General features: G+C 37.3%; 5 protein-coding genes and 1 non-coding gene across 6 annotated transcripts in view; 1 reads left to right on the top strand and 5 right to left on the bottom strand.

Annotated features, from left to right (window-relative positions):
• LOC136174965 (olfactory receptor 4A15-like) overlaps window positions 1-799 on the bottom strand; it is a 918-nt gene extending 119 nt beyond the window's left edge. The window contains exon 1 of the mRNA XM_065945257.1: window positions 1-799. This exon is cut by the window's left edge and continues 119 nt beyond it. Coding sequence (XP_065801329.1) covers window positions 1-799 — 799 coding nt within the window.
• A 13,483-nt stretch (window positions 800-14,282) lies between these two features.
• LOC136174855 (olfactory receptor 4A15-like) lies at window positions 14,283-15,206 on the bottom strand. The gene has a single exon (XM_065945113.1). It carries the CDS (start codon window positions 15,198-15,200, stop codon window positions 14,283-14,285), a length of 918 nt encoding a protein of 305 aa, XP_065801185.1. The 5' UTR covers window positions 15,201-15,206.
• A 12,628-nt stretch (window positions 15,207-27,834) lies between these two features.
• On the bottom strand, window positions 27,835-28,734 carry LOC136175312 (olfactory receptor 4C3D-like). The gene has a single exon (XM_065945645.1). It carries the CDS (start codon window positions 28,732-28,734, stop codon window positions 27,835-27,837), a length of 900 nt encoding a protein of 299 aa, XP_065801717.1.
• A 17,013-nt stretch (window positions 28,735-45,747) lies between these two features.
• LOC136175311 (olfactory receptor 4A47-like) lies at window positions 45,748-46,653 on the bottom strand. The gene has a single exon (XM_065945644.1). It carries the CDS (start codon window positions 46,651-46,653, stop codon window positions 45,748-45,750), a length of 906 nt encoding a protein of 301 aa, XP_065801716.1.
• A 5,558-nt stretch (window positions 46,654-52,211) lies between these two features.
• Window positions 52,212-52,318, top strand: LOC136176092 (U6 spliceosomal RNA). Its single transcript, XR_010664473.1, has one exon. It is a non-coding gene; the product is annotated as a U6 spliceosomal RNA (small nuclear RNA).
• Window positions 52,319-56,216: 3,898 nt separating this feature from the next.
• Window positions 56,217-57,146, bottom strand: LOC136175310 (olfactory receptor 4A47-like). Its single transcript, XM_065945643.1, has one exon. The coding sequence runs from the start codon at window positions 57,144-57,146 to the stop codon at window positions 56,217-56,219; it is 930 nt and encodes a 309-aa protein (XP_065801715.1).
• Between the last annotated feature and the right edge of the window lie 14,943 nt (window positions 57,147-72,089).

The raw sequence follows: 72,089 nt of genomic DNA, 5'->3' as shown, positions 1-72,089 counted from the left end.
TATCAATGGGTAAGGTGGAAGGAGGTCTCACATACAGAAAAATACAGGGCACGAAGAAGAGGACCACCACAGTGACGTGGGAGCCACAGGTGGACAAGGCTCTGCGCCTCCCTTCCTGCCTGAGATCCTTCAGGGAGCGCAGGATGACCCCGTAGGAGAGGAGCAAGAGCGTGAAGAGGACCACACATGTTACCCCGTCACTGGCCCGCACTGTGAGGGCAATGATGCGGATGTCAGTGCAGGCCAGGTTTAACAAGGGGTACATGTCACATCCGAAGTGGTCAATGACATTGGGGCCACAGAAGGGGAGACTGTAAACAAAGAGAATATGACCGATAGCATGTACAAACCCCCCAGTCCAGGCTAACAGCAGTAACAGAACACATACCCGTTGATTCATCACTGTCATATAATGCAGAGGCTTGCAGATGGCCACGTAGCGGTCATAGGCCATGACTACCAGGAGCAAAATCTCAGCACCACCAAATAAGTGCTCTGTAAAAAGCTGGGTCATGCATGCTTGGAATGAAATGGTTTTCTTCGTGCAGGATAAGTCTATAATCATATTTGGGGTGACTGTAGTAAAATAAACAGCATCCATAAATGATAAGTTGCCAAGAAAGAAGTACATGGGGATGCCAAGCGCTGGGCTGCACACCACAGTCAGGACAATGAGGAGATTGCCCGCCATGGTCACGATGTAGATGAGCAAGAAGATGACAGATAGTATCTTCTGACCCTGGGGGCTCTGAGTGAGCCCCAAGAGGACAAACTCAGTTACATTGTTCCCTTGTTCCATGGGTCTTTCTGCATCTTTTATTCAGAGTTCAGGATGACATTTCCTATCAATATAATTCTTATGACTGACTTCCTGACGTGTCATGATAATTTGTTCATTCATTCAACAAATGAGCAGTATGGTTCTTATACTTTCAGATATTATTAATATGATCAAGGCTTATTAGAACATCATCATTAATCTCAAAATCTTGCACACTAATAGAGAGGCAATTAATTAGAGACATTTGTGGGAAAATGATACATCATTAAATAAATGAGGTGTCACTATTAGCTTTCCATCTGGAAGCTAATTATTGTACATATAGCTAATAACTATTAAAAATAAAAAAATTGGTTAAAAGTTTAATAAAAATGTAAAGCAAGATTTACTTTATATTTACTATCCATTTCATAAAGGAGGTACACTTCTTCATTCTAGGGTTGAAAGAATATTCTTAACCAATCCTTGAAATCTCAAATAGGTTTTTTGACAATTTCATGATTTTTAAGGATTTAGGAAATGATACCAAAACAGCAATAGATGAAATGTTCGAAGAAAGACTTACATATTGGATGATACAGAGAGTTATCATCTAATGAAGAAAAGGTAAACATAAAAGTATGAAATGTGGAATAAAATATCAACAAAAAAATTAACACAAGACTGCTTCTAAATGGCCAAAAAATATGATAGGAGGCCTAAACCACCTGTGAACAAAAAAATAGGACTTTAAGTCACTGTTTACTTATTACAGTATTTGTTCGAATTCTTGAGGGTCACTCAGTCAAGGTCTATAGATGTTACCTCATCTTTTAATTAACACACAATGTTAGAGAACATACAAATTAAAACTATTATCAGAGTTATATATCTCTACCCATGGAACCATCCCCAGATCATTACCTTTGAAATTAATTTCTAAGGATATTTTATCTTCAAGCAGGTAACTTTATTCCAAATCATTAGTAATGAAATTATTCAAAAGAAGTATTACAGAATAGAATCAATCTATTGAATCAACATATTTAATAATCATAAAGGCGTTCTAACATGACTTATTATGAAAATCACAAAGGAAAACTCTAAAAGACTGAATTCTAACCCCATGCTGGGCTTCCCTGAAGGCTCAGTGGGCAAAGAATCAGCCTTCTATGCAGGATACACAGGAGATGCAGGTTCAGTCTCCAGGTCAGGAAGATCCCTCTGAGGAGGAAATGGCAACCCACTCCAGTATTCTTGACTAGAAAATCCCATGGACAGAGGAGCCTGGTGGGCTACAATCCGAAGGGTCCCAAAGAGTTGGACACGACTGAGCAAGTAAGAAAACTATTAGCCTCCAACTAATAAAAATAAATGAAAAAAAAAAAAAAGAAAGCTCACCTCACCAACATACTCTTAAAAAACTGAAAGCCTCGTTCAGAATTTTGTTTCTAAATATGCTTCTAAAATATTTGTTTCTAAATGTGCTTCTAAAATATTTGTTTCTAAAATATGCTACCTGTCTATGAAGAAAGCTGTTCAATCCATGTTCTGGGCCCTGGTTCCTTCTTGCTTGTCCTTCATGCACTGATGCTGTCTCTGGTAATGCAGAGAGTGAGATTCATGCAGCCTCACAGCACCTTGAACTGCTTCCTGTGGCCAATGCTTTACATGATTGCAGAAAATCAAAATCATCTTAGTTATTTTTTAAAAATTACTTTTCAAATTACTGAGATTTTCGAAATGGATGGGAATGTCTGTTTCCTAAGGAACTCTGAATCTTGATTGTGAACAGAAACTCAGAATGTTCACTGTTGGCTGGATTTGTCCTGATAACAAACGGATATTAAATCAGTATGTTAATCAGACAGAGAGAAAAAACTTCAAACTGTGTGTAAATTGTTTATAACAAAATATTTTCTGTTTGCACTTGTAGCAGTCAAAGTGAAATAGTGAAATAGCTGTTGCAACATTTTGATTCTTAATCACTTACTGCCCTGTCTTCACTCAGTGTTGTTGAACTTTAGTGTTCCTGAAGGATGAATAATTTCATATACACACTTCATTATGTTCTGAGTCCACCATTTCAGTTCCAGAAGAAGCCGGGCTTGTGATTGCTGCTGTAGACAAATGATCCGCAGGTCCTGGCAAAGAGCCATAAGCGCTTTGTCTACATTTAAGTGCAGCACATACAGCTGAGTCATTCGATCCCTGCGTCTCCAAGTATGATTCTGTCTAATTAAATTCACTGGGACCTTAGTCATAGTTTTGAGGGTAGATCTCCAGAGATGGTACAAGAACAATCACCGTATGGAACAAGACTTATAAAATTCTGCCCTCTGGGAAAAAATCATGAAAAGCAAATTTAGGTCTTATCATCAAAAGAAAAAATCAAATCTGGACAGAAATGAAATATGTGAAAACTTTCTTGTGAAATTATGTTCTTCAAAACAAGCAAATCTTTTTAAGTTTAAGCTTTATCTTTGAAGATGATATCTGAACCAATTCCCAATCATGAATGTTAATTTCAGAACAAGTCATTTAAACCTTATTTCAAATGCAGATAAAAGGTGTCACATAATATCAGATACACAATTGTTTTATCAGTTTTAGTATCATACTAGGAAAAGAAAAAAGTATTTGTGGGACTGTTCCATTCATCTCAAAGTGCTCACAGGGCATCCACCAAAGTAGGAAATACCTAAGGCCATGACACAATTTGCAATATATTTCTAAGAACTTAAATCATAAAGCACATATGTACTTTAAACAGAAATTTATAATACAAGTGTAATATTTTCCAATTATTTAGCCTAAAATCACTCATGACTATTTTCAAAAATATATTTTCAACAGAAACATTATGATATACATGTATATAAAAACTATATGAAAAATATTTATAAAATATATATATATTAATATACATAAAAGACTATATATAATACATTGCAATGTGTATAAATTAACTGGATGCAGCTAATTGTGTGATTAGAGACAACTTTATAGATTTAAATGCAAATATTAGAAAACAATAGATACTTTAAAGAATGAACTAAACTTCTGTCTCAAAATGTTAAAAAAGAAAATTTAGAATAAACATAAAGAACATTGTAGTGTGGGAAGTGTTGAGAAGACATACATCATTAGAAGAGTAATTCATATAAAGTAAAGAATACCAGGAATTGATCCTTTTGAACACTGAATAAATTATAATTTCTAGCCAAATGGACTAATGAAAAATAAGAGAAAAAACAAATTATCAGAATCAAGATTGAAAAGAGGGCCATCATTGCAGATACCACAAATTTTGTGGACAAAAGACAACAAAAATGATATGATAAAAGAATGTATGGCAGTTGACTTGCCAAGAAAAGAAAACAGACCATTGCTATGAAAAACACAATGGTCTAAACACACATTGAGAAATAGTTTAAAACTGGGATAATCTAAGTGCAAATAAATTGAATGTTTAGAGTCCTAACATTCTCCTGCAAGATAGTTCATTCCCATCTAGCTTTAATCAAGTAATTTTGCATGACAACTAATCAAGAAATAACTTGTTACACACCACTTTCATAGAAGTAATGAAACAATGTACTTCCTAATGCATTTTATGCACCCAACATAACCCTTATACCAGCATGACTCAAGGGCATCAAGTGGAAATAATTAGATTAATAGCTCACATTAGCAAAGACACAAAATTTTGAACAAAATACTTGTTTTGATTCCTTTGGGTGTTTTCTTTGAGGATTTTTTAAAAATGTATTGCTGATACAAGTCTTGAAGCTGGTCCTGGGATATGTTCAGTCTAGAACTAGTCATGTTCCACAGCTAATGAAAATTTTTCTAAATATTCAACCAACAGCCCTGCCCCCCACCCCTGTAAATATGAGGTTTTGCAGCTAATGAGAGTAGGCTCTCTTCCTGGCCTAGTTTGAGAACCAAGCACTTTTCTCTCTAATTCATCTGGGTAAATCTTTCCCCAGCCCCAGGTATTTTCTTCAGATGCACACACAGATCAGTTCTTTGATGAATACTTGAGATGGATCCTCTTAGCTTTGCATAATTTTCTCTCTCTCTCTCTCTTTCTCACACTCTTCCTCTCCAGGACTATATATGTATTTTCTGCGTTAGTGTCCTTGAGTGTGAATTTCAGATTCTCAACTCGGAGGCAGTGTCAGGATCTTTGGAGATATCCTTCTCTCTGCCACAACGTGGAAACTTTTTCTCATTGTTGTTGTTGTTCAGTGTCTCAGTCATGTCCAACTGTTTGTGACCCCATGGACCGCAGCAGCGAGGCTTTCTTGTCCTTCACCATCTCCCAGAGCTTGCTGAAACCCATGTCCATCGATGATGGTGATGCCATCCAACCATCTCATCCTCTGTTGCTTCCTTCTCCTCCTGCCCTCAATCTTTCCCAGCATCAAGGTCCTTTTCAATAAATCGGCTCTTCACATCAGGTAGCTAAAATATTAGAGTTTCAGCTTCAACATCAGTCCTTCCAATGAATATTCAGGGTTGATTTCCTTTAGGATTGACAGGTTTCATCTCCTCGCTGTCCAAGGGACTCTCAAAAGTCTTCTCCAACACCATAGATTGAAAATATCTAATCTTTGGTGCATAGCTTTCTTCATGGTTCAACTCACATTTGTACATGGACAAACCATAGCTTTGACTCTACAGATCTTTGTCGGCAAATTTATGTCTCTGCTTTTTAATATGCTGTCTAGATTTGTCATAGTTTTCTTCCAAGGAGCAAGTGTCTTTTAATTTCATGGCTGTGGTCACCATCTGCAGTGCTGGTCACCATCTGGAACCAAGAAAATAAAGTCTGTCACAGTTTCCATTTTTTTCCCCCCATCTATTTGCCATGTAGATGCTAAGCAATACCAAAAATAGAATTATCAGCATCTGAGAATCCTGGGTAAGTCCCAGTAGAATGAATTCAGTCACATTCATTCTGTCTTCCTTCATTTCAATGCTGATGATGAATTCAGAAGTGGGGACTTTACCTAAAAATAGTTTCCTGACAGATTAGGGGAGAACGGCAGGAGTAATGACCTATGCCACTTGACACTGCTGCCGATCACAGAGCTGCAGCATCTGTCTACTGTCTTTTCCCTTCACTATCGACTCTGTTCTCCCTTCACCTTCCACTAACTCCTCAACTGATTTTAGAGGCTTAGCTAAAGGTATAGCCTAGAATTTTACCCCTCAATGTCTAATCACATCTTCAATCTACCCAAAATGCAGGTCAGGCTCCTGCAGTTTCTTGCTTACTGTCACAATATGAGTTGCAAGAGGAAGCCAAGTGTTAATAGGTCACCTGAAACGCAAAAATATTCTGCCCTGTCTCCACTGTGGTTTAGTCCTTGTTGTATGTATCTGATGATCAAGGTCAATTACTTCTGCCAGAGTCATATGAAGAGCCTTTTCTCTGAGTTGTTTCAGATAGCAATCCTTCTAGGTGCCAGGTAAGTCAGATATATAAGTCAAGACAAATCAGACAAGAAAACAAGAAAAGGACTCCTTTATGCCATGATTGATCCAATATATCAACTAACTGTGAAGCTTAGTTTTTTGGAAGTTTGCAGTTATATTAGTCAATCAATAAATATCCTTAAATTTCAAAAGCATTTCAGTTAACCTTTCTGTCACTTACAACCAAAAGTACACTATAGAAAAATCCTATGAACCTGGCTGAATTTATAAGTCTTATTACTCATTTACATTATACCTATCTTTGAATCAGTACAACATGATTTTCATTGTAACATTATAATTTGTGTTGTCACTAGAACGACTCATTACTCTTTCAAAATTGAGCTGCCAGGACTTCCTTGGTGGCCCAGTGGTTAACATTCCGCTTTCCAAAGCAGCAGACACAGGTTCAACACCTGATTGGGGAACTGAGATCTCACATGCCTCAGGACAATTCAGCCCATGTGACACAACTAAGACCAGATGCAGTCAAAAACATAGATTTTTTAAATTTAGTTGCTATTTGCATAATGTTATGCTTTCAGGTGAACTTTGGAAACATAGGAATGTCAGCAATCATTTACTTTTATGTAGAAAAGACTACACTATTGTTTTATCATTCCCCCCCCGCCCAGGGATATATACTAAGTATACTGTCAAAATTTTTTAAAGAATTTTAGGTAGGACCATAATCAAAATAACTTAGTTCAAAGTAACTTAATTAAAGGCCAAAGATTCCTACATAGGTTGTAGGTAAATTACAAAAGATCATTAATTGCTTAAGACGGATTTATCTTGAGATAGACATTTAATTCTGTTTTGGACTTCACTTAGCTGGCGATCCACTTGATGAAAACACTATTAAGCTATTGGAGAGAGTTTTGTGGGAAGTAGGAAAAAATAGCTTTATTTGCTTTGCTGGGCAAAGGTGGGCAGAGCAGCCCTCAAAACTGTGTATGTCTACTTGGAGAGGATAGTGAGAAGTTTTATAGCAATGGTTCAAAAAAAAAAAAAAAAAACTGTGATCAGCTAGTGGACATCATTCTGATTGGTTGGTGATGAGGTAAGCGGGAGTCAGCATCACGAACTTTCTGGTTCCAGCTGGTCTATGGTCAGGTGCATGTGGGGGGGTTTGGCAGAATTTACCATTGTAAATTTCTCCCACCTGGTGGGGGGTTTCAGTATCTGCAGAACAGCTCAAAGATGTTGTGTGTGTCCCTTGATGGGGAATTAGGATCTTCCCCAAGACTGACTATCATTTCCTTGACTGTTTGCTTTTCCCTTGTCTCACACCCTCTTCCTTACGTAATTAACAACTACTTGAACCTTCCATTTGAAACTCAGGAAAGGTCAAGGATGTTGAATGAAATCAATTTTCTGTAATCAAGGAAATGAGGAGCACATAAAGATTTTTATGCCCAGGAGCCCCACGCAGCTTTGCCCAGTATCAATTCCCACTTTTCTCTGGTATTCATCAATCTTGAGGAGAAAAAGTGTTGGACAAAAATGGAATAATCATTTTGGATAGAGACATTAGTCAAACTTAGCATAGGAACTCGGTTTTATGGGAAATGGCTTTTAATTTCCCCTTAGGTTAACCTTCCCTAAGTCTTCCAGGGAATGGGGGGACAAAGGCTCTGGCTACTTCCCCCTGAAATGGGGCGTAGTTCTGCCTCAACTCATGGAATGAATATCAGGTTGAAATATTCCTGACTTCCAAGTTGAGTTTGGTATGATTAAGAACTCAATCACTTGGGGATTTAGGAGAATAAGTCTATCTGGACCTGACACTCAAGGGAGACTTGCAGCCCGGTAGTCAGTTGTTTAACTTTATCTAAGTAGGTTTTAACTTCTAATGTGGTGTGTGTGTGAGTGTGTGTATTTATATATATAAAAAACAGGAGTTATTGACCACTACATATGTCTCCTCTTCTTTGTTAATATCTGATCTAAAACAATTTTAGGGTAGGAGATTTTAATAATTACAAGAGGATACCTTGAAATCATAAGGTTGTAGCTACCTGTGACCAGTGCCATCCCCTAATCTGACACAGCTCAGAAAATTTAAGTTCTTAGCAACACAGGAATGTGTCTGAAATCCATAATAGCCATCTAATTTTACCTTGAATATCTGAACTACAGTTATCCCATTTTGACTTTCAAATTTATTTCCTTCCAAATGACCAAAGCAGATGTTACTGTTAATGATTTCAGTGCTTTTCTAGACATGAGAAGATGTAAGATTTGTGGCTCATAAAGTTTTCTGAAAGGAGACTATCTATCTGAAGGCCTATTCTGCCAGCTTTTCTCAGACCACATGGTGCCTCATTCCAAATCTCTTCCCTGAACTCCTTTCAGGGTGTTTTGAGGGTCAGTGGCTGTGGTGACCATTGACTTAATCCTTGCAGAAGCATAAAGCAAGGCTCCTTCAGGATCTTAAATTCAGATATGGTATTGGGGATATTTTATGTCTATTTCAACCCATGGTGCTAGAAATGTTCATTCAAAGATCTGAAAATTTCGCTGACAGGCCACTCGGTGTGCTATTGGACTAGGGCTTATTAACAGTAGCCCAGAGTCCCCAGTTTTTGAAGCAAACAGGCAGAGGGAAAAGGAAAACATCTCAAGTCTACTCACAGAGGCATACTTTACCAAATTGTTGCAAATAATAACCAACAATATAAAGAGGAAGGAAATTCCATTATCTGGAAATCAACAGATTAAAATCAACACCATTCTAGACAAAATCCATAACAATTATTAGCATATTCACTAGTTCACTTAGTAACTATATATTGTCAGTAACTATATATTGTGTGTGTTCACATATAGATACAGGCAAGCAATTGAATAGATACCTAAATAACATTGAATATGTAGTTACAAGTTGTCATAGACATTCACATGAGATTGGATACAGACCTGAGAGTGTGGTGGGATTCATACTTGTGTACTGTTGGACATAGGCCAGGGAATGTTTGGATAATCCCAAAAAAGGCAATGCCACAGAGTGTTCAAATTACTGCACAATTGCACTCACCCCACACACTGGCAAAGTAATTCTCAAAATTCTCCAAGCCAGGCTTCAACAGTATGTGAACCACAAACTTCCCAATATTCAGGCTGGATTTGGAAAAGGGAAAGGAACCAGAGATCAAACAGCCAACATCCACTGGATTATTGAAAAAGCTAGTGAGTTCCAGAGAGACATCTACTTCTGCTTCATGGACTACACCAAAGTATTTGACTGTGTGGATCACAACAAACTGTGGAAAATACTTCAAGAGATGGGAATACCGTACCACCTTATCTGCCTCCTGAGAAATATGTTTGCAGGTCAAGAAGCAATAGTTAGAACCAGACATGGAACAACAGGCTGGTTCCAAATTGGAAAAGGAGTACATCAAGGCTGTATATAATCATCCTGCTTATTTAACTAATGTTCAGAGTACATCATGTGAAATGCCGGGCTGGATGAAGCACAGGCTGGAATCAAGATTGCTGGGAGAAATATCAATAACCTCAGATACTCAGATGACACCACCCTTATGGCAGAATGCAAAGAACTAAGTTTCTTGATAAAAGAGAAGAGTGAAAAAGTTGGCTTAAAGCTCAACATTCAGAAAACTAAGATCATAGAATCTGGTCCCATCACTTCATGGGAAATAGATGGGGAAACAACGGAAATAGTGACAGACTTTATTTTGGGGAACTTTGTAATCACTGCAGATGGTGACTGCAGCCATGAAATTAAAAGACGCTAGCCCCTTGGAAGAAAAGCTATGACCAACCTAGACAACATATTAAAAAGCAGAAACAATACTTTGCCAACAAAGGTCCATCTAGTCTAAGCTACGGTTTTTCCAGTGGTCATGTATAGATGTAGGGTTGGACTCTAAAGAAAACTGAGTGCCAAAGAATTGATGCTTTTGAACTGTGGTGTTGGAGAAGACTCTTGAGAGTCCCTTGAATGCAAGGAGATCAAACCAGTCAATCCTCAAGGACTTCAGACCTGAATATTCATTGGAAGGACTGATGTTATGAAACTCCAATACTTTGGCCAACTGATGTGAAAAACTGACTCATCGGAAAAGACCCTGATGCTGGGAAAGATTGAACTCAGGAGGAGAAGGGGACGACAGAGGGTGAGATGGTTGGATGGCATCACTGACTCAATGGACATGAGTCTGAGTAAACTCCAGGAGTTGTTGATGGACAGGGAAGCCTTACCTGCTGTAATTCATGGGGATTACAATGAATCGAACATGACTGAGTGACTGACCTGAACTGACTGATGTGCCTGTGACCTTTAGAAATGAGCTACAATTTACACCAGAAAAAGACACTGAGTCTTCTCTGAGCTGTTCATTGAAAATGTGTCAGTAAATCAAATGCAAATAAGAGAGTCATCCTTTTCTATAAGAAAATGAAAAGACAAGATTTGTATACACTCTATGGAGATACTTACAAATTTTTGTTGAGACATCAGTGAATACTTTATGATATGTGTCTTATTCTGGATGAGAAAATATATACTACTAAAATATGTAATTTTCATCAAAGTAAATATATAGTGTCACAGCAAGCAATATATACTTTTATGGGAAGTTTGCAAACTTTTCAAAATGAGCCTGATGTTTAGAGTGGGAGGAGAAGGTCGCAAAGGAGGAGAGTGATGAGGAGGAGCAAGTTCCTCAGAATTCAGCCTTCTAAATGGTGTAATAACCTCACATAGTAAAAAGAAAATTTTCAAATAAACTGAAATTAATGATTATGTTGATAGATTATTTTACCTGTTTGGGAAACAAAGGCTTAAATATTTACCTATCACAAATCAAAGTAAATTCTAGATTGTTAATGAATAATTGAATTTTTCATTTCTTTTATTGAATGATAATTGATTTACAATGCTTTAGTTTTTGCTACATGGCAAAGTGACTCCATTATACATATACATATACACACACATATTCTTTTTCATATTTTTTATATGGGGTTTTATCACTTTATCACAGAACATTGACTATTGTTCCCTGTGCCACACAGTAGGACCTTGCTGCCTATACAATGCAAACATAATCATCTCCATCTGCTAATCCTAAACTCAATCCATCCCTCTCCCCAGATAACCCCTTGGCGACCACAAGTCAGTTCTCTGTGTCTTTAGTCTGTGTCTATTCTGTGGAAAAATTTATTTGTGTTATATTTTAGATTCCACGTATGAATGATATTGTATGCTATTTGTCTTTCTTTCTCTGACTTACTTTGGAATGATACTTTCTCAGTCCATCCATGTTTCTTCAAATGGCATTATACCATCAGTTGTTCTTTTAAAAAAAGAGGTTAAACCTTAAAAATAATTGCTAGGAAATGAAACTTTTCAAAAGTAATGTGGTAGAAGAAATAAAAAGGAAAAATATGAAAACAAGAGCTATATATAAAACACTTAAAATTTAACATAAACAATAGAATAAATGTTTGTAAGAGATTTCAAAGAATTATTTGTAAGTATATTTGATGTAAAAAGAGTTAATCATAACCTTTTAGTAAAGATTCTCACTCCAATAGACCAATAATTCTGATAATTGACAAAATCTATAGAGTGGATTCTTTGCCCCATATGCTGGAAGAATAGAAAATATAAAGACAGAACAATGTCCCTGACTTCAGGAAGATTATAAACTAAGGAACATAGAGAGTTAGCAAATATTTTTATCTTATTACTTGAAATAATACACAAGTTTGAAAATTGATGAAGCATATGTCTTGGTATACATGGCCTGCTTTTATGGAACAACATAGACTAGAAGATTAAGCAACATGTATTTACTTTTCAGTGGTTTGGTGGCTAGGAAATCCAAGATTAAGGTGCTGACAGATTCCAAATCTGGTGTGGTCCTGTCCCTAGGTCACATACAGCCTTTTTTTTTTTTTTCCTGTGTCCTCACATGCCAAAGAGTTAAGTGAACTCTCTGATGCTTCTTTATAAGGGTATCAATCCCACTCATCAGGGTGAAGCTTTTGTGACCTACTCATTACCCAAAGGGCCCCCTCCCAATACCATCACATTAGAAAGGATTTAACTTATGATTTTGGAGAGGGAAATAAACTTTCAGTCTATAGCAACATCCCAAAGTGGAGAAATAAATTGCATAAGTTCTAATAAACCCAAAGGCTTGTTATTATTTGGTGATTAGTATTTTATTTGAGAAGACCTTGAGATAATAAAGGGCTTCCCTGATGGCTCAGATGGTAAAGAATCTGTGTGTAACTCAGGAGACACGGGTTTGATCCCGGGGTCAGGACGTTCCCCTGGAGAAGGGAATGGCAACCCACTCCAGTATTCTTGCCTGGAGAATCCCAAGGACAGAGGAGCTGGCGGGCTACAGTCCACGGGGTCGCAAAGAGTCGGACACGACTGAGTGACTAGCACTTTCACTGAGGTATGAGAAATCTTCAGGGAACAGGCATGAAATTCAGGACATGAGGCTTCTCACGCAGCGTGCTGCTGCTGCCGCTGCTAAGTCGCTTCAGTCGTGTCCGACCCTGTGCGACCCCATAGACGGCAGCCCACCAGGCTCCCGTCCCTGGGATTCCCCAGGCAAGAACACCGGAGTGGGGTGCCATGGCCTTCTCCAGCGCATGGAAGTGAAAAGTGAAAGTGAAGGCGCTCAGTCGGGTCCTACTCTAGCGACCCCATGGACTGCAGCCCACCAGGCTCCTCCGTCCATGGGATTCTCCAGGCAAGAGAACTGGACTGGGGTGCATGGCCTTCTCTGCTCACACCGTGTGATTTACTAGTAAAAAGCACTCATCACCCCATAGGCTTAGCCCCTCATGAAACCAGAGTAAACAAGAGAGGCAAAAGGATAATCTTCTTGGACCACATGCACTGACCATATTAGAGGCAGATAATATTCTGTTTCAAGCCTAATTCAGAGGAGGATTTTATGAATGCTGTTTCTGTCAAATAAAACAATATATTCTGGCATCTTTATTACCTAGCAATCTCTATTATATTAATAAGAGATAATAATGGTATATATTGTCAGAATCTTTCTTAACAATGATATAACCCCAAATTTTTAGGTGTCAAGTTCCAAACTGAATATTTAAAGTGCACGGATGATAGACTGTGCTAAATTTACACATGACAGAGACCAGTGTGCCTGGGTCTCCACAGAAGGTTATGTAAGCAGAAAAGGTGACCAGAATACTGAAAATGTAGCAGGGGTTTTACCAGGTACTCTATAGTATCCGGAAAGCAGAATGAGCCACATTTATGAAGATGTAATCCCAAACAAAGCTGACAAAAATGAGGCAATAATATGATTACCCAGTTGGAATACTGAGTAAGGTTTGTTTATTTTTCTGTATAAAACTTTAGTCTTTCAGATTATTTTTTACAAACATAACCTCCTTAATAATATTATGACTGAAACGCTCTTCTTTGACATTAACGTGCTAAACAATAGAAATAAAATAATGTGCATAAAGAATCTCATAGATAGAGAAATAAGAAATCTACTTCAAATGTTAATATGGAATGTCTTTGTGTGTGGAGGAATAAACCAAGTTTTTAATCATATTTTTAAAATTATTTTTCCTGAAATCTGTAATGAGCTCTATTCTGAAGAAGATTATATTTTTGAAGAGAAAAACATGAGAAAACCTTTCCCTAATTAAATAAATTTGCAGTATTAGCTGCAGTATAACTCATCATATAGAACACAAATTTATTGCTTCAATAGGATATTTTTTACCCCCAAACTGTGTACATTTTCCTCCAAAATTGCAGAAACCATAAAAATGTGTTTCAAACTAAATATATAGTTTGCATTAGGAAAATATGAAATGTTTATAAGCTTATTTTGATCATTGGAAGTATTCAAATGATAAACCTTTTTCATCATACCCAAGTTATTTAAACTGAGGAGACACTTATTACAGTTTAAAAAAAAATCACACACGCCTTTCCTTGCTCTTTGAAAGAGCAATTGTTTGTTGAAAATAAGTAATATATTTTGCAGCTGCTTCATTGCTTTTTTCTGATCCATAGCTTTTTCATGGCATTTTGCATCTCTCCATTTCTCAGAGTATAGATTAGAGGGTTCAGCATAGGGGTGACAACGGTGTAAAACACAGCGAAGTATTTATCAATGGGTAAGGTAACAGGAGGTCTCAGATACGTGAAAATACAGGGCACGAAGAAGAGGACCACCACTGTAATGTGGGAGCCACAGGTGGACAAGGCTTTATGCTTCCCTTCCTGACTGAGATTCTTCAAGGAGCGCAGAATGACCCCATAGGAGATGAGTAAGAGTGTAAAAATGGTCACACAGATCGCCCCATCATTGGCAGCTACTGTGAGGGCAGTAATGTGGGTGTCAGTGCAGGCAAGTTTTAACAAAGGGTACGTATCACACCCCAAGTGGTCAATGACATTAGGGCCACAGAAGGGAAGGTTGTAAAAAAAAATAATACGAAGTAGAGCATGTAAAAACCCACCAACCCAAGCCAATAGCAGCATCAGAACACACACTCTGTGATTCATGATTGTCAAATAATGCAAGGGTTTGCAGATGGCCAGGTGGCGGTCATAGGCCATGAAAACCAGGAGGAAAACTTCAGCACCGCTAAATAGATGCTCTGTAAAAAGCTGGGTCATGCAAGCTTGAAATGAAATGGTTTTCTTCTCACAGAGTAAGTCTATAATTGTCTTTGGGGTGATTGAAGTAGAATAAAAGGCATCCATAAATGATAAGTAGCCAAGAAAGAAGTACATAGGGGCATCTAATGTTGGGCTGAGTACCACAGTCCAGACAATGAGCAGGTTGCCCGCCATGGTCACAGTGTAAATGAGCAAGAACACGACAAATAAAATTTCCTGCCCCTCGACACTCTGAGTGAGCCCCAAGAGGACAAACTCAGTTACATTTTTCCTTTTTTCCATAGGTTCTTCTGTATGTCTTATTCCAGAGTTCAGGACAGCATTATCTATAAATACAATTATTAAAAGTGACTTCCTAAAAGCTTACAATAATTTGTTTTTTATTCAACAAACATTCCTTTTGGTTTATTATGTTTGGGTACTTTCAGATATTATAATACAAGGCTGATTAAACCATCTTCCCTGACCACAAACTAATAGATAGGCAAGTAAATAAAAAAAAGAAATGTGGGAAAAGAACACTAAATAAGTGAAGCCCTGCAACTAGTTTTCTATCTAGAATCTTTAAATTGTACATATATCTATATCTCAGACAAAAATAAAAGCTGATTAAAGTTTTAAAAAGAAGTAAAGCAAGATTTAATGTCCATTTCATGAAAGAGGTGACTTTCCTCCTTCTCGGGTTGGAAGAAACTTCTTAACCAATCAATTAATCTCAAACAAATATATCTGAACATTTCAAATATTTTAAGAACTTAGGAAAGTATAACAAAACATCAATGGACAAAATAGTATGAACACATGTTAGATGATATGCACAGAGTTATTATCGAAAGTAAAGATCTGTAAGCAATTAACTAACAAAAGATAAAAATATGAAATAAATTAAAATATCAACAAACAGAGGGAAAATGCCTCTAAATGACCAACAAACATATGATCGGATGCTGAAGTTCATCTGTGAATAGAAAAGAAGGACTTGAAGTCACAGCTTGCTTAGTAAGTATTTGCTTGAGTTCTTGGAAGTCAATCAGTCAAGATATATGGATGCTACCTCATCATTTAATTTTAACAGATTAGCATGCTATATTTAGAGAACATAAAAATTGAAAGTAGGGTCAGAGTTATAAAAACCTGAAATGAAAATACTGCCAAATCATTAACCTTGAAATTAATTTCTAACAGTATTTTCTGGACGGTAAATTTTTTTTCAGATCATTAGAATATGAAATTATCCAAAAGGTGTATCATCAAATAGAATCAATTTTTACATATTTGATAATCATGAAGGAATCCTAACATGGCTGATTATGAAAATCACAAAGGAAAACTCTTAAAGGATTGAATTCTCACTCCACCAATGTGCTCTTACAAAACAGAAAGCCTTGTTAAGAATTTTGTGTCTGAATACACTTCCTGGGTTACCTGCAGAAGATGAAAGTTATTCAATCCATGTTCTGAGCTCTGGTGCCATCTCTTTAGTCCTTCATGCACTGATGCCATCTCTGGCAAAATAATGAGCAAGGTACATTCAGCATCACTGGATTTTGAGTCAGTCAGTCTTGCAGGAAGTGTAATTCATCTTAGACATTCAGAAAAAAAAATACTTTTCAATTATTGGAATTTTCAAAATGAATATGAATGTCCTGTTACCTAAGGAACTCTGAATCTTGATTGTGAAAAGAAGCTCAAAATGTTTAATATCATCAGAATTTGTCCTGATAACAAACAAATGTTAAATCACCATTTTAATCAGAGAAAGAGAGAGAGAGAAAACTTCAAATTATGTAAGGATTGATTAAAGTAAAAAAAAATTAATTTGCTGCTTGTGTCTATACCGGTGAAAGTGAAATGGACTTTGCAAAATTTTGATTCTCACTTATATTGTCCTGTCTTCAAACAGCTTTGTTGAATTTTGGGTTTCTTGAAGGATGGGAATGATTTCATATATGCACTTTATCATGTTCTGAGCTCATCATTTTAATTCTAGTAGAAGTCTCTCATGCAATTGCTACTGCAGACAAACACTCCTCAGGTTAAAGGCAAAGGGCTGGCAACACTTGGTCTATATTTAACTGCAGTACATACAGGTGAGGCATTCAGTAGGTCCATCTCCAAGGGTGATTTTTGTCTAATTAAATTCATTGGAACATTAATCATAATTTTGAGGGTAGAGTCGTTATCTCCAGAGATGGTACCAGCACAATCACCATGTGGAACAGGACTTATAGAATCCTGCCCTCTGGGGGAAAAAGCATAAAGTGTAAATTGAGACCATATTACCAAAAGGGAAAATGAAATCTGGACAGAAATGAAATATGTAAAAACTTTCTAACTTAAATCAAACCTTAAAAATAGGCAAATATTCTTCTAAGTTTAAGCTTTGTCTTTGAAGATAATATCTGAATTTATTTCCAAATATTAGTAATGCAAACTTCAGAATAAGTTATTTAAGGTTTATTTCAAATGCAGATAAAGGTTGTCATATGATTTCAGACAGACAAGTTGATAGACTCTGTTTTAGTATCAAAATGGTGAAAGAGAAAACATTTTTGGGGTCACTCCACTTATCTCAAAGTCCTCACGTGGACTTTGCCAAAGTAGAAAGCGGCCCAGGCTGTGACGGAAGCTGCTGCGCATTTTTAAGGATTTAAATCATCAGCACATGTCTATACCTACATCATATATGTATATAGTATATATGCAAACATATACATATAAACAAAAGGAAAATAAAACATTTTTCATTTACAAATTAAGCAATACGGGCCTAAAATTACCTGTGTAAATCTTCAAACATTTTCTACAGAAAGATAATGATACACATTATATAAAATAATCTATATTAAAGATGTCCAAAAAGCAGGACTTCCCAGGTGGTGCTAGTGGTAAAGAATTTGCCTCCCAGTACAAGAGTTGCAAGAGAGGCAGGTTTGATCCCTGGGTCAGGAAGATCCCCTGGACTGAAAGATAGCAACCTGCCCCAGTATCGCTGCCTGGGAAATCTCATGGACCGAGGAGCTGCTGGGCTACAGTGCATGGGTCCACGGGGTCACAAGGAGTCAAACATGACCGAACACTCATATCTAGAAAAAATATATATATGTATCCATATATGTATACACACACACATAAAGGATAATATAATATGTATATATCAGCTGGATGCAACTAAAAGAGTGCTTAGAAAGAAATGTAGTTTTCTTTATATGCAAATATTAGAAAACAATAAATATTTTAAGAAATGAGCTCAGCTTTTGTCTCAAGATACTAGAAAAGAAAAATTAAAATAAACCTAGAGAGCACTGTAGTTGGAAACAGTATTGAGAACACAGACATCATGTAAAGGGGAATTCATTAAAAATAATAAATCTATTTAAAACCAATAATTAGGTCTTTGAACTTTAAATTGATACATTTCTAGCGAAATATACTAAGGAAAAAAAGAAAAGAAAAAATACATCAGAATCAGGATTGAAGAGAGGGGGATCCCCTGATGGTCCAATAGTTAATAATCCACCTTACGGAGCAGGGGCTGTGTGCGCAGTCGCTCAGTCGTGTTCGACTCTGTGCGACCCCATGGACTGGAGCCCACCAGACCCCTCTGTCCATGGGATTCTCCAGGCAAGAATGCTGGAGTGGGCTGCCATGCCCTACTCCAGGGAATCTTCCCCACCCAGGGATGGAACCCAGGTCTCCCGCATCGCAGGCAGATTCTTTACCGTCTGAGCCACCAGGGGATCCCCACAGTGCAGGGGATCTGGGTTCAATCCCTAGTTGGGGAACTAAGACCCCACACGTGCATTTGTGCTAGTCGTTCAGGCATGTCCAACTCTCCACATGGCACCTCTGTCCCTGGGGTTTTCCAGGCAAGAATCCTGGAGTGGATTTGGAGCAGATGAGTTCCCGCTGCAACTTCTGAGCCTGTGCGCTCAGAGAGTTAACACGCTGCAAAGACTGATCCTGCGTGAGAGAGCAGACATTCTGCAGGCGGAACTAAGACTGGATGCAGAGATACAAACGAGATTTTGAAATAAATAAATAAAATGGTTAAAACGGTAGATTTTAAACAAATATTGAAGAAAGAGCCATCACTCTCGATTCTAGAGATCTTGAAAAGATGATACAATGATATCACAAATTAATTCACAGATGTATACTTGCCAAGAAAAGAAAATGAAGCACTGCTATGAAAAAGACAACTTTCTAATCACACAGAGCGAAACAACTAAAAGCTGGGATAATCTAGCATCTAAATAAATCAATGCTCAGAATTACTTTCCCCTTCAAAATGTCATTCTCATGTGGCTTTCATCAATCAGTTCTGTAACGACTAATCCACAAATGGTACCAATCTTACACAAACACTTTCACAGAAGGGAGAAAACAGCGTGCCCCCAGAATAAGCCTTCCCAGAGAAAGAAACAAGGGCATCACAAGGAAAACAGTGAGATTGATTTCTCACATTAGCAAACACACAGAATCCTGAACATCGTTCTTATTTTGATTCCCTTGGATGCTTTCTTTTGGGATTATTTTTTAACTTGTTAATATGGTTTTTGAGTCATATCCTGAGAAGGGCTCAATCTAGGACTAATCATGTCCCACTACTGATGTAAAATCTTTCTGAATATTCAACCAACAGCACTGTCCTTGTGAACAATGAGGTTTCCCAGCTGGTGAGAATAAACACTATTCCAGGCCCAATGTGAGCTCCAAGCCCTCTTTGTAATCCATCTGGGTAAATCTCCCTCCAGTCTCAGGTATTTTCCTCAAATACAAGGACAGATCAGTACATTGATGAAACCTGAGTAATGAATAATCTCTCTCTCTCTCCCACAACCCCCTCAAGACTTCAGAACTATAGTTGTATCCTCTGCATATTTTACTCTCATAAATTTAGCTGCCTGGGTGTCCTCAGACCCTGAACCTCCTATCTTCAACTCAGAAAGTCTATTGGGATTTTTTTTTTAATGTATCCCTCTCCGTACAACAACATGAGACATTTTAAAAGTAATAAACAGGTTAACACTTGGAACTCAACTAAATTTCCATCTCTCAGTGATCACTGCCACTTAATTCTTATATCTAGTACTTCAAACCGAGAAGGCAATGGCACCCCACTCCAGTACTCTTGACTGTAAAATCTCATGGACGGAGGAGCCTGGTGGGCTGCAGCCCATGGGGTCACGAAGAGTCGGACACGACTGAGCGAATTCACTTTCACTTTTCACTTTCATGCATTGGAGAAGGAAATGGCAACCCACTCCAGTGTTCTTGCCTGGAGAATCCCAGGGATGGGAGAGCCTGGTGGCCTGCTGTCTACGGGGCCACGACTGAAGCGATTTAGCAGCAGCAGCAGCACCTCAAAAATAATTATTTTCTATTTTTTCTGAATCTGCTTGTTTCTTTAAAAGTTTACATGCATATTTACAGTAATTTTAATCATAAGTTAATATGGCTAGAAACAGGCAAAATATCTCTTAATCAAAAAAAAGTTAAAAGGACTGTGATACATCCACAAAATGGAATGCTAATTGGCAATAAAATGAATAAACATTGAAAAACACAAGGATGTGCATAAATCTCAAATACATAATGCTATAAGAAAAATCCATATTTAAAAGAGTACAGAATAGGCATAATCTTTACACAGAAAATACAGACAACCGAACTCTAAATCCAACAAATTTTCAGGGTACAAAGTCAACCTGCAAAAATGAGTTGCATTTACATATTTCACAATAAAATATATAAAAGTAAAATTAAGAAACTAATCCCATTTAAAATAGTATCAATAAGAATAACATACATAGGAATAAAGTAAATAATGGAAGTAAAAGTATGGTACACTGAAAAATATATGACATCAATGAAAGAAATTAAAGGAACAAAGAAGGATGCCCAATTGTCATGAATTGGAGTAATAAAGAAAAATATTGTTAAAGTGGCCACACTATCCAAATCAAATGGAAAAGATCAGCAATCAAAGAAAATATATGAAGTTAATTTATAAGCAGTTCATGAAAAAGGAATATAAATGCCTTGAAACATGTGAAAAGATGCCCAAACAGATGACATTCTGACAATAACTATAAACGTCAAAATTTAAATACACAAAATAACTGACTAAACAGTTCCACTTCTTGGAGCTCATATAGACAAAATTTTTTAAAACTTCATCACAGAATTATTAAGCATTGAAAAAAACTGAAGAAAACATGAAAAGGACCAGATGCATCAATTTTAGTGTAGCTGCATGAAGAGTTAAGTAGTAGGAACTAACTAGACTGAGTTAGGATCTAAGTAAACTGGCATGCACAGATCTCCAGGAGGCTGTGCAGTAAAATGAAAAATGTATACACTGAAGCAGAAACACCAACACATAAATGAAAACATGCTTGTATTTGCAAATTATAAATTGAGAAATCTGAGAAAGAGAATACAGTGCCTGCATCTGAAAGGACTAGAAGAATCTGGGTTATGATGGGGATAAGTTTTATTCTATATGATTTCATTTTGCATGAATTCCATTATTAGAATAGAATTTTTTCTTATTTGAAAAATTAAAAAAATATTTTGCTAAAATTTCATATGAACACAAATGAAACTGAGGAAAAAAGCACTCTATCCACACAATATATTTTAACTAGTACAATAAGTAGAAAGAAGATAAAAAATAAGAATCTAACAATAAAAACAAGAATAAGAAAAATAAAAGTAAATACAAATTAAAATTAGTAACTATAAAAATTTCACTGACTAATTTGTGACACATTATTTATTGACTCACTAGTTTAAATGTATGCTACCTTTCAAGATTCAATGATAAACTAAATGTTAGTCAGTTTACATACCATCAGGGAATTGCTATTAATAAATAGTATGAACACACAATTTAATTATAATTGTCACTAATCTGCTAAAGAAATGAAAAGTACGTATCAAATTTATGAAGACTTTTACATTCTAAGGTGATTGGCCCTAATGCTAATTCACTAACTTCATAATGGATAATGCACTAATTTAAAACTTGGTCTGCCTTTTTTTTTCTCTAGAGCTTATTTATATAGCATTAGTCATTTCAGAATTTCTTAGACTGTAGATTAATGATTTCAGTATGAGAATTATGACTGTATAAGAGACACTCAATTATTTTTTAACAGGAAAAGTCTTACCAGGTCTTCCATATATAAAACTACAAGAACAAAGAAGCAGACAACCACAGAGATGTGGGAACCGCAGATGTGAAGGGCTTTCTGCCCCGCTCCTGACTCGGGTTCTTCGGAAAGTGCAGGATGACTCCATAGGCGGTCAATAAGAGCAGAAACAAAGTGCAGACCAGCCCTCCATTGGCCAGTACTGAGAGGCCAATAATCTAGGTGTTAGTAGGTATCAGTTTCAATAAGGGTCCACGTTACACATGAAGTGATCAGTGACTTTGGGGCCACAGAGTGGGAGCCCATAGATGGTGCTGAGCTGCATTACTGAGTGCAGGAGACCTCCAACCCAGGATGCCACCAGCAGTAAAACACATAACCACAGCCCCGGGCATGTATGTCTATGAGTTCAAGGTTACTGAGAGTTTTAGTCATGATAATATACAGGTGGCCTGCCACTGTCAAAATATAAAAAGAAAGAGTGAGGCCCAAGGGGACAAAATAAGAAATACTGTTCCTTGGTTCCATCTAGTCTGAACAGGAGCCGAGTTCACATATTAGAAGCAGTTAACCTACAAAACAAGGGGAAACACTTTTAGATGCATTATCAGTTCAGTTCAGTTCAGTCACTCAGACGTGTCCGACTCTTTGCGACCCCATGAACTGCAGCATGCCAGGCCTCCCTGCTCATCACCAACTCCCAGAGTCCACCCAAACCCATGTCCATTGTGTCAGTGATGCCATCCAATCATCTCATCTTCTGTCGACCCCTTCTCCTCTTGCCCTCAATCTTTCCCAGAATAAGGGTCTTTTCCAATGAGTCAACTCTTCCCATCAGGTGGCCAAAGTATTGGAGTTTCAGCTTCAACCATCAGTCCTTCCAATGAACACCCAGGACTGATCTCCCCTAGGATGGACTGGTTGGATCTCCTTGCAGTCCAAGGGACTCTCAAGAGTCTTCTCCAACACCACAGTTCAAAAGCATTAATTCTTCAGCGCTCAGCTTTCTTTAGAGTCCAACTCTCACATCCAAATATGACCACTGGAAAAACCATAGCTTTGACTAGACGGACCTTTGTTGGCAAAGTAATGTCTTTGCTTCTTAATATGCTATCTAGGTTGGTCATAACTTTCCTTCCAAGGAGTAAGCGTCTTTTAATTTCATGGCTACAATCACCATCTGCAGTGATTTTGGAGCCCAAAAATATAAAGTTAGCCACTGTTTCCACTGTCTCCCCATCTATTTCCCATGAAGTGATGGGACCAGATGCCATGATCTTAGTTTTCTGAATGTTGAGCTTTAAGCCAAGTTTTTCACTCTCCTCTTTCACTTTCATCAAGAGGCTCTTTAGTTCTTCTTCACTTTCTACCATAAGGGTGGTGTCATCTACATATCTGAGGTTATTGATATTTCTCCCAGCAATCTTGATTCCAGCTTGTGCTTCCTCCAGCCCAGAGTTTCTCATGATGTACTCTGCATATAAGTTAAATAAGCAGGGTGACAATATACAGACTTGATGTACTTCTTTTCATATTTGGAACCAGTCTGTTGTTCCATGTCCAGTTCTGAATATTTAGAACAACTTTTATTATAAGTTCAAATAGCTGGAAACAGCCAAAATATCTGTTAACTGAGAAAAAAATAAACTGTGGTACATCCATAAATCAAAATATTACTCAGCAATCACAAGAATAACTTAATGATGAACACAGTGACATGCGTAAACCTCATATGCATGTTACTAAGAGCAAGTAGCCATATCTAACAGAGTACAGAGGAGACAATGTTACATATAGAAAATGCGAATAATTGCACCAAACCTGTTAGAACTACTAAACAAATCCAATAGTGCTTCAAAATACAAATATAAATATAAATGTTAACTCTGTGGCAATAACAAAGGGAAAAGCTCTATAGAAATAGCACCTTTATAGTTCTTCAAGGTGCTACCCATGCCAAACAGAATATCCATTACTTCAGTGATTGTGCTCGGTCGCTCAGTTGGGTCTGACTCTTTGTGACCCCATGGACTGAAGCCCGCCAGGCTCCTCTGTCCATGAGCTTTCCCAGGCAGAATACTGGAGTGGGTTGCCATTTCCTTTTCCCAGGGATTTTTCTGACCCAGGGACCGAACAGTCTCTCTTGCATCTCCTGTATCAGCAAGTGGATTCTTTTCCACTGCACCACCTGGCAAGCTCGATTTAATTCACAGCAGAGGTAAAAATTAGTAAGAAAACACTACATATACAAAGGCAAAATCACTGTTCTTGAGCTTCTTTGAGAGCTCACGGTGGATAAATGAGAGTCATGTTACTGAAGGACAGGAAGTTAGGTTGGGAGGTTGACATAGGGAAATGGGGTGACCACAAAAGCGTTCAGTGAAAGCGAATCACGGGCAGTTAGAACAGCAGGGGAACTTGAGGCCCAGGGCATAGACGCATAGGTCCAAGTCAGGGACAGACAGGCACAGGCCGGTGAGGAGGGAGCTGAGATCCCAGGAGAGGTCTCTGGCCAGAAGCTGAGTTGAAAAGAGGTTGGACGATTGGAGGCCCAGGGAAGAAGCGGAAGTGAAAAGCACAGGGCACCCGGAACCGGAAGCACCTAGAGGAGCAAGCGAGCACGTGAGACTGTGGACCGCAAGGTTCCCATCCTGGGCCCCAGAAGGACGGCACTGCGGACACGCGGGCAGGGCGCGGAAGGCCGCCCTCGGGGAGAGGACTCGAGACTCCGGAGGCGGGACGCGGTGCCGGCGAACGAGACCTACTCCTAGCTCCGCACAGACACGGCCGGACAGCCCTCTTCAACCCATCAGGTCGCCAGCCAGGGCGGTAACCTCTCAGGGCTGGTTCTGAAAGGAGAGGCTGCAGGATCCAGCCGGTACACTGTCCGGAAGGTCTCCCCGGGGGCCGGCTCCCACCGCTGTGTGCCCGCAGCTTCCGTTCAGCAGATGCTGGCTGCTCCGGGTTGTTTGTTTCCCCTCTGAGCATCTCTTTTACCAAAGTGCCCCTTCCTTTGAAAGGCAGCCTTTGAATTTCATTTCCTGAGCCTATTGTACCCCACTTTTCATGATGTCCATGAAGGATAATACATCTGCCAAAAAGAGATCAGCAGATGATTTTCCTTGACACAAATGGAATCAGGAGTGTGTGACAAACCTGGGAAATTGAGATCAACAGAGAGATGAAGGGAAGAAATCTCCCCTCCAAAGAAAAATAGAAAAATGCCTCAAAGACAGTCTTCACAATGTGTCCAATGATCAGACCTGTGTTTTGATATTTCCCCAACAAGGAGTGAGAAAGTGGGAAGTGATATTTTCCCATCATGAAGTGGGATGAGTAGAGGAAGTAGTCTAAAAGACGTCATATTCTTACTTAACTTTATTGAGTTGAAGTCTTGTATAAAATGGATAGAAATCTATTTACTAATACTTGTTCCTACAGTAATAATGTATATAAAGAACCTGTCAAGATGTATGCCTCATAGTTTGTATTCAGCAGTAGTTAGCTCACTTCCCTCACTAACACCTAACATTTTTACCAAATGATATTCCAGATTAAACCAAATATGTTTATACAACAGATCCAAACATTGTATCTCACTGATTTTTACCAGAAGCACACTTATTCCCTAAATATATATTTTTAATGAATGAAAAATAGTCACATGGTAGTTTATCCTCAGGACAGATATTTGAGGATGTGTAAAGGAAGATCTTAAAGGAGCTTTAAATTTACTGACAATCTAGTAAAATTGCATCCACTGTGAATACCAGACTGCTTGCATTTACTTTTTCAGTTCTCATACCTTCCAAGTGTTCTGTTGACAATTTATCATTTGTGTTGCATTAATCTTACTCCTTCACTGAGCCTCTGATATAGCCCCTAAGATGTAATCATTGGCCTTAGTTTTTTTCTCTTTAAATGCTCTCATTGCTCTAGAGTAGAAACCACATTTACTCAAGACTTGACTTATCCTTGAAGAAAAATGAAACTGAAAGTTTACTTACTCAATGGTGTCCAAATCTTTGCATTCCCTGGATCATAGCCTGCCAGGCTCCTCTGTCCACGGGATTCTCCAGGTAAAAGTGCTGGAGTGGGTAGCTATTCCCCATCTGCAGGGGATCTTCCTGATCTAGGAATACGAACTCAGGTCTCCAATATTGCAGGCAGACTGTTTACCATCTGAGCCACCAGGGAAGCCCATGAATACTGGAGTCGCGAGCCTATCCCTTCCCCAGAGGATCTTCCTGACTCAGGAATTGAGCTGGTGTCACCTGCATCAGCTAATTCTTTACCAGCTGAGCTATCAGGGTATACATATGTATACATACTTTTTCAGATTCTTTTTCTTTATAGGTTGCCATTACTATACTCATGTTGGTCTTTGTAAAAGTGAAGTGGCATAGCAAACCTTCAAAAAGAGAATAAACTCGCACTGCAGAAATATGTTGTCACCTATGAGACAAGGCTAAGCACACTGACACCATCTACTTGAAGGACAGAGTCAGTCATTAAGACTGCAGGTCATTTTCTCTTCTGTAGGCCTAAGCATAAAAGAGACAACTCTGCTTTATTTGAAAGAGAGTAAGACTGAGCTTTAAAGATCTGGATTGATATTTTGTAGGTGAAACTGTTGACAGGAAACTGCATTCCAGTGTAATATTCCTGACATACACTGGAGGAAACACATGTGATTTGGGTCAAGTAAATTAGTAAGTTAGTAAACCTCTATTTGCTTCTCTTTGTGCCTAATAGATAATAAACCATTCATGTAATGTAAATATATATATCTGACCTACAGAACAGTAGTTTGGAATCTACCCATATGCTTTTTTTGTTGAGATTTATAAAAAGATGTGTATGTTGTTTCAACTGGTTCCTGAAGATTTGGTATGGAAAATGAAATTATTTCCTTTATACACACACACAAAAAAATGTCAGTCATAAAGGTGTTTGACAAAATAGAGCAAATTAAGAATACTTTCAAATTTTCTGAATTATTCTTTGTTAAGAAAATAATTAGAGATGTGAATTATTCCATTCTTCCTAGTGGCTCAGAGGTAAAAGAATCTGCCTGCAATGTAGGAGACACAGGAAACATGAATTCAGCCCCTGGGTCAGGAAGATAAGTTAAATGGCAACCAACCCCAGTATTCTTGCCTGGAAAATTCCATGGACAGAGGAGCCTGGCAAGCTAAATTCCATGAGGTCCCAGAGAGTTGGACATGACTGAGGGACTAACATACACAGAGAATGAGTTATTCTTTCCTTTTGATTAGTTCATAGTACAGAAAAAGCTCCAGCTGCTATTCCTTTCCTCCGTTGTCCCTTCTCCACATATCTACCTAAGAATTTCTATCCCTTATTTGCTTTACATCAGGTGAAGCAAAAATAGAAGAAGTTCTGACATCAAAGCCAATTTCATCCAATTAACATATATGAAGAATTTGGTAAGTAGCTAAGATAATGGAGAAAAACTTCCTTTACAATCATCAAACCAAGGATATATAGTTGTTTTTTCCATTGCTTATTATGAATTTAATAACACAAACATGGAAACCTCAGGAAAATATATTGAAGCTTACCAAAATGCCTAAAATGTGTGTAGTCAATATTAAATATTCAACAAATGTTAACTTCCGGGCCTTATATTTTTGTCAATGATAGAAAAAATTCTTCATTGTCTTCCACAACTTACAACACAAATAATCTTCCCTATGTATATACATCTTTATTCTCTTGGCATCATGAACAGCCTAAGTCACTCTCTTCTTTAACAAACTCCTCATGGCATTTTTCACTTCTGTATTTCTCACTGTGTAAATGATAGGATTTAACAAGGGAGTGAGGATTCCATAAAACACTGTCACCAACTTATCTGCAGGGTAAGTGGCCACAGGACGTGTGTAAGTGAATACACATGGTCCAAAAAAGAGCATCACTACTGTAAAGTGGGAGCCACACGTAGAGAGGGCTTTGCGTCGTCCTTCAGAACTATAGGATTTCAGGGAGCTCAGGATGACTATGTAGGAGATGAGGAGCAGGAAAAAAATGAGCAAAGCCATGCCCCCAGTGTTAGCTGCCACCACCATTCCAAGCCTGTAGGTGTCGCTGCAGGAAATTTCCAATAGCGAGTAGAAATCACACATGACGTGATCAATGACGTTGGTACTACAGAAGGCCAAGTCTCCTGTGAAAAGCATCTGCACTGAGGCATGCAGGACCCCCCCAGTCCAGGCCACCGCCACCAGGAGCTGGCAGAGCCCCTGCCGCATGACGGCCGTGTAGTGCAGAGGCTTGCGGATGGCCACGTAGCGGTCGTAGGCCATGACCGTGAGGATGATGACCTCTGACGCTCCCAGAAAGTGCTCCATGAAGAGCTGAGTCAGGCAGCCTCCCCAGGAGATGGTTCTCCTCTGGTAGAGCAGGTCAAAAGTCATTTTAGGGGTGCTGACGGAGGTCAAGGAGGCATCCAACAAGGACAGATGGGTGAGAAAGAAGTACATGGGAGCGGACAGTGTGGGGCTGAGGCAGATGGTGGTGACGATGAAAAGATTGGCCAAGACGGTGAACAGGAAAATGAAGAGAAAGACAGCGAAGAGCACTTTCTGCAGGTGTGGATCCCGTGTGAGTCCCAGGAGGACAAATTCAGTCATATTGCTGGGAGGCCTGAAGAAATGCATCTAGAAGGTAGCACGTTCCTGGGGCCTCAGTTATCTACAAAGGAGTAAAGAATGATGCTTATTCATCATGAAAGGATTGTGTTCTAAATGGAAAAAAATAAAAAACAGAATGATCCATTCACTGTAACTCTGGAGCATTTCCTCAGCACTTTTGCCCCAATAATTGTTGCAAGTCTTTATTTTCCCCATGATACTTGTCATCTCTCCAGATACGTGGCGCCTGTCCCCTGTGAAACTCCTCCACAGCAATATTTTATGTGTAATTTGCTGAGACAACACTGGACTGGCTACATGACATCTGATTCTCATCCTGGTTCTCACTCGTGTGACCCTGCAAAGCTATCAGTGTCCCACGCTTCTGAGTTTTCCTCTGTGTCTGTGAGGTTGCAAATTATAATTCTCAGATGTACCTTTTGAAGTTTACAATTGCTTCAAAGAATTAAGAATTTTTCCCACTTCCATGAGGATTTCCATTTGAATTCTCTGCTCTAAAGTGGAAGGAAAGGCACCATCAATAAGTATCTGTTATAAGAAGGGAGTTTAGGAAAATGTATATTAGTCATTGGTGATACACTCTTCCTGTTATCAGCCAGAACACATAAACTATTCCACTGTTTTCCCGCTTACCTCTGGTGCCTGGCGTGATGTCTGCAGGGCCTGAATCCTATTGCATGGGTGCTCAGGCGTGTCCCACTCTTCTTTAACCCATGGACTGTACCTGCCCACCAGTCTCCTCTGTCCATGGAATTTTCCAGGCTAGAATACTAGAGTGGGGTTATCATTTCCTACTCCAGGGGATCTTCCTGACCCAGGCATTGAAACTGTATCTCCTGCATCTCTACATTGGAAGATAGATTTGTTACCACTCCACTACTTGGGAAGCCCATGATACCTATTAGGTGATGGGTAAATACTTAGTGAATTGCCTTTTGCCCTGAGTAACATATACTGCTTCCCCTGACCATACACCTAGGATAAATTCAAGTCGTCTTTCCCCCCTGCTGTTTATCATTAGTCTACTTTAGGAGAACCATAAATAAATATTTGAAAGGAAGCTGCACCCCAGTTTAATAGTTCCTCACACACTGTTAATTATGTGGAATAAATATGAATATATCTAGTTATCTCTAGGAAAGAGTATGTTACTGGGTTATTTTACCTTCAGTGTAATTATGGTGTCTGTTTATTGTTATTCTTTAGTCTTCAAAATTATGTTCCACACACAATTTGACATAGTTATATTAAGTAAATTTACAGCTTCTGTAGATGTGGATAAACAACTGTTGCATAGGTGTTAAGCACACAAAGGATGCAGAGGACATCCTTATTTTCAAAGTTCTGAAAATAAAAATTTGATGTGAAGAACAGAAAGAAATAGATTGATAGGTAAGATAGAAAGTTAATGTGCTACACATACAACGTGTATACACAGACTTAACACAAACGCATATGAAATCTTTTACTTAAGTACCTATCACAGGTTTGCTCATTGAAAAAATATTGATCACTTACTGTGTATGTTAATGTATGTTTGTGTAAACAAACAATGTCATGAAGAGTGTCTTAGTTAAATGCCTTTAATGCCTGAAATTTCATTACCAAAGAGAGACAAGGCATCCATCCACAGTAAGAATGGAATTCTCACTCCTTTATGTTTCTGCTACATATAGTACTGTGTCTTCTTCTCCCATCTTCACATAGCATTTATCTTCCTGGTCCTAGGTTACCACATTACCGTTAATAACAGAATGAAAAATTGGAGGAACATATATTTTCCAAAGAAAAGAGAAAACATAAACATAAAATGTATTCTGCAAAACATATGTCTTCTTTTCAAATATAAATGGATAAAATCTTTTATTTTTCAATTATCCAGAGGAAAATTTTATACTTCTGTAAAAATGTACAGCAGCTCTAGTACATTGTATTTTTATCAGGTGGGATTCCCCCAACAGAACAAAAAAGGATATAGTATGCAGAAAATAAGAGTTAGATCTACTTAAAAATGTTTTTGAAGTATATATTTAAAAAAATAAATTACTTTTCCATTTTTCTTTGGCTCCACAATATTCACTCTAGGAATAAACCCTGACAAAAAATACTTTTAAAGGACAAAAATAATTTATAATTATGTTCAAAACAAATATTAAGATCTGCAGAAACTTAGAAACAACATGGAATGTTCAAAGTTGGAGAAATGGATGATTAAATGTAGGGCATCACTTTGATTGCTGTGTAGAGTTTAAAAATTGTGCAGTGTCACTGGAAAAGTCTCAATTTGTAAAATAAAGTGAAGAAAACCTGGATGCACATTTGAATTGCATAATTATTCTATTTTAATTCTGACTAGTGTATTATTCAAACTACATTTAAATATATATCCATAAGGAAAAAAAAACAAACTTTTTTATTTTTAAAGTGAAATTATATATATATGTTTGTCTTTCTTAAAAATTTGTATGCTGAAAATGAGATTTCAATGTCAGGTGAAGATAAGCAGTGATTACATGATTTATAAGGTCAATTTAAACCCAAGAATCTATGATTATACAGTTTCCTGGGGGAGAAAAAAAAACCTCACCTGCACTCACCTATGTGTGACTGGATCCGTGGCCAGTGCGTCAGGAAGCTCTTAGTTCACCAAGAAAAAAATGAAGTTGTAAGATTTTAAAATGTCAACTAGCTCAGCTACAATAAGTATCTTTGTTAGTTTATACATGATATCTTTGGATGAGCCTTAAAAGTATGACCATATATATTGTTTGTAGGGAAATCTGTAGTTTCCTAGCTGTGGCTAATAGGACCCCAGGGGTATTCGACCGTCATTAGCAGACCTTGCCAAGTGCTCAGTTATTTCATATCAGTTAACTGAAGAGGGCAGGAGAACTTATATAGAACTCATCTTTAATTTTGAATGCCTCTTGTGTCTACAAGAAGGCAAAACACTATGACAAGAGCAAGAAAATAGTTGAGTACTTATGAATTTAGATATTTGATAACATATGAGTTTATTATGAGGTCTCAGTATTATACAAATTAAACATCTAAGTGGGTAACTGATTTTTTAATTTTATTATAGTTATTTTTAAATTAATCTACTGTTCATACCAATCATAACTTTAAAATATTGCCTTCAGATATACACTCATTTAAAATTATAAATCCTACTGCAATATTGTCACTTCTCATCAGGTAAAGTGCACAGTTCTTTGAATTCTTTCCTGTGTCAATTCTGGAATTAGATTAGCATGATATTGTTGAAGATAATTCTATTCTTCAATTATACAGAGAGATGTTGAAAGGCATTTATTTCAGTCATTTAAATTAATTGTACAATATTTGTATGGAATACAAAAAAATGGGCTTCCCTCATAGCTCAGTTGGTAAAAATATCTGCCTGCAATGCAGGGGACCAGGGTTCAATCCCTGGGTTGGGAAGATCCCCTGGAGAAGGAAATGGCAACCCACTCCAGTATTCTTGCCTGGAGAATCCCTTGGACAGAAGATCCTGGCAGGCTATAGTCCATGGGATCACAAGAGTCAGACACAACTTAGCGACTAAACCTCCACCACAAAAAATGGACAATAATATTCACAATTTATAACAGGAAAATATAAGACAGGAAAGAAGAATGTCATTTGCCAAGGAGAAATAAGAAGCCAGGAGATTTTCTATGTAAATAAATAAATACTGATTTGATATTTGAAAACATTTTATAAATAAATTTAAATAAATTCAACTCAGAAATATTTCTGTGTAGATCAACACTCATTCAGCATGTCTGAATATGCTTGCATTACTAAGAAGAAAAATAGATTGTACCTAACGTTCAGTTATAGGGGTTCTCCAGGTGGCTCCGACAGTTAAGAATCTGCCTACAGTGAGGAAGACCTGGCTTTGATCCCTGAATTGGGAAGATCCCCTGGAGAAGGGAATGGCCACCTACTTTAGAATTCTTGCCTGGGAAATTCCATGGACAGAGGAAACTGGTGGGCTATAGCCCATGGGGTCGCAAAGAGTCGGATACCACTGAGCGACTAACACTTTCACTTTCTTGGTGACTCAGATGGTAAAGAATTTGCTTGCATTGCGGGAGACCTGGACTTGATCCCTGGGTCTGGAAGATCCCCCGGAGAGGGAAATGGCTACCCACTCTAGTATTCTTGCCTGGAGAATCCTATCAACAGAAGAGCCTGGCAGGCTACCGTTCATGGAGTTGCAGAGTCCAACACGACTGAGTGACTAACTGGTTGTTTAGTAAAAATCAATTGACTCCAGAGAATGTGATCACTGTGAGCAGCGTATATTATGAAAGAAAAGAGTTTAAGAAAAGTGAAACCACTTGATTGAACTGGACACTCCAATATTAGGGTACACTAATAATATTTGTGGTGTCAGATGCCAAAGACAGTTTGAATGAGAATTTGAAACTATCTAAACAACTACTAGGGGTATGGATTTTCCTGAAGTGTCATCATGAAAATGTCATGACCTTGTCTTTATATTTGGAATGAAAATAAGATCAGAGAAATAGCATGCCCTAACAAAGTCATCATTCTCAACCTCATAAAAGATTGAAATCCATTCGGAATTGTCTGTTAAGTGGTCATCCAGCCTCTACTTAATTAGCTACAGTGCTGGGTAGAGAGATTGATTTACAACCCCTATGCCTGTCTATTCAACTCCCCAAGCCCGAGAATAGCATGCAAGGAAAGAGAGTGGGATCAGGTCCAAATCATAGAAGGTTTCCATTAAAATGTTCTTCAAAAGAGGAGCTCCTGGAACTATACCAGCAAAGTCTGTTTCCAGAACACAAGTTCAAGGACATAGTGATTTAAAATTCCAGAGAGACAGCAACTGAGATTCTCAAAAGTGAAGGGTAAACCAGAAGGAAAGCAAGAGAAAGTATATGTGGGTCTTACTATAGTTGATCAGAAATTAGCTGAAGAATGATTCGATTTTTGTTGTCAGGGACTAATTTTACAAAAACAAGGTACCTGCTAAAGTATTCTTATGGGCAGCTTCATGCATTTAAATAGGTAGAGAAATATATCCTCAAAATAACAAATCCCTCAGGAACAGAGATCGTGTTTAGTCCAATCCGAGGAATCTTTCATCACAGAAGGACAAGGACATCTCCAATGTTTTTTTACCAGGAATGGAAATATTTGGGGAGGTGAACTGTCATCTCATAACTCCTCCAGTTTTACTTCTAATTGAAGTAGAAGTAAAATAAACAATACTTATGGCAATAAACATATTGTTTTGGGTAGAATTACAGAACTTATAAACACCTTTCAATTTACCTAAGTAAAGTATTTGTAGAAACAGGGAAAGCTGTTTAAGATGATGGCATAGTCTGAAAGAAAACTAATGTCTCCTGATCCCAAAGCTAATGCCCTTACGCTCCATCACATTTTCATGACAAGAATATGTTTTAAATATTGTTATGATATAGAGTCTATTGGCTTTCTTTTTTTTTTAATTTGGCAACTATTTTTTATTTTTTCATTTTAAAAAGAATTTATTGATGTATTGTTAATTTACAAATTTGTGTCAATTTCTACTACCTAGCAAAGTGACTCAGTTTTATATATATATATATATATGTATACACTCAGGTTCATATTCTTTTCCAGTATGGTTTATCACGGGATATTGAATAATTCCCTTGTTTCACAGTAGGACCTTGTTGTTTATCCATCCTATATATAATGGCTTGCATTTGCTAACCCCAAACTCCCAATCCACTCTCCTCAGCACCCCTTCTCCCTGGGTGACCACACGTCTGTTGCCTGTTTGTGAGTCTGTTTTTGTCTAGTAAATAAGTTCGTTTGTGTCATATTTTATCAAGAATTCCACATATAAATGATGTCATATGGTATTTGCCTTTATCTTAGTATGATAATCTCTAAGTTCAGCCATGGTGCTGTGAATGGCATTATTTTGTTCTTGTTCATGGCTGAGTAGTATTCTAGTGCATTGCTTTCTTAATAAAACCTATGGTACCATGAAGTGAGAGGATGGAACTTTCTGTCAAAAGAGGAAATACACCTATATACATCTACATATATATATGAGATACACACACACACACACACACACACACATATGTATGTATGTATCTTCTTAGGCTTCATTTACAAAAAGAACTAAAATTAATTTAAAATAAATTCTCATAAGTTTGGCACTTGTTTAGCTGAGAAATACTTCCTTTGATCAACTGTGGAGTAATGATTCCTGGTATATGTATATATTGTGTGTATACCCTGTATTATTTCAATTACTATAAAATAGAGGTTCTGATGAAACATTCATTGTCTTTGATACCTTTTGAAAGTTTGAAAGTATCAAATTTGGATTTAGAAGAATGCAGATCTGAATACTAGCTTTTTCTCTGATATTTAGCAGATTATTGAACTTCTCTGAACTGCATTGCTCTTTATTAATGAAATGGGAATAATTACAATAAATATAATAATCATAGTAAACATAATAGCAATTTCTTATCTAAAATTACATTCCTGTTTATTCGCACTCTAACGGCACTTTTTGTGCTCTGTAGTCCTTACTGTATATATAACAAGGTTTAAAAGGGCAGTAACGAGAGTGTAACATACTGCTGTGGCTTTTTCCTGGGAAGAGTAGCTCCTGGCTGCAGACACCAGTAGACAGGGCCTTTTTATTCCCTCCCTGAAGAGCTGTGCGCCCTCCAGCAGCACAGCACGACAACATGGACACCAACAACATTACAAGAGTGATCACATGGATGTTCCTACAATTCTGAGCAACCAAGAGAGCAGCAGAAAGTATCAGTGAACACAAGTTGTTTCAGGAGGACATTTTCACACATGAACTGCTACATGATATTGGGGCCACAGAACCAGAGCCAGAAAGTGGCTAAGATCTACCCAGTCAAGTGGAGAAAGCCTGTCACCCAACACACCCCTCCAGGAGGCAGCACAGAGCGTGGTTCATGACGGTTACATAGAGCAGACATCCGTAAGAAGGATGATATCTGAAGCTCCTGAAAACTAAAAGTCAATAAAGACCTGTGCCATGTAGCCACTGAAGGAGAAAAATTTTAACCAGAGAGGGACTCAATTGGCATTTTAAGAACGATGGAAGAGGAGTAGCCGGGATCCATCAGGAACAGGAAGGCCAAGAAGAAACACATCAGGGAGTCCAAAGTCTGGCTGCCGATGGTAGTCACCACAGTGAGCACGTTGCCCATGACAGTTGACAGTGTAGGGGATGAGTAACAGCAAAAATAGATCTCTCTGCAGCAGGGGATTCTGTGCAAGTCCCATTAGAATGAATTCAGCCACAGTCGTTCGGTCTTCTTTCATTTCAATGCTCACTATGAATTCAGAAGTGGAGAATTATCCTGTAAAGACAGTATTTTTAATAACAAAGAGATAAGAAAGTCATAATATGGGTTTTAGGTAAGTCCAAAGCATTTTAGTAATAGATACTATTTTTCCCATGGTATGTAGGAGGATCAGAAACATACTATATTTTCTAGTTTATGAAGAGTGAACTTCTGAAGCTGCTTTATTCAGCTTATTACATGTGCATGCATGCTAAGCTTCTTCAGTTGTGTCTGACTCTTTGCAACCCTACAGACTGTAGTCTGCCAGAGTCCTCCATCCGTGGGGCTCTCCAGACAAGAAAACTGAGTGGATTACCATTCCTTCCTCCAGGGGATCTTCCCAACCTAAGGATTGAACCCACGTCTCTTATTTCCTGCATTGGCAGGCAGACTCTTTACCACTAGCACCACCTGGGAAACCCTCAGCTTATTAAAGGATGCTCAGACTCTTCCACATCTTCTGAAAAGTGGTCCCTGGGTCTTTGCTGGAGCACAACCAGGTGCAGGGAGCTGAGTTCATCATGTAATAAACTTGATTGCTTTTCAGCCAATAAGAAATTTTAAGAATGTTTCCCTACATATTTTTAAAAACCTGTAAAACTATTGATTCTGATTCTATATCTATTAATACACAGATTGTCTAATTCACTGTCCTCTTCTACATAAAAGACATTTAAATAAGTCTGAGACATAGGTCTGTATCTGTCTTCACTGCTTTATCACCAGCACTTGGTTCAGTGTCTGGCTTATACTGGTGTTCAATACAATTAGCTGAACAAATAAGTTGGAAGACTTTTCATTCCCCGATATTTTCCTTTTCCCTCCCCTCTAACTTCCCAAATAGCATTTACTCTCTTTTTATCCTGTGTGCTATTTCACCATGGTTTTTCTGTTCTATTTTGTTTGGGATTTTTTCCCATCTAATCAATTTGCAAAAATCTCCTTTATAACTTGTTTTGAAGTCAAATGTTCTTATAGAACTTTCTCACTTCTGTTTTCATCATTTGTGATATCCAAAGATTACAAGTTCTGAGATAATTAAGGACTTTTCTCTTGAGAGATTATTATTATTATTTAGTAAATTACAAAGAGTTTTTTGGTCAATTACAAGTGTTTTTTTGAACATCAGGGATCATTATTATAAAAAAATGATCAAAACCTAATATTGACTGCTTCATATATACTAGGCATTATGCAAAGAATTTTATTTAAATAATTGCATTGATTATGTTTAAAACAAGTTATATGTTGTAGGAAGATAGGAAAATTGAGACAGAAAAGGTCAGCAATGTGCCCCAAGTGCAAAGAGTGAGTGAGGAGCAGACCTAAAGATACAGTTCAAGACTAACTGATCTCGTTTTTCTTACAAATATTAATTAACTCATTTATTTGTGGTTGCTCTGGGTCTCTTTCTGCTGTGCTTGGGCTTCCTCTAGATTCAGAGAGCGGAGGCTACTCTCTAGTTGTGGGGCATGGGCTTCTCATGGTGGTGGCTTCTGCTATGGAGCACAAGCTCTAGATAAAGTCTTCAACGGTTGCAGCACGTGGGCTCAGCAGTTTCCGCGTGCAGGCTCTAGGACACGCACACTTCAGTAACTTCAGCACACAGGCTCAGGATTGTGTCTTGCAGATCCCAGAGCTCTGGCTCAGTATTTGTGGCACATGGACTCAGCTGTTCCTCGGCATGAGGAATACTCTCAGACCAGGGATGCAACCCTTGTTCCCTGCATTGTCAGGCAAATTCGTATCCATTGTGCCACCAGGATGAACTCTTCATGACCCCATGGACTGCAGCACGCCAGGCTCCTGCCCTTCACTATCTCCCAGAGTTTGCTCAAACTCTTGTCTTAAAGAGAATCTAATTTAGTTTTTATTGTGCACGCAAAGAATCTGAAACTCAGAAAATGAAAGCAATATTTCTGAAATTGCATGTTCTGATACTGGCAGATTAAAGATAAGAATTCAGGTTACTTAAATCCCAGTCTGTTTTATCTTTGCCTCATATGGAATAGCTGATATTCTCACTTGTTAGAGAGTAATGAAAACAATAGGAATTGTTTTGTTTGTCTAATTGATGTATGTGACTACTTCAGTGAGCTTCACTGTTTTCCAGTGAGACCTGCCTAGGGAAATGGAGATGTTAAGAGACTATAGGGAAACACCTCCTCTGGCTCAATCCTATAGGGTTTCATCATATAAATGTAAATCACTCTATACGATGTGTTTTCTCTGCGACTCAGTCTGTAAAGAATCAGCCTGGGATGCAGGAAACATGGGTTGGATCACGGGTCAGGAAGATCCCTTGAAGAAGGAAATGGCTACCCACTCCAGTATTCTTGCCTGGAGAATTCCATGGACAGAGGAGCCTGGTGGGCTACAGCCCGTGGGGTCACAAAGAGTCAGACACGACTGAGAGACTAGCAGCTTCAAAGATTAACGATATGGTGTTTGTTAAGTTTCCGTTTTCCACGTTGATTTAGCATGGCTCTCCATTTGCTGCTAAACCAAAAAACTAAAGTACATGGGAGTGGGATAAGACTTATTCCCTGCCTCTATCAAATTTCTTTAGGAGCACAAGAATATGGTACTTCTTTGCGCCAACTATTTAGGAAAGGGAGGTTTTTTCCCTAAAAAAAGTTTACTCAGTCCTTTATTATAATGACTTTACTCAAGCATCAGGGACCCAATACGGAAATGTACACCCTCCGTAGAACACTCAAAGGCTACCAGATATCAGAACTGGCCCAGTGTAAGAAGAGCGTCAGGTCAATGTTTTGTCACTTTGTAAATGTTAAGAAACAGAAAATGGAATGGGGTTGGAAGAATAGAAAAGGGAATTCCTAAACCCTGCCACATAGCAGAGCCTCACAGGAAGAGGAAAGACTCTGCTTCCTGTCAAGGGCCTAAGGCAACGAAAAATCATGGACTCTCTATTTACTAGAGCCCACCTTCCTTCTCAACTTCCCTTTCCCTTCCATAAAAGCATTGCTCTGCCTTTCTCTCGGGGGTGATTGCACATTTTCCTCCATGATTGCAAGCCTCAAATTGCAATTTTTGCTGATCTCCAATAAACCTGTCTTTTGGAGAGATGTCTGTCAGCCTATTTGGATCATGTCAACAACCGTCAGTAAATTTTCCGACCAGTGGAGGACAGAGCCATTCTGCCAGCCAGGAGTGAGCTTTAGCTTGGAACCTACTTCAAGTGATCTCCAAAAAGATGTGAGGGTTTTTATTTGCTCAGAGCATGACTAACTGGCAAATTGTCTCAGACCACAGAGAAAACCTTAGGTTGAAGGTCTACAGCACCTGTTTGAGGTGATATTACAGAGTTCTTATTTTAAAAATGCTTGATGTCTCCCTTCTTCAAAAATCTCTGGGTTTGGAGGTGACTTGATGAGGAGCCACGATTTTGCTGAATTGAATTCTGGTTATTCAGTACAGATCTCCATTCACCAAATCTAGTGTAAGGTGTACAATAAAGAGTATTTGATACATATATGTATGTGTGTATATATATATATAGCAAAAAGGTTACATTAGCTATGAAAGCTAAGTACAAAGCTAAGTAACATTAGCTATCACATTCATCACCTCACATAACTATAGTTTGTGTGTATGAGGCGAGAACATTTAAGAGCTACTGTTAGCAATGTTCAGCATATAATCAATATTGTTAATTGTGGTCATCATGCTGTATATTTGATCCATAGAAGCTGCTCATCTTAAAACTGGAAGTGTGAACTCTTTGATCAACATCACCCACTTTCACTTATCCTCAGCCGCCAGTAATCAATACTGTACTCTCTTCTCTGAGTTTTGCCTTAAAATCCACATATGAGTGATACCATATAGCTTTTTTTCAATTTCTGTTTCACTTAGCCTGATGCCTTTAATGTCCCTTTATATTGTCACAAATGGCAGGTGCTCCTAATTTTATATGGATGAATAATATTCCGATAGATATATTTTTCTCAATCCATTCATCTGCCAATTCACATTTTGGTGATTCCCATGTCTTGGCTATAGTGATAAATAAACATTTATTAAATAAATAAATAAACATTTACTTGCAATAAACATGTAAATACAGAGATCTCTTCAGATTCCTGACTTCATATTCTTGGATATTTATACATAGTAGGATTGCTTATTTACATGGTACTTTTATTTTGTTTTAGAAACTTCCATAACTTTCTCCATTGTGGTTGAACAAATTTAGATTCCCATGAACAGTATAGAAGGGTTCCATTTTGTCTGTCCTAACCAAGATTCACTGTCTTCTATATATGTCAAATAGCCATCGTAACAGGCATGAAGTGATATCTCATTATGATTTTCATTTGAATTTCCTCTTTGATTTGTGATATTGAGGAATTTATCAAGCTCTTATTGGCATTTGTAGATTTTTTTCTAGAAATATTTATGTTCAGGTGATCTGCCTATTTTTAATTGGGCTGTTTCTTCTTACATTATTTAGTAGATGTTCCTTATATATATTAGATATTCACTCCTTATGAGTGTATGATTTGCAAATATTTGCTCCGACTCTATAGGTTATATTTTCATTTTGCTTCCTTCCTTATGGAAAAGTAGTCTGAATCTAGAACTTGAGATCCTGAACTTTAAGCTGATGTCATCACGGGATGAGACTTAACTGACCTGATAGTTTGCCCTACTCCCTCTAGGAGCCCTGAGCTGGCATTTTACAAGTCTGACAACCTCACTGGACAATGTCTATATAGCTCTGTATCTATACGGAGAAGGAAGAGATGACCCAGAAGGGCTTTCTCTTCTATCTATCCCTGCTAAGGCATCATTCATATACCTGAAGTCATTTTCGACCCTCCTTAAAAGCCAAGCAATATACTGATTACTAGAGAGTGACATCACTCCTTGCCATATGAAAGATTGTTAAATCAACTCCTGCCTGAATTCCTTATGGTCAGATACTGTCAGGAAGCATTTAACAAAAGGCTTCCTGTGTGCTGTTTTGGATCTGTCAGGAACCCTCTGCCCTTATTGATTCCTGAATATTCAGGAATTAAGAGGAGAGGCATGCCTTTCCCTGGGCTGAGGAATCCAGGTATTTCTCATTACAGTGATAAGTACCCTCTTCCTTTTTATGGGCCAAATGGTAAAAGGTGATTGTTTGCAGCTCTCTCTCTTTGATAGGGATCATCTTATGTTTTATAAGTCTGGAATTTTAATCTTTGTCTTTGCTGAGAATAGCCACCTTGTAAGACAGACATATATAATATGCCCACGCCATGTTGATTAAAACACCTTTGCTCCATCAGAGCTTTGGTCCCCGTCTTTCTTTCTCTCTTTCTTTCTTTCTTTCTCTCTTTCTTTCTTTCTTTCTATTCTATTCTTTCTGTCTTTCTCTCTATCTCTCTATTTCTGGCTAATTCCTTGGAGCAAGGAGGCCCACTGAGCTCGCTTTCTTGCCCGAGCAGAAGACCCTCTCGAGAAGGCGCACTGCGCCTTCACCCACTCGAGAGGGCGCCTGATGCCTACGTGCAGCAGCGCCAGCCCTAAGAACAGAACTCGGCTTTCTACGTAAACCAGGGGATATCAGCCTCTCTCTCTCTCACTCTCGGAACCACCAGGTTCCGGTACATTAAAGGACCAACAAGCGCTATCAGCCTCTTTCTCTTACTTTCTTATCGTCGACTCCAGACCACCAGGTTCCAGTCCATTAAAGGACCAACAAGATACAGAGCAGTGAATGGCAAGATACAATCCTGTGTGTGGACAGATATAGGCTGGTGTGTGATCACATCAAATACATATGCATATGCGTATACAAGTGCATGCATATCAGTAGTCAGATACTGATCCATGTGTGGTCAGATACAGACATGGGTATGTTCACTTACAGACACAAACGTCCAATTGGGTAGAAACCTACATAACATTGAATACGTGTGTACAGGTGTTCGTAGTGATTTATATGAGGTTGGATACAAATTTGAGTGTGTAGTAGGATAAATAGTTTTGTTGTTGAATACAGGCCTATGAATGTTGGGATACAGACATATGCCTGTGGCTTTGAGAATGAGCTGTTGTTCATGCCAGCAAAGTATACTGATCCTTTCTGAGCAGCTCATTGAAGATGTGAATCAAGTATAAATAAGAGTCTTCTTTTTCAAAAACGAAAACAAAGGAAGGGTCCACAAACACTTTTTGGAGATGATTGCATATGTTTATTGAGACATTAATCAATCTTTCACAGTATGTATCTTATTCTGGGTGGAAAAACAAAATATTTAAACATGTCATTTCCCTTAAAATAAATATGTAGAGTCATGACACTATAAATTTATCTTTATGGGAAGACTTCAAACTTTGAAAATTACTCCAAATTTTGGTGTCTCAGATGGTAAAGAATCTGCCTGACATGAAGAAGACCTGAGTTCAATTCCTGAGTTGGGAAGATCCCCTGGAGAAGGGAATGGCAATACACTCCAATACTCTTGCCTGGAGAATTCCATGGACAGAGGAGCCTGGCGGGTTACAGTCCATGGGGTCACAGAGAGTCGGACATGACTGAGTGACTAACAGTTTGTAGTGAAGGAGAGGAAGGTTGAGGAGGAGGAAGAGGAGAAAGTGCTCCAAAATTGAATATTCTAGGTAGCATAAAATACTTACATACTAAATAAAATAATATCAAATTAACTGAAATTAATAATTATGTTGGTAGACTATATTATCTGCAGAGGAAAAGAGTCTTAGATATTTCCTCATCAAAAACAAAAGAAATGCTAATGGGTGGGAAATAGTTTCAAAAGTTGTTTTAAAAAGCAAGCAGAGGTTAAAACTTATAAAATCATTGCGAGGAAATGGAGTTTTCCAAAAGAATGTGCTAGAAAAAATAACACAGTGAAAGAATATTAAAATAGCATGCTTATATATTTTTCTAATTATATATAAATACATAAGAAATGTTACTTAGCAACTGTCAAAGAAGAGTAAATATCTATAATAAGAATATGCATTTTTTTCTGTAAAAAGTGTTATTCAAAATTTATCAGTAAATATTCTCACTCCAATAGTTCAAGAATTCAAAAAAATTGAAAAAGGTATAAAGTGGGTGCTGTATCCCTTACATTGGACAAGGAATAGAAAACACAAAGTCAATGAAAAAACTTTCCCTGACTTCAAGGAACTTGTAGATAAATAAACACAGACAATTCACAAAGCTATTTATCTCATCACTTGCAATTTAAAAAAAAAAAAAAAAATTGAAAATTAACTAAATTTCTCTGTTTGTTTTTTTGGGCTACTGTTAAAGAATACCACCAACTTAGATAAACTAAATAATAAACAATTATTTTTCACAAGTTTGGTGGCTAGAAAACTAAGGGACCAAAACAGATTCTGTATCTGATGAGTCCTCCTCCCTAGATTATAGACAGCCATCTTTTTTCCTATGTCCTTACATAGCAAAAGGGTCATGTGAGCTCTCTGATGTCTCTTCATAATGGCATTAACCTCAATCAGGGATTCCCTCACAGCTCAGTTGGTAAAGAATCTGCCTGCAATGCAGGATACCACGGTTTGATTCCTGGTCCGGGAAGATCCACTGAAGAAGGGATTGGCTCCCCACTCCGGTATTCTTGGGCTTCCCTTGTGGCTCAGCTGGTAAAGAATCCTCCTGCAATACAGGAGACCTGAGTTCGATCCCTGAGTTGGGAAGATCCCCTGGAGAAGGGAAAGGCTATGCACTGCAGTGTTCAGGTCTGGAGAATTCCATGGACTGTATAACCCATGGGGTCTCAAAGAGTCAGACACAGCGACTGTCACACACACACTATAACCTCAATCATCAGAATGCACCTTCATGACCTAGTCATCTCCCAAAGGGCCCCCTCCAAATAGTACCACACTAGAAAGGAACTAAGTTATGATTCTGGAGAGGGACACAAGATTTTGTTTCTATAGCAACATCCAAAAGTCAAGGAACAAATTATTTAAGATTTGGTAAACCAAAATTTTGCCATTATTCAGTGAATAGTATTGTGTTTGAGAAGGCTTTGAGAAATAGAAGACATTTGAATGTAAGAACTCTCCATGTAAAAGATATAAAAATCAGGATATGATATTCCTCATTTAGTATTATTTACAAGTGAAAAGCATCCATTGCCCCATATCCTTAGCCCCACAGGAATCCAGGCTGAATAAGGGAGACAGAATAACAAGTTTCTTCAAGCACGTGCTTCTAACCGTATTAGAGGCCGTCAACATTTTATTTCAAGCCTGTTTCAGAGAAAGAGGGAGGATTTTATAAATGATGTCTCTGTCAAACAAAATAGTATAGTCTGGACTCTTTATTACCTGATAATCTGTGCTAGTTATGTCCTGGTGACTCAGGGAGTTAAAGGATTCTCCTCCAATGCAGGAGGCACAGGAAATACAGGTTTCAGCCCTGGGTCAGGAAGATCCCCTGGGGAAGGAAATGGCAACCCACTCGAGTACTCCAGCCTGCAAAATTCCACGGACAGAGGAGCCTGCGGAGCCACAGTCTATGAGGTCACAAAGAGTTGGACACGACTGGGCGACTAAGCAGTGCATGTTGGTCTCATAAATGGTTTGACTTGTCTTGACTAAATCTGTGTTTCATTAATAAGAGAAACAAGAATGGCATATATTGTCAGAATCTTTCGTAACAATGATATCACTTAAAATATCTGTTGTCAAGTTCCATAATGCATATTTGAAGCTCATGAATGATGAATTATGCTAAATTTATGCATAAAAGACAGAGCCTTCATCTCTATAGAGGTTATGAAACACTGTAAACAAAGAAACAGGAATATTGAAAAATAGTGGAGGTTTTAACGGAAATTCTAAAGTATCAGGGAAGGTGAAACAGTCATCTTTATAAAAATTTAACTCCTGACAAAGCTGGTAAGCTTCAGGAGAGAACATGATTGTCCAATTGGAAAATAAGTAAGATTTGGTTATTTTTCTGCATTTGCACCATGCTTATTCAGATTATTCGTGTAGCCGCTTCATGATAAATATTGCAACTCTGAAACATTCTTTGACTTTAACACTCTAAGTAACATAAGCAAAATAGTATATGAAGAGTACCTTACAGATGGAAGAATAACTCATGTGCCTCAAATATTAATATGTGCTGTCTTTGTGTGAAGAGCAGTGAACCAAGATTTTATGTCATATTTCTTGTATTTTTTTAAACTTTGTAATGAGCCTTATTAATTCTAAAAGGTCAGTTTTTAAGAGAAACATAAGATCTTCCACTAATTAAATAAATTTAAAATATTAACTATAGCTTAACTTATCATATAGAAAATAAATTTGTAGTCTCAAGAGACCTTTTACAACCATAAACTATATTTTCTGAAGAAATTGTGGAAATCTTTAAAAAATGTGTTTTGAACATAATATATACTTTGAACTAAAAAACTAATGAAAATATTAAAAGCATATTTTGATCATTAAGACTCTTACCAAATAAATCTTTTCATTATGTTCTTATTAAAGCAGAGAAGATTTTTTTTTTTCCAGTTAAATAATCAAACATGACTTTCCTTGGAGGAACAATGCTTCATAAAAAAATATATATATTATATATATCCATGCTTCTTCATTTTCTTCTTTTGCCTCTGTTCCAGAGCTTTTTCATGGCATTTTTCATCTCACCATTTCTCAGTGTATAGATTAGAGGGTTCAACATAGGGGTGATAATGGTGTAAAACACAGTCAAGTATTCATCAGTGGGTAAAGTAGAAAGAGGCCTCACATACATAAAAACACAGGGCACGAAGAAGAGGACCACCACGGTGATGTGGGAGCCACAGGTGGACAAGGCTTTGTGCCTTCCGTCTTGATTACGATTCTCCAGGGAGCGCAAGATGACCCCGTAGGAGATGAGTAACAGTGTGAAGATGGCCATACAGATGGCCTCGTCATTGGCCAGGACTGTGAGGGCAATAAATTGGGTGTCAGTGCAGGCCAGTTTTAACAAGGGGTACATGTCACACACAAAGTGATCCATGACATTGGGGCCACAGAAGGGGAGTTTGTAAACAAAGAGAGGATGAAGGACAGCATGTAAAAACCCACCAGCCCAGGCCAAAAGCAGAAGCAGAACACACACTCGCTGATTCATGATTGTCAAATAATGCAAGGGTTTGCAGATGGTCACGTAGCAGTCATAGGCCATGAACACCAGGAGTAAAATCTCAGCACCACCAAATAAGTGCCCTGTAAAAATCTGGGTCATGCAAGCTTGGAAGGAGATGGTTCTTTTCTCGTAGAGTAAGTTTATAATCATATTTGGGGTGAATGTAGTAGAATAAACAGCATCCATAAATGATAAGTTGCCAAGAAAGAAGTACATATGGGCATGCAGGGTTGGACTGACCACCACAGTCAGGACAATGGTCACAATGTAGATGAGCAAGAAGATGACAAATTGTATTTTCTGACCCTGGGGGCTCTGAGTGAATCCCAAGAGGAAAAATTCAGTTACATTGTTCCTTTGTTCCATGGGTTCTTCTGTATGTCATATTTCAGAGTTCTGGACAAAATTACCTGTAAATATATATTATTAATAGTGACTTCCCAAAAGCTTAAGCTAATTTGTTAATGCAAAAATTAGGCAGTAAAGTTTATTATGTATCCATATTTTCAGATGTTATGACTGATTAAAATATTAATCCTAATCTCAACAATCATATAGTCTAATGGAGAGGTGAGTGATTAGAGACATGTGTGGGAAAAAGCCACAGTATTAAATACATGAGTTGCCACAACTAGCTTTCCATTTGGAAGCTCATTAAATTGTATAATGTAGATAGTATCTTTTGAACTGTGGTGTTGGAGAAGACTCTTGAGAGTCCCTTGGACTGCAAAGAGATCCAACCAGTTCATCCTAAAGGAAATCAGTCTTGAATATTCATTAAAAGGATTGATGCTGAAGCTGAAACTCCAATACTTTGGCTATCTGATGCGAAGAATTGACTCATTTGAAAAGACCCTGATGCTGGGAAAGATTGAAGGCAGGAGGAGAAGGGGACAACAGAGGATGAGATGGTTGGATGGTATCACCAACTCAATGGACATGAGTTTGAGTAAGCCCCAGGAGCTGGTGATGGACAGAGAAGCCTGGGGTACTGCAAAGAGTCAAACACGACTGAGCAACTGAACTAAACTGAAACCCAGAGTTACTTTCTATTTACTTTCCAGTTAATGGAGGTTACCTTGCACATTTTAGGAGCAGAAGAATCTTCTTAAGAAATTATTAAAATCCCAAATAGATATATTTGACAACATAAATTTTTTATGGGTTTAGGAAAAGTACTAAAACAATAGACAAATGTAGTTTGTGGAAATTATTTACATTTTAGAGGATATACACATCTAAATCTAAAATAGACAAAAAATTTTAAACTATTAAGTTATAATAGATATAAATAAAATTATAGCATAAAATATATAAACAAACAGTTAAAGGAAGAATACCTCTAAGTGGTCATCAGATATATGATAGGTTGTTGACTCTCACCTCTGAACAAACAAGTAGGAATTGTAGTCAGAGTTTGCTTACTACACTCTTAATTTTTATCCTTGAAAGTCAGTGAATCAAAGTCTACAGATGCTATCTCATCTTTTAATTTTAACAGATTAACATATTTTATTTAGAGCACATATTAATTGAGCATATTATCAGATTTAAAAATATTTGCCCACAAAAATATCTCCAAATAGTTGCATTTAAAATTAATTTCTAAGAATATTTTTGAGAAGGTTAATTTACTCTAGACCATTACAATATGAACGTCTTCAAGAAGAGAATTACAGAATAGACTTAATCTGCAGATTTTTCAGAAATTACAAAGGATTCCTAATATAGTTGATTATGAAAATCACAAAGGAGAACCCCTAAAAAACTTAATTGTCAAACCACCAATGTACTCTTGCAAAATATAAAGCCTAGTTCAGAATTTTATGTATAAATATACTTCCTGAGTTACCAGCATAAAGAGAAAGCCTTTCAATCCAGGTTCTGAACTTCCTCATGCTGTCTTCCCATGCTGTCTTCCTCATCCTTCATGAACTCACTCCATCTCTGGGAACAGAGAGCAAGGTACATGCATCATCACTGGGCCTTGAACTGCTTCCGCGTGATCAACTCTTCTCAAGCTTGCAGGAAATCTAATTCATCTCTGTCACTCAGAGAAAATTACATTTTCAAATTGTTGGGATTCAAAGACGAACATCAATGTCCTGTAATCCAAGCAATTTGAATCTTGATTGTCAGCAGAAACTCAGAATATTCATTGTTGGCAGGATGTGTTCTGATAACAAATGTTAAATCAGCATTTTGATTGAGGAGAGCAAGAGAAAACTTCAAATTCTGCAAGAATTACTTACAGCAAAAATTTTGCTCTTTGCGCTTATACCAGTGAAGATGAAATAGTGAAAGAGCTTTTGCAACATTTTGATTCTCAGCCACTTATACTGTCCTGTCTTCAAATAGCACTGTTGAACTTTGGATTTCCTGAAGAATAACTTCTGATACACACTTTTTCATGTTTTGAGTCCATCATTTCAATTCGAGAAGAAGCCTGTCATGTGGTTACTGCTACAGACAAATACTCTCTGAGGTAAGGGCACAGGGTCGTGAACACTTTGTCTACATTTAATTGTGTCTCGTATTATTGAGTCATTCAATTGCTTCATCTCCAAACATGATTGCTGTCTAATTAAATTCACTGGGACCATGATCATGATTTTGAGGTAGATTCTTTATCTCCAGAGATACCACCAGGAAAATCACTGTGTAGTACATGACTTATAGAATCCTGTCCCCTGGGAGAAAATCATGAAAAACAACTTGAGGTCATCTCACAGGAATGGAAATGTCCAGTCTGGGAAGAAATAAAATATATAAAAACTTTCTTGTGTAAATCTTAACTTTCAAAACAGGAAATCTGTTCAAATTTAAGTTTTATCTTTGAAGATATCTGAGCTGATTTCCATTTATTCTTTGAATGTTAAATAAAATTAATACATTCCTAGCAAAATGGATTATAAAAAATAAGAAAAAATAAATTATTAGAATCAAGATTGAAAATAGGGTCATCCCTACAAATTCTACAGACCTTAAAAAGATAATCAGGTGATATGATTAATTAATTTTTGACAGTATACTTGCCAATTGAAAGAAAATAGAAAAACTGCCATGAAAAACACAACTTTATAAACTCAGAGAAAAATAATTAAAAACTGGGATAATCTAATACTTAAATAAATTTACATGACTAGAATTCTATCTTTTAACCCCCCCAAAAAGTTCATTCCCATATAGATCTGCTCAACCAATTCTATATAAATGCTAATCTGGGGATAGTACACACTTTCTCAGAAGGGAGAAAATTAATATACTTCCTAATACACATTATGTGCCTAGTATAACCTTTATACTATCATAACACAAGGGTATCACAAGAAAAATATTTGCATGAATATCTCACAGTAACAAAGATACAAAATTCTGAACAGGATATTTACTTGGATTCTTTTGGATCATTCCTTTCAGAATTTCTTTTAAAGAAATCTTCATATAGTGATTGAAGCAAGTCTTGAGAAGTTCTCAGTCTAGGGCTAATCATGCCCCACTACCAATGCAAACTCTTCCTAAGTATTCAACCAAGAGCATTGCCCCAGTGAACCATGAGGCTTTCCAGCTGGTTAGAATAGGCGCTCTTCCTGGCCCAGCCTGAACACCAGCCCTCGTCTCACTAACCATCTGGGTAAATATCTCCCCATCCTTAGGTATTCTTCAATGTGTGCACTAATCAGTACCCTGATGAATAGTTGAAAGGGATCCTCTTTTGTTGTTGTCCAGAATTCTCTCTCTCTCATCCTCCTTCCCCATCCTGGATTACAAGTGTATCATATATAGTATTCTACTCTCAGAGTTTTGGCTGACTTGGTCTCCTCAGATCCCTAACTTCATCTCCTCAACTCATACACTCTACATGGACATTTTGAGGTATCTCTGTCTGTAGCACAATATGGAAATTTTTTAAAGGTAATAAACTGGAAAAAGTCTTGCAGGCCAATTTGTTTCCCATCTTTCAATAATCATAATAACTTATTTTTCAAATCTAGTGTTTTGAAAATTATGATGTCATTTTTTTTTCTGGTGTGTTTCCTTGTTTGTCAAAATTCTACATGAATACTTAGATCAGTTTTAATCATAATTCCAAATAGCTGGAAATAGCCAAAATATTGAGAAAATAATAAAGAAAAGGATACAAAAGCTGTGATACATCCATAAAATGAAATACTAGTCATCCATAAAATAAACTGCAGATTAACACACTGATATATACAAATCTCATATGCATGATAATAAGATTAAGAAGCCATACTGAAGAGTACACAGTAGACATAAACTTACAGACAGAAGATGCAAATAATTGCACCAAGACTGTTAGAATTGTTGAGCAAACCCAACAGTATTTCAGAACACAAAATCAATATACAGAAACAAGTTGCATTTACATATAATAAAAAAATATTTTAAAAATTAAAATATTCCAATTTACAGCAGCATCAAGAAGAATAAAATATATAGGAATAAACTGTGGAAAATTCTGAAAGAGATGGAAATACCAGACCACCTGACCTGCCTCTTGAGAAGTTTGTATGCAGGTCGGGAAGCAACAGTTAAAACTGGACATGGAACAACAGACTGGTTCCAAATAGGAAAAGGAGTCCACCAAGGCTGTATACTGTCACCCTGCTTATTTAACTTATATGCAGAGTACATCATAAGAAACGCTGGGCAGGGGGAAGCATAAGCTGGAATCAAGATTGCCAGGAGAAATATCAATAACCTCAGATATGCAGATGACACCACACTTATGGCAGAAAGAGAAGAAGAGCCTCTTGATGAAAGTGAAAGAGGAGAGTGAAAAAGCTGGAGTAGAAAATGGCAACCCATTCCAGTATTCTTGCCTGGAAATTCCACGGACAGAGCAGCTACAGTCCATGGAATTGCAAAGAGGCAGACATGACTGAGCATACACACACAATTTTTTTCCAGATCTAGAGACTTTTGAATGAAGGAGTCTTCATGTATTATGGAATAAGATGTTTGCAATATGACCACACATAGGTGATGTAAGTCTTCATTCCAACCTTTCTATGAAGGAACTGAGAAAGGAATATTTAATTCACTATATTAGCTGAAGTGAAGTTGCTCAGTCGTGTCCGACTCTTTGTGACCCCGTGGACTGTAACCTATTGGGCTCCTCAGTCCATGGAATTTTCCAGGCAAGGGTACTGGAGTTGGTTGCCATTTCCTTTTCCAGGGGATCTTCCCAGCCCAGGAATTGAACCCGGGTCTCCCGTGTTGCAGGCAGACACTTTACCATCTGAGCCACCAGGGAAGCTAATTCACTGTATTACACACTTCCAAATTATGAAAATAGGGGGAGTTCACACCTGGATACTGCAGTGAACATCGTTGGGATCAAGGATTAACCACCTGTTCAATCATGTAGAAATATGGAAACTAGATTCGGGATGAAAGTTCTCTGCATGTACTTCTCAAAGTCCTTCCCTGGCTCAAGTTTATAAAGATAATTATCTTTAAACATTTTAAAGTTATTTATTTCACATTTACATAGATAACCCACATAGACTATACTCTTTAAAGTATAGTGTGACATGAAAATACACTTTCCTATCATAAGGATAAATAGGGACTTCCCTGGCAGTCTAGTGGAGTGCTTCCAATGCAGGGGTGCAGGTTCAAACCCTGGGTGAGGAACGAAAACCCCATGTGCCATGTGGCAAAAAATAAAGAAATTTTCCCAGTACATATATTGAATAACCATTCTGTCTCCCAATACCCTGCAACATCATTACTTCCAGACACAAAAATCTGTATATCTACTATTCTATTTCTTAGCTTTCTCTTTTGTTCAAGCAGTGTACATATCCATGAGCCAGTACCACAGTGTCTAAATTACTAGAGTGTTTCAGATACTGTTGTGATACCTGAAAAAATTCACTATTTAAACACCAATAGTGCTTGCTTTGGCAGCACGTATACTAACATTGGAATGATGTAGAGAAGATTAGCATGGCCCCTGCGCAAGGATGACATGCAAACTCGTGAAGCACTCCATATTTCTAAAATGGATTAAAGATCTAAACGTAAGACCAGAAACTATAAAGCTCCTAGAGGAAAGCATAGGCAAAACACTCTCCGACATAAATCACAGCAAGATCCTCTATGACCCACCTCCCAGAGTAATGGAAATAAAAGCAAAAACAAACAAATGGGACCTAATGAAACTTAAAAGCTTTTGCACAATGAAGGAAACTATAAGCAAAGTGAAAAGACAGCCTACGGAATGGGAGAAAATAATATCAAATGAAGCAACTGACAAAGAATTAATCACAACAATATACAAGGAAATCCTACTCTTCAATTCCAGAAAAGTAAATGAGCCAATCAAAAGATGGGCCAAAGAACGAAACAGACATTTCGCCAAAGAACACATACAGATGGCTAACAAACACATGAAAAGATGCTCAACATCACTCATTATCAGAGAAATGCAAATCAAAACCACAGTGAGGTATCACTTCACACCAGTCAGAATGGCTGCTATCCAAAAATCTACAAACAGTAAATGCTGGAGAGGGTGAGGAGAAAAGGGAACCCTCTTACACTGTTGGTGGGAATGCAAACTAGTACAGCCACTATGGAGAACAGTGTGGAAATTTCTTAAAAAACTGGAAATAGAACTGCCATATGACCTAGCAATCCCACTCCTGGGCATACACGCCGAGGAAACCAGATCTGAAAGAGACACGTGCACCCCAATGTTCATTGCAGCACTGTTTATAACAGCAAGGACATGGAGGCAACCTAGATGCCCATCAGCAGACGAATGGATAAGGAAGCTGTGGTACATATACACCATGGAATATTACTCAGCTGTTAAGAAGAATTCATTTGAATCGGTTCTGATGAGATGGATGAAACTAGAGCCTATTGTACAGAGTGAAGTAACCCAGAAAGAAAAACACCAATACAGTATACTAACGCATATATATGGAATTTAGAAAGACGGTAACAATAACCCTATATGCAAGACAGCAAAAGAGACACAAATGTATAGAACAGTCTTTTGGACTCTGTGGGAGAAGGCGAGGGTGGGATGATCTGAGATAATAAGATTAAAACATATATTATCATATGTGAACCAGATCGTCAGTCCAGGTTCCATGCATGAGACAAGGTGCTCAGGGCTGGTGCACTGGGATGACCCAGAGGAGTGGGATGGGGAACACATGTACACCCACAGCTGACTCATGTCAATGTATGGCAAAAACCACTACAATATTGTAAAGTAATTAGCATCCAACTAGAAAAATTAATTTAAAAAAATAAAGTACCACTATTCACTCTATTATATTAGATTATTTCAGTGGGTCAAGAATTTGATCCATTCAGCTGAATACTTCTGTCTCCACCTCTCTCATGACTGCAGTTAGAAATTGTCAGACTGAGATCATCTAAAAAGTTTATTCACTCCTACATCTTGTACCTAGGCTTGGAAACCTTGAAATGGGGACTGAAATAGCTCATATTCCTTGAGATCATAAGGGTGGGTCCTAATCTGATAGAACCGGCATCCTTATAAGAAGTGGAAGGGGAAAAGAGCTTTCTCTTGCACAAGTGCACAGAAGAAAGGCCATGCAAGGACAGAGTGAGAAGGTGTCCAATGCAAGGGAGGAAGAGAGGATTCACCAGAAACCAACCTAGATATCACCTTGATCTTGGATATCAGCTTGCAGAACTATGGGCAAATAAATGTCTGTTGTCTAAGCTCCACAATCTATAGTATTTTGTTATGGCAACCCATGCAGACTAAGGTGACAATGATAATAATAATAATAATAATAATAATAATGTAGGTCTGGTGAACAGAGGCCTGAACTGAACAACCAGAACTCAATTCAGGAAAATCATGTTCCCTCATCCAATTACCAGATGCAAATATTTTTCATACCAAGAGATTTTTGAATTCACATATCCTTGAATAAGATGTATGCAACATGAACACAAATAGGTGGCATAAATATTCATTACAATCTGTGAATCTGATACCATTTAGTTTGTGGATAGGAATTCTCAATTCTCTGAAGATACAAATGCTTTCTCAATCAAATATTACTCAAAATACTAACTCAATGTAGTTTTTACCAGATTAGCTTACTGAAATTTAATTTTAAAATGCAAATATGCAAAAATAGACATAGTTCTGATAAAAAAATTAGCAGTGAAGTAATTCTAGGCTTTTAAAATAGTAAAGTATATTCTAAATCAAATATACAGTTACATTGTGTGTTAAATGGCACATGAATAAAGACATCAATAGATGCTAGTGGAGGAATGAATTTGATGCAAACACATGCCATATTTACAAAGTTAGGATATCAAAGCCATGGGGAAAAATAATTATGCATCTAAAATAATGACAATCTAGAAAAATAATTAAAATATAATCCCTGCTTATCTCTATATATCAAAGGAAAATGTAAGCATAAAATGTAAAGACAACAAATTGAGTGTTGAAAATGTGAAGAATATTTTGACAACATTGAGTTAGACAAATTCAAGATATAGAGGCAAAAAATATTGATGGAATTAATTATGCAAATGTATAAATATTTGTCCATGCCACAAAATATTCTTCACATTATTTAAAAAATTAAAAAAATAAATCATAAGCAGGAAAAACAGTATTCCAAACACAGGGTAATAAGGATAATTAGTGTGTACCTCAATCATTAATATCAGTATGGAACAGTGTCAGTAGTCAGATACACACAAAAATTCATTAATAGGCAATTCATGAAAAAGGACTACAAATGATTTAAACAAGGATGACACTCCAATTCAATTATGTTTATTGAATATCAATTAAAGTATACAAATGAAACAATTTGTTTAATCACATTTTCATATACCATAGATGTTTATCAAGCCCTAGTGGTTCAGCATGTTGTTTGAAAATGTATTTTTCAAAGTGAGGAGAGTAATAAGTTTGTTCAAGCTCATAATGACATTTTTGCAATAACTATGAATATCAATATTTTTTTTGAATATCAATATTTTAAATACACATAACACTTGACTCAACAATTCCACTTCTAGAAATTCATGCTGAGAAAATTTTAAAAAGACTTCTTTGCAGAATTATTTATTGTAGAAAAAGAGAATGAACTTGAAGAAAACTGGATACCTAAATTTTGGAGACTTTTAAAGAAGCTGAGCAGTATGAGAAAACCAGAATGAATTAGATCTGTGAAGACTGTATGGAAAGATCTTAAGAAATCTGAGCTGCAAAATGGAAATTTATACACAGAGATATACAGGCAAACACACATGAAAATATGCTTCTTTTGCAAAAATTATTATTTGAGTAATCTTAGAAACAGTATAGTGACTGCATCTGGAAAAACTGGGAAACTCTGATATTGGTTGGACAGGAGGTACATTTTACATGATTCTATTTCTGTAGGGATTCTATTTTTTAACATTTACTATTATCCATCATACTTTCAATTTCCTATATAAAGGAAACTGTTACACTAAATTTTCATATGTAGCAAATAAAAGTGAATGAAGAGGATAGAATATATAGTATAAAATATTTTAATTAGTGCAATAAAAAGTGAGGATTAAAGGTAAGAATATGGTTACAAAAAATGAGAAAGTAATAAAAGTAATGCATATTAGCTAATTACTTTTGTAATTCTGACCAACACATTACATATGACTTATTGACTCTGTTTTAAATGCATTTCAACTTTCCAGTTGCAGTGATAAACTAGACATTGATGTTTACATTCAAGGAGGGTAACTACTATTAATAACATAAACAAATATTCTATTCTTTAACAAAACTCATGATAAATTCTTCAGAGAAAAGAAAAGTTTTCATCACAACAGTAGACTTTGATATTTGAAGTAAATTCTGTGTTAAACTACTTTCTCTGTAATGCACAATGCACTTATTTGCTACTTGATCTCACTTTTTTTGTCCAGAGATTCTTTATAGCATTCATGATCTCAGAACTTCTTAGACTATAGATTAATGGGTTCAGCATGGGGCTTATGACTGTATAAAACACACTCAGTGATTTGTCAATGGGGAAGGTCTTAGCCGGTCTTGCATACATGAAAATGCAGGGAACAAAGAAGCAGACAACCACAGTGATGTGGGAGCCACAGGTCTGGAGGGCTTTCCGCCTCCCTTCCTGACTCAGGTTCTTCAGAGAGCGCAGGATGACTCCGTAGGACACGAGTAAGAGCAGAAAAACTATAGCAGAGCTCAGTCCTCCATTGGCCACCTCTAAAATGCCGATGGCAAAGATGTCAGTACAGACGAGTTTCAATAAGGGGAACATGTCACACATAAAGTGGTCAATGACATTGGGACCACAGAATGGGAGCCCATAAACAGTGCCAACTTGAATAATTGAGTGCAGAAAACCTCCAACAAAGGACGCCAGCAGCAGCGCAACACACACCCTCTGCCTCATGATCACCAGATAATGCAAGGGCTTACAGATGGCCACGTAGCGGTCATAGGCCATCACCAGCAGAAGGGATATCTCAGATCCACCTAAAAAGTGCTCTGTAAACAGCTGGGTCATACAGGATTCAAAGGATATGGTATTCTCCCCAAAGAACAAGTCTGAAATCAATCTGGGGGAAGCAGAAGAGGAATAAACTAGATCTATAAATGATAAACTAGCAAGAAAAAAGTACATCGGTGAGTTCAGGGTCTTGCTGACAGCTACAGTCGCAACGATGAGCAGGTTGCCCACTACAGTGAAGACGTAGAAGAACAAGAACAGAACAAAGAGGACTTTCTGCTCCTTCGGCTTCTGTGTGAGGCCCGAGAGGATGAAGTAAGTCACGTTGCTCCTCGGTTCCATCTAGTCTGTGTAGGTGCCGTGTTCACGTGTTAGAGGCAGTGAGCCTACAGAACAAGGGGGAAGTTTTTAAGTGAATTATAATTTTCATCCTTCGTTACAAATTCAATTATAAGAACGAGTGTGGAGAATCTTTTCATGTCCAATGTGTTATTGACATTCTAATTGCCAAGTTGAATAACATAGAGTTCCTTGACCTCATGATATAGCACACAACTAGGGATCAGACAATTCCAGACCCATGCATTAAGTTATAAGGATATTCACAGAAGTTAAGAGTCACATTACAGGGATATATCAATCAAAAGAGAATCAGAGAAGAATTTCCAGAATTAATGCTTCAGCTGAATTTTTTTAAAGTGAATTAGCAAGAAAGGACAGAAATGGACTTCAGTGAAGTCACAAAGTGTAAAAGTGAGACTCACTCAAGGTAATTACATAATCAATGTGAGTAGATCAAATCATGAAAAGGTTTCTGTCCTGAATTGCCCCAGACCTCACTGATACTTCTTAGGTCTTTAAGTGAATGCTTCCCTTTTCCTGACCAATAAACACTGCAACAGTCTAATTTTGTGCCTTCAGACCCTGGGTTTCCCCTAATTTTCAAACTATATATCTCTAATTGTGGACATCCAATTGAATGCAATTTAATATTTGTAAACTCCGGGAGTTGGTGATGGACACGGAGGCCTGGCATGCTGTGGTTCTTGGGGTCACAAAGAGTCTGAACTGAACTGAACTAATATTTATAGAACAAACTTTTTGATTTTTCCACAATAAACATAGGCATTACCTATACAAAATTTAAAGAATTATTACCTATTTATCTTGCTCAATGGTATAATTTTCCATGTTATTCTTCAGATAAAAATTTCAGTGCTCTTCACTTAATTTTCACTCATAAAAATTAAAAAAATCCTATTGATGCTACTTTCAAAATATATCACAAATTGCAATCCCTTCTATTTTTTTTCTGCTATACTTTTTTTTTTTTTTCTGGTCCACTGTGATAACCTCCTAACAAATCTCTCCAGGTTTATTCTGGCCTCCAAAATTAGTTCTCCTGAAGCAGCCCAAATTGCCTTTTCAGTCTTATTCTGAAGATATCACTCTGCTGCTCAAAAGAATTACAGTATATCCCAATCATGCAGTCATAGTTTAATGTATCACATTTAATATTAACAGTAACATAGACTATAATCCCTGTTTCATAACTGAAAAAACTACAGCTGAGAACATCTATATCTTGCTCTCAAAGTCACACATTTTTAAGTGCTATATCTGCAATTGAATCTAAGTTTCATTTATTTCAAAGTAAGCTAATTTCTTCCATAATAAATAAAGTCACTCATTTGTTAAGCTGTCTCCCAGTATTCTCCATTAGTCTTACCTTGTGGAGGCTTGTCCACAATCTGAAGAATGAGGTTTAACTCAATGTAAGCCCTGGAATTCTTTCATCCAGTACGACAGTATAGGGCAAAGGATGCTTTTTTACTTGAGGATAAAATTATGTCATTTGACTGTCTATTTTCTAAATGGATTCTTCTCATTATTCAGAAGGTCATTTTTATATGAAGTGTAGATTGTTTGAAAAGAATTCCATGGTGTACACAGAAAAACAAAGGTTTATCACATTAGGAAATTTATCAGAATGGCCAACAAATCTTATATAAACATAGGAAGATAGCAACTAGTCATTTCCCAGGGAAATTTTTCATAAGCAACCTCTTTCCTAACAGCATTAAAAAGAAAAATAGCATTTGATTGTTTAGCCCTTCTCACTCTGTCACATTGACTTGGCCAGATTGTATTTTTTAAGCGTAAAAAAGGACCTCCTGAAGAGTTGATGCCAGTTACTAAGAGGGTAGCATTTTCTTCGACTTAAGAATGATGATCATGAAACACTCCATCCATTCCAGGTGCAATTATTATTGAATTTTAGATTTGGAATGTGTCCAAGACTGATTCTTGCTTAATTAATTCAGTGGGATTTTCCACAAAGTTTTTAAAGAACATCTCTATGTAAATATATTAATAAGCCAAATCACACAATCCATGTCAGAAAAGTGCAACACGGGGGGAAAAAATAGTATTTTAGATCTCTATCAGACTGCTGCCAATCAAGAATAAAATATCAACCCAGTCATTTTTCTTCAGTGAACTTACTTGTTGTGTATCTCCCCACCTGCAATAGCAAGATTTTCTTTACTTTTATTTAATACTCAATTTAGTCACCATAAAATTTGGTACAAATATGAAAATCATATCAAAAGACACAGTTAAATATATGAAAGCTAATAATTTCAACAATTAGTAATTTTTTTAAAAAAGTAGGGCACCTCTGTAAATGCCAGCAACTGTACTATAAGTAAGGACACAGCAGTTAATAAAACTGGGCTAAAATGAGGTAAAGGTTTCTTTTTCCTACATTCCTTTATTATTTTCTCATAATAAAGTTAGATAATAAAGAAGGAGATGTTAATTGTAGTTGTATTCATGGCGTGTAATATAAGAAATAGAGTACTGGATAGAAAATAAAAGAAAGAATTCTCCTGTGGGTAATGTAATCAGAGAAGTTCTTTCTTAAAAAGTGATGCTTAAAATGAGATTAAAAGGAAAGGAAATGGCTATCATTAGAAGCACTGCTACAGACAGCAAAACTAAATTAAAATTAATAACAAAGTTATCTCACTTCAGAAAACAGGAGCTATACTTAGGAAAATCTAAAATTTCCACAGGAATTTTTATGTCAACACTATGTTACAAAGGACTTGTGAGACTGTGACCATTTGTCTTCTCCCAGATTTTAATGTGGAAGCTTTAAAGCTTTAATGTTGAGGAAGATGTTAGCAATGGGTTTGTCACATGTGGACTTTATCATGTCAAGATACATTCCTTCTCATGACTTTATACAGGGGACAGTGATAAAGAGCATCCACAGCAAAAGAAATGCAAAAAAGCAAAATGGCTGTCTGAGGAGGCCTTAAGAATAGCCGTGAATATGTACCACAGCTTCCTTATCCACTCGTCTGCTGATGGGCATCTAGGTTTCTTCCATGTCCTGGCTATTATAAACAGTGCTGCGATGAACATTGGGGTGCACGTGTCTCTTTCAGATCTGGTTTCCTCAGTGTGTATGCCCAGAAGTGGGATTGCTGGGTCACATGGCAGTTCTATTTCCAGTTTTTTAAGGAATCTCCACACTGTTCTCCATAGCGGCTGTACTAGTTTGCATTCCCAACAACAGTGTAAGAGAGTTCCATTTTCTCCACACCCTCTCCAGCATTTATTGCTTATAGATTTTGGATAGCAGCCATCCTGACTGGCGTGTAATGGTACCTCATTGTGGTTTTGATTTGCATTTCTCTGATAATGAGTGATGTTGAGCATCTTTTCATGTGTTTCTTAGCCATCTGCATGTCTTCTTTGGCAAAATGTCTGTTTAGTTCTTTGGCACATTTTATGATTGGGTCATTTATTTTTCAGGAATTGAGCTGCAGGAGTTGTTTATATATTTTGAAGCTGTGGTACATACATACCATGGAATATTACTCAGCCATTAAAAAGAATACATTTGAATCAGTTCTAATGAGATGGATGAAACTGGAGCCCATTATACAGAGTGAAGTAAGCCAGAAAGATAAAGACCAATACAGTATACTAACGCATATATATGGAATTTAGAAAGATGGTAATGATAACCCTATATGCAAAACAGAAAAAGAGACACAGATGTACAGAACAGACATTTGGACTCTGTGGGAGAAGGCGAAGGTGAGATGTTTTGAAAGAACAGCATCGAAACATGTATATTATCGAGAGTGAAACAGATCACCAGCCCAGGTTGGATGCATGAGACAAGTGCTCAGGCCTGGTGCACTGGGAAGACCCAGAGGGATCGGGTAGAGAGGGAGGTGGGAGGGGGGATCGGGATGGGGAATACATGTAAATCCATGGCTGATTCATGTCAATGTATGGCAAAAACCACTACAATATTGTAAAGTAATTAGCCTCCAACTAATAAAAATAAATGGGAAAAAAAGAATAGCTGTGAAAAGAAGCAAAGCAAAAAACAAAGGAGAAAAGGAAAGATAATCCTATTGGAATTCAGAGATCCAAACAATGGCAAGGAGAGGTAAGAAAGCCTTCCTCAGTGATCAGTGCAAAGAAATAGAGGAAAACAATAGAATGGGAAAGACTAGAGATCTCTTCAAGAAAATTAGAGATATCAAGGGCATCTTGGTATACATACAGAGATGAGCACAATAAAGGACAGAAATGGTATGGACCTAAGAGAAGCAGAAAATATTAAGAAGAGGTGGAAAGAATGCACAGAAAAACTGTACAGAAAAGATCTTCATAACCCAGATAATCACGATGGTATGATCACTCACCTAGAGCCAGATTTCCCAGAATGTGAAGTCAAGTGGGCCTTAGGAAGCATCACTACAAACAAAGCTAGTGGAGGTGATGGAATTCCAGTTGAGCTATTTCAAATCCTAAAAGATGATGCTGTGAAAGTCTTGCACTTAATATGCCAGCAAATTTGGAATACTCAGGAGTGGCCACAGAACTGGAAAAGCTCAGTTTTCATTCCAATTCCAAAGAAAGGCAATGCCAAAGAATGCTCAAACTACCGCACAATTGCACTTGTCTCACATGCTAGTAAAGTAAGGCTCAAAATTCTCCAAGCCAGGCTTCAGTGATACGTGAACCATAAACTTCCAGATGTTCAAGTTGGTTTTAGAAAGAGTAGACCTACCAGAGATCAAACTGCCAACATCTGCTAGATAGTCAGAAAAGCAAGAGAGTTCCAGAAAAACATTTATCTATGTTTTATTGACTATGCCAAAGCCTTTGACTGTGTGGATCACAAAAAACTGTGGAAAATTCTTCAAGAGATGGGAATACCAGACCACCTGACCTGCCTCTTGAGAAACCTATATGCAGGTCAGGAAGCAAGAGTTAGAAATGGACATGGAAAACCAGACTGGTTCCAAATAAGAAAAGGAGTATGTCAAGGCTGTATATTGTCACCCTGCTTATTTAACTTATATGCAGAGTACATCATGAGAAATGCTGGGCTGGAGGAAGCACAAGCTGGAATCAAGATTGCTGGGGGAAATATCAATAACCTCAGATACACAGATGATACCACTCTTATGGCAGAATTAGAAGAAGAACTAAGGATCCTCTTGATGAAAGTGAAAGAGGAGAGTGAAAAAATTTACTTAAATCTCAACATTCAGAAAACTAAGCATCTGGTCCCATCATTCCATGGCAAATATATGGATAAACAGTGGAAATAGTGGCGGGCTTTAGTTTTTTAGGCTCCAAAATCACTGCAGATGGCAATTACAGCCATGAAATAAAAAGACGCTTACTCCTTGGAAGAAAAGCTATGACCAACCTACACAGCATATTAAAAAGCAGAAACATTATTTTGCCAACAAATTCCATCTAGTCAAAGCTATGGTTTTTCCAGTGGTCATGTATGGATGTGAGAGTTGAACTAAAAAGAAATCTGAGTGTTGAAGAATTGAGGGTTTTGAACTGTGGTGTTGGAGAAGACTCTTGAGAGTCCCTTGGACTGCAAGGAGATCCAACCAGTCCACCCTAAAGGACATCAGTCCTGGGTGTTCATTGGAAGGACTGATGTTGAAGCTGAAACTCCAATACTTTGGCCACCTGATGCGAATAACTGACTCATTGGAGAAGACCTTGATGCTGGAAGGGATTGAGGACAGGAGGAGAAGGGGATGATAGAGGATGAGATGGTTGAATGGCATCACTGACTCGATGGACATGAGTTTGAGTAAGCTCTGGGAGTTGGTTTTGGACAGGGAGGCCTGGCGTGCTGCGATTCATGGAATCACAAAAAGTAGGACATGACTGAGCAACTGAACTGGACTAATCTGACATCCCTTTTATTTTCAACTTGCTAAGAGTTGCTTATGAAAAGATGTATAGTTTTTAAGTGGTTGTAATCAAACCAAGGAGAAATTAAGAAATTAATTTCAGTTACAAATCACCAAAAAGAACAAAATATTAACAGCAAACTTAACCAATGAGGCAAAAGTCTTGTAAACTGAAAATCACAAAATGTTAAAGTATTTCTAGAACACGCACATATATGGGAAAACATTTAAGAACTAGAATATTTAATAGTATTTAGATGTTAATATTACTTCAAGTGATCTAAAGATTCAGGACATTCTCTATCAAAACTCAAAAATGTTTTTTGCAGAAGTAAAAATTCATGATAAAATTCATATGGAATATCAAGGACTTCAAAATTGCCAAAACAGTTTTGAAAATGAAGAATGTTGGAGGTTTCATAATTCCTGATTCTAAAACATACTACAAAGCTACAGTAACCACAGCACTAGTATTGGGATAAAGATGAACAACAGACTAATGGAGTAAAAAGAGTCTAGAAATAAGCTTTTGTATTTGTCCTAGTTAAGTTTCAATCACCAAGAGTATTTTATGGAAAAAGGATATAATATGACATTAAGTGAAAAAAAAAAAGGCAGTCACAAAAAACAAATATTGTATGATTCCACATGACCGAGACACTTAATCAAATCATCGACCAAAAGTCAAATTGTGGCTGCCCACAGGTCAGTGAGGGAAAATGGAGAATTTTCTTTAATGGTTTTAGAAGTTCAGTTTGAGAAGTTGGAAAAGTTCTGGATATAGACAGTGGTAATAATTGCATAACAATGAGAATTAACTTAATGCCACTTTAAAATGATTAAAGTTATGAATTTATTATGGATATTCAGCCATAATTTAATAAGTAAATTTAAGAACTAAGATGACCTCATTAGTTGATTTATGGCTGAACATAGAGCATATAGCATGATAGCCCAAAGTAAAGGTAAATATCATTGGCTTCAGATACATCTGGGGAATTTAAGAGGTAAATATGTCAATACAGTGGCAAAACTACTGAAGTAAAATTGTTACTTTTACATTTTTATTTTAATTTGGGGCATGCATGCTTGTGTACTCGGTGGCTCAGTCATGTCCCACTCTTTGTAAACCTGTGGACTGCAGCCCGCTGACTCCTCTGTCCGTGGGATGCTCCTGACGAGGATACTGGATTGGGATGCGTGCCCTCCTCCATGGGATCTGCCCCATCCGGGGATCCAGCCCGCCTCTCCTGCAGCTCTTGCATGGCGGGCGGGTTCTCTCCCACAGAGCCAGCCGGAAGCCCTGTTAGAGTCCGGGGTTAGCAACGTGGTGGTTTGCGGTCTACAGCAGTGACTGGGTTATGCACACGCGTGTGACTACTCTCTCTCAATTTCTCTTCCCATTTAGTTTATTACAAAATATTGGGTAGAGTTCCCTGTGCTACACAGTAGGACTTGTCATAATCTGTGCTAAATATGTGGTGATTCAGTTGCTCAGTCGTGTCTGACTCTTGGGGTATCACGGACTGCAGCCCGCTAGGCTCCTCTGTCCATGGGGTTTTCCAGGCAAGAGTACTGAAGTGATTTGCCATTCCCTTCTCCAGGGGAACTTCCCGACTCAGGGATCGAACCCAGGTCTCCCGCATTGCAAGCAGACATTTTAACATCTGAGCCACCAAGGAAGTCCAACCTCATTTAAATTTCTTTTAACTTAATTTTAATTTTAGTTTTAAACTATATCATTTATTTTAATTGCATTAAATTTATCATTAATTTTTAGTAATTTTGAAATAGAAATATGTAAGTCTAGACATATTTGTGAGAAACAACAGTAATGAGAGACTGCGAGTCTCCTCACAGATCAAGATATCTTACATATTATGGCGATTATGTGTCAGCCTGCACATGAATAGAGAGATTAGTGAAACAGAAGAGTGTCAAACTGGATCCAAATATGTTGGGATTTCAGGATATAATAATCATGATTTCAAATTAATGGCCAAAAGATAATCATGCAACTATTTTTTAAAAATCATAAAATATAGAGAAACCACCAAAATTTCAATCCCCATTTAACTCCTAAACCAAAATAAATTTGAGAAGAATCAAAATTTTTAACATAAGATATAAAAATGCTTTTAAAATTAAACTCTGAAAAAAAATTTAAGAATATTTGACACAAGTGGAATGGCGAAAATCTTTCTAAGCAAGGTAAAAAAATTTTAAAAATTGAATACCAAATGTAAAACAATTACATGCAAAAAGCATTCTACATAGTTTAAAAACTTAAAAACATATAACCAGAAAATATTAACTATACACGCAGTGGTAAAAGTGATCATTTCTTTTGTATATAAATATTTCATAAAATTTAGTATGGAAAAGATTAACCATTGAGTGAAATAGATAAAATTTGAATGAATATATGTATATAATTCTCTATATTTATATACACATAAATTCACTCAAAAATAATACAAATAAAAATAAACATATGGAAAGATAATCAAATTCAATTATATCAAAAGTGTTGTGGTTAAAGTATGAGTTACTTTAATCAAATGTCATAAATACTTATCAGGTACTGGTCATTGAGATGTGGACAAAAGAATTCTCATAGACTGGACAAGACTGTAACTATTTAAACAACCTCAAGTATGGTAGTTTGGCAAGAGCTATCAATATCAACATCTTAAATTCATATATTACCTGATCATTGGTTCAAATATCATAGGAACAATCCTATGCCTATGAACTCATACTTTCACATATATAAAGCTTGTATTTATTGGACTATAATTTGTTATAAAAACGTTTAGCAACCACATGAAGAGAAATGTGCATGTTAATTTTTGTATAAATTTATAAGGAGAACTTTGTACCATAAGAAAATTAAGATATATATATATATATGTTAAATAATATATATATATATATATATATATATATATATATATATATATATATATTTGGACTTGGGCTTCCCAGGTGGCACATTGGTAAATGCAGGAGATGCAGAAGACACAAGTTTGATCCTGGATTGGGAAGATCACCGGGAGTAGGAAATGGCAACCCACTCCAAAACTCTTGCCTGGGAAATTCCATGGACAGAGGGGCCTGGCCTGACAGAGGGGCCACAGTAACTCAAACAGTCAGAAACTACAAGCAACTGGGCATGCATGTACGAAATATATGGACTGATATGGAAACATTTTCAAGACGTTGAATAGTAAAAGCAAGTGTTACATATATAGAAAGAAAAAAATACATGTATGTTAATTACATTTGCATTTGCAAAGATTATTACCAGATGAAAAGAAACAGATTTAGGGCCAACAATTAGGGCTGGAAAATGCTGAGAAAAAAATAGCAAATTCATTTGACACTTCATACATATTGTTTGGTTTCCATCATTGCAGTTTATTAATACCTGTTTTACTTCAAATTTTCTTGTAAACAGGAAAAGCATTAAGTTAAAAATTTTGTGTATAATGCAACTGAAATATAGTACAGAAGGCAATATATATAGACTTAAATACTTTAAATTATATAAATTAAAAGTTCATTTACATTATAAGAATCTAAATAAAAATGGATCTGTCCTGAAAAAGAGTTGTTGTTGCTTTCAGTCTGTAAGTCGTGTCCAACTCTTTGCTACCCCATGAACTGCAGCATCATTTTTACTTTTTCTTTCGTGAAAAAGAGTAAAAAATATATATCCATAAATGGTTGGGCTTCCCAGGTGGCTCTTTGCTATATAGGCATTATATCATTCTAGGTACAGAGATGAACAAGTAATTATAGACTTTACATTCTAGTAGGGAGAAAAGCTGTTATTAATAGCAGAGTTGTACAATTGTAATCTTTAATTATAATTATCATAAACTTGTTGAAGAAAGAGAAACAAGAATCAAACTGCAAAATGCCTTCACTGGTGGCTCAGATGGTAAAGAATCTGCCAGCAATGTGGGGGACCTGGGTTTGATCCATGGGTTGGGAAGATCCCCTGGAGGAGGACATGGCAGCCCACTCTAGTGTTCTTTTCTGGAGAATCCCATGGATAGAGAAGCTTAGCGGGCTACAGTTCATGGGGTCGCAGAGTTGGACACAACTGAGGGGCTAAACACAAAATGACTTTTGCATTCAAAGGAAATGGCTGCTGATGTCAAATGAATCCCTTCATAGTAACTAATGCACTTAGTTAAAATGAGCTATGATGTTCCTTCTCCAGACGTTCTTCATGGAATTACTTAACTCAGAATATCTTAGACTGTAGATTAATGGGTTCAGCATGGGACTGATGACTGTATAAAACACACTCAAAGATTTGTCAATGGGGAAGGTCTTAGCAGGTCTTGCATTTACAAATATGGAGGGAACAAAGAGGCAGACAACCACAGTGATGTGGGAGCCACAGGTCTGGAGGGCTTTCCGCCTCCCTTCCTGACTCAGGTTCTTCAGAGAGTGCAGGATGACTCCGTAGGAGATGAGTAAGAGCAGAAACCCAACAGTGCAGGTCAGTCCTCCATTGGCCAACACTAAGATGCCGATGATATAGGTGTCAGCACAGACAAGTATCAGTAGAGGGAACATGTCACAGATAAAGTGATCAATGACATTGGGGCCACAGAATGGGAGCCCATAAACAGTGCTGAGTTGAATCACTGAGTGCAGAAAACCTCCAACCCAGGACACCACCAGCAGTAAAACACACACCCTCTGCCTCATGATCACCAGATAATGCAAGGGCTTACAGATGGCCACGTAGCGGTCATAGGTCATCACCAGCAGAAGCACAATCTCTGATGAACCAGAAAAGTGCTCTGTAAACAGTTGGGTCATGCAAGATTCAAATGATATAATTTTTTCCCCTAAGAACAAGTCTGAAATCATTCTAGGGGTAATACAAGAAGAAAAAGTGATATCCATAAAAGATAAGCTAGCAAGAAAAAAATACATTGGTGATTTCAGGGTCTTACTGACAGTTATAGTCATAATAATGAGCAGGTTGCCTACCAGGGTCAAAATATAGAAGAAGAAGAACATAACAGAAAGGACTTTCTGTCCTTTTGGATTCTGAGTGAGGCCCAAGAGGACAAAGTAAGTTACATTGTTCCTTGGTTCCATCCAGTCTGGACAAAAGCTGAGTTCAGATATTAGAAGCAGTTGATCTAAAAGACAAGGGAAAAACAAAAACACACTTAAACTGGGGGAAAAAAAAACACTTGAAGGGGAAAACACTTCGATGTATAATTGTTTATTTACCCATTCATTAGAGGGATGTATATACAACATCTATTTGTGTCTAATATGTCATGGCCATTTGATTACCAAGTTGAATAAGGTAGTTTCTTTCCCTCAATGATATGGTACATAACAAGGGATTAGGCAATTCCAAATCCAAGTTATAAGTGCCACTAATATTTGGCTTCTCTGGTGCTCAGATGGTAAAGAATCTGCCCACAATGCAGGAGACCCAGGTTTGATTCCTGGGTTGTTAAGATCCATTGGAGGCAGAAAGGGCAACCCACTCTATTATTTTTGGTTGGAAAATTCCATGGAGAGAGGAGCCTGGTGAACTATAGTCCAAGCAGTCAGACAGTTGGACACGGCTGAGAGACTGCTTCTTTAAAATGCATATTTACACAGTGCTTAGGGTCACAGTATAGGAGTATAACAAACTATAATCTAAGAAGGCTTCCTGGAGGAAGAAATGCTTTAGCTGAGATTAAAAGGAAAAATTGAAAAATTAAAAATGATGGGAAGAGAACTCCATAAAAAGGTGCATCATTTACAGAGTCAGAAATCATAGTAAATGAAACCCAGTGAAGGTAATTTACATAATCAGTGTAGGGAGGTCAAACAGTGAATAGAAGATCCTTTCCCCTCTCTGTCTAGTCGCTCAGTCGTGTCCTACTCTTTGCAACCCCATCGACTGTAGCCTGCCAGGCTCCTGTGTCCATGGGATTTTTCAGTGTAGGGAGATCAAACTGTGAACAGAAGATCCTTGTCCTGAATTGTCTCAAACCTCAGTGAAACTTCTTAGGTCTTTAGTTGGATATTTCCCTTCTCCTGACCAATCAATGCTACAGTCTCATTTTGTGTCAGTCCCTAATTCTTCTCTAATTTTCAAACGCATATATGCATATATGCAGCATTTCTAATTTTGACATACAGTTTAATGACAGTGTAGTATTTATAAAACCAACTTTTAAACGTTCTACTATAAACATTTCCTATACAAAACTTAAACAGGTGTTCCATATTTATCTATTAAATCCTATTATTTTCCATGCTCTTACTCAGACAAAAAAAATTCAGTGCTCTTCACTCACTGATAGTCTCATAAAACTTTAATTCCTCTTTCCTCTACTTTCAAAATATATCACAAGTTTGGTCATATCCTACTTCTTACTTTCTTCCTGGTCTACTGCAGTAGCCTCCTGCCAAACCTCCCCATGTTTATTCTGGCCTCCCTCCAAAAACTGGTTCTCCCAAAGCAGCCCAAATGGTCCTTTCAAATTTTATTCTGATGACATCATCTTGCTGCTGAAACGTCTTAACCTTATACTGCAATCACACAGTCATAATTTAATGTATCACATTAAATATTTAGAGTAACAAGAACTGGAATTCCCATTTTATAATGGAAAAAACTAGTACTCAGAATATCTCTTTCATTTTCCTCAAATAACAAATTTTAAGTGGTATATCTAGAATTGAACCTAAGTTTGATTGATTTCAAAGTAATATAACTTCTTATACAACAAAGAAAGTCCCACACTTATGATTCTGGTTCCCACGACTGACCACTAGTCTTACCTTTGGAGACTTGTTTAAAATCTGAATGATGACTTTAAGTTACACATATACACTAGGAATTATTTTTCATCCAGTGTAATGACAGATGGCAAAAGTTTGCCTTATTATTTGAGAATATATTTCATTTGACTTTACATTTTCTTCATGGAGTTTTATAATTATTCAAGTCATTTTTATGTGCACTGTAGATTATTTGAAAGGAATTTCAAATAAGGTACATACAGAAAAACAAAAGTTTATCATGTTAGGAAATTTATCAAAATGACCAAGAAATACTATATATACATAGAAGATATCAAGTAGCCATTTCCCAGGAAGATTTTTCACAAGTATTTTCTTTCTACTAACTTGAAAAAGAAAAATAGCATTTGGCTATTTAGCCCTTCTCACTCTGTCATGTTAACATGGTCAGATTAGTTAATCTAAGATTGTGAAAGATATTGCCATGATTTTTTTTTTAAGTCATGCTTACAAACTTTCGGAAAAATCAATGCCAGTTACTAAGCGATTATCATCTTCTTCTTAGGAGTGAAGGTCACGGGATATTTTATCCCTTCCAGCTGCAATTATTATTGAGTCTTGGAACTGGAATGTGTCCAAGACTGATTCTTATTTAATTAACTCGCTTGGATTTTCCCCAAGGTTTTTAAAGGTCGTCTATATGTGAAGACGTAACACACCAAGTCACACAATTCATGTCAGAAAGGTGCAACATGGGGGGAAAAAGGTCCAACATTCTAAAAAGTGATTTAGAATCCTTTAGAGACTAAAGGCAATCAAATTTTTCTCATTATCAGAGAAATGCAAATCAAAACCACAATGAGGTACCATTACACGCCAGTCAGGATGGCTGCTATCCAAAAGTCTACAAGCAATAAATGCTGGAGAGGGTGTGGAGAAAAGGGAACCCTCTTACACTGTTGGTGGGAATGCAAACTAGTACAGCCACTATGGAAAACAGTGTGGAGATTTCTTAAAAAACTGGAAATAGAACTGCCATATGACCCAGCAATCCCACTTCTGGGCAGACACACTGAGGAAACCAGATCTGAAAGAGACACGTGCACCCCAATGTTCATCGCAGCACTGTTTATAATAGCCAGGCCATGGAAGCAGCCTAGATGCCCATCCACAGATAAATGGATAAGGAAGCTGTGGTACATATACACCATGCAATATTACTCAGCCATTAAAAAGAATTCATTTGAATCAGTTCTAATGAGATGGATGAAACTGGAGCCCATTATACAGAGTAAAGTAAGCCAGAAAGATAAAGACCAATACAGTATACTAACGCACATAGATGGAATTTAAAATGATGGTAACAATAACCCTATATGCAAAACAGAAAAAGAGACACAGATGTACAGAACAGATTTTGGGACTCTGTGGGAGAAGGCGAGGGTGGGGTGTTCTGAGAGAACAGCATCAAAACATGTGTATTATTAAGGGTGAAACAGACCACCAGCCCAGGTTGGATGCATGAGACAAGTGCTCAGGGCTGGGGCACTGGGAAGACCCAGAGAGATGGGATAGAGAGGGAGGTGGGAGGGGGGATCGGGATGGGGAACCCATTAAATCCATGGCTAATTCATGTCAACGTATGGCAAAAACCGCTACAATATTTTAAAGTAATTAGCCTCCAACTAATAAAAATAAATGAAAAAAATAAAGAATTTCAAACAGTAAAAAATAAATAAATAAACAAAGGCAATCAAGAATAATATATAAACCCAGTCGTTTTTCTTCAGTGAACTTGTCATGTATTTCCCCACCTGCTATAGCATGAATTTCTTTCCATTTATTTAATATGCAATTTAATCACATTAAATTTTGGTTAGACATATAAAAGTTATATCAAAAAAACAGAACTAAACACCTTAAAGTAAAATGACTAATAGCTAATTATATATCCAGTTATTAATTTTTTAAATGTTAAGCCACTTCTTTCATGCCTGCAATTTTGCTATGCATAAGGATACAGCAATTAGCTAAACCTGGGGGAAAATCATGTAAAAAAATTTTTTTGCAAGAATCTTATTTTCTTATATAGGAGTCAAAAAAAAAAAAAGGAGACATTTAATAAAAAAAAATAAAGAAGGAGACATTTAATAAAATACTTGTTTTCTTATTTATGCCTTGCAATTTAAGAACTAGAGTACTGCGACAAAAAAGAGGGAGAATTTGACTGATGCTGAAGCTGAAA

This window comes from Muntiacus reevesi, chromosome 9 (assembly GCF_963930625.1).
Source record: "Muntiacus reevesi chromosome 9, mMunRee1.1, whole genome shotgun sequence".
Taxonomy (NCBI): Eukaryota; Metazoa; Chordata; class Mammalia; order Artiodactyla; family Cervidae; genus Muntiacus; species Muntiacus reevesi.
The sequence above is the reverse complement of the archived record's forward strand: the minus strand, read 5'-3'. Positions and strand labels throughout refer to the sequence as shown.

What these genes read in the sequence shown, in the direction of transcription:
- LOC136175311 (XM_065945644.1), bottom strand. Translation starts at nt 46,653, where the DNA reads ATGGAACAAAGGAACAATGTAACTGAATTTTTCCTCTTGGGATTCACT.
- LOC136174855 (XM_065945113.1), bottom strand. Translation starts at nt 15,200, where the DNA reads ATGGAAAAAAGGAAAAATGTAACTGAGTTTGTCCTCTTGGGGCTCACT.
- LOC136175312 (XM_065945645.1), bottom strand. Translation starts at nt 28,734, where the DNA reads ATGACTGAATTTGTCCTCCTGGGACTCACACGGGATCCACACCTGCAG.
- LOC136175310 (XM_065945643.1), bottom strand. Translation starts at nt 57,146, where the DNA reads ATGGAACCGAGGAGCAACGTGACTTACTTCATCCTCTCGGGCCTCACA.